The 69,407-nt window shown below is 52.6% G+C and overlaps 5 protein-coding genes and 1 long non-coding RNA gene across 8 annotated transcripts; 4 read left to right on the plus strand and 2 right to left on the minus strand.

Moving 5' to 3' along the window:
- Nucleotides 1-6,005: 6,005 nt before the first annotated feature.
- LOC120706108 (homeobox protein Hox-A13-like) lies at nt 6,006-7,100 on the plus strand. The gene has a single exon (XM_039990681.1). The coding sequence runs from the start codon at nt 6,164-6,166 to the stop codon at nt 6,629-6,631; it is 468 nt and encodes a 155-aa protein (XP_039846615.1). The 5' UTR covers nt 6,006-6,163; the 3' UTR covers nt 6,632-7,100.
- An 8,803-nt stretch (nt 7,101-15,903) lies between these two features.
- On the plus strand, nt 15,904-18,111 carry LOC120710482 (protein CHROMATIN REMODELING 24-like). Its single transcript, XM_039996159.1, has 4 exons — nt 15,904-16,961; nt 17,245-17,375; nt 17,460-17,514; nt 17,700-18,111. Exons 1-4 carry the CDS (start codon nt 16,956-16,958, stop codon nt 17,793-17,795), a joined length of 288 nt encoding a protein of 95 aa, XP_039852093.1. The 5' UTR covers nt 15,904-16,955; the 3' UTR covers nt 17,796-18,111.
- Nucleotides 18,112-18,357: 246 nt separating this feature from the next.
- On the minus strand, nt 18,358-24,013 carry LOC120706109 (alpha-xylosidase 1-like). The gene is made up of 3 exons (XM_039990682.1): nt 23,499-24,013; nt 22,392-23,050; nt 18,358-20,566 (listed from the first exon to the last, which is right to left on the minus strand). The coding sequence occupies exons 1-3, from the start codon at nt 23,975-23,977 to the stop codon at nt 18,663-18,665; spliced, it is 3,042 nt and encodes a 1,013-aa protein (XP_039846616.1). The 5' UTR covers nt 23,978-24,013; the 3' UTR covers nt 18,358-18,662.
- A 14,746-nt stretch (nt 24,014-38,759) lies between these two features.
- On the plus strand, nt 38,760-43,692 carry LOC120706110 (protein NEGATIVE REGULATOR OF RESISTANCE-like). 3 transcript variants are annotated; one of them, XM_039990684.1, is made up of 3 exons: nt 38,760-41,465; nt 41,709-42,362; nt 43,334-43,692. In XM_039990684.1, exon 1 carries the CDS (start codon nt 38,863-38,865, stop codon nt 39,262-39,264), a length of 402 nt encoding a protein of 133 aa, XP_039846618.1. In that variant the 5' UTR covers nt 38,760-38,862; the 3' UTR covers nt 39,265-41,465; nt 41,709-42,362; nt 43,334-43,692. The 3 variants fall into 3 exon arrangements, with proteins under 3 accessions (XP_039846618.1, XP_039846617.1, XP_039846619.1); XM_039990683.1 differs by having other exon boundaries at nt 38,760-42,362; XM_039990685.1 differs by lacking the exon at nt 41,709-42,362 and having other exon boundaries at nt 43,334-43,688.
- Nucleotides 43,693-48,608: 4,916 nt separating this feature from the next.
- On the plus strand, nt 48,609-53,573 carry LOC120706111 (metal tolerance protein 7-like). The gene is made up of 6 exons (XM_039990686.1): nt 48,609-48,993; nt 51,724-51,839; nt 51,953-52,198; nt 52,469-52,549; nt 52,662-52,892; nt 53,005-53,573. Exons 1-6 carry the CDS (start codon nt 48,864-48,866, stop codon nt 53,347-53,349), a joined length of 1,149 nt encoding a protein of 382 aa, XP_039846620.1. The 5' UTR covers nt 48,609-48,863; the 3' UTR covers nt 53,350-53,573.
- Nucleotides 53,574-53,694: 121 nt separating this feature from the next.
- On the minus strand, nt 53,695-55,844 carry LOC120706112. Its single transcript, XR_005688197.1, has 3 exons — nt 55,587-55,844; nt 54,196-54,419; nt 53,695-54,043 (listed from the first exon to the last, which is right to left on the minus strand). It is a non-coding gene; the product is annotated as an uncharacterized LOC120706112 (long non-coding RNA).
- Between the last annotated feature and the right edge of the window lie 13,563 nt (nt 55,845-69,407).

Below are 69,407 nucleotides of genomic sequence, written 5' to 3' on the forward strand. Positions count from 1 at the left end.
CCAACCTATGGTGTTGACCTAACACAACATTACCTGGGCCCTCCTCTTCCCCTAAATCATGACAGGCAAACTCTGGCATCATTTCCCACTGCTTTCAGTCCGCCTTTCTTCTCGTCAATCACCATTTGCTGTCATGCATTATCCAACCATTTCCCACAATTTGCGACACCAAAAGCAGCCTAACCAGTCAGCATGATGTGCTCAGTTTCAGCACCGGAAGCTGCTGTCTATCCTATCTATCCTGCAGCCTAGACCTGAACTTGCGTTGCCCTGACCACCTCTAGTCTTTTAAAATTTCCCTTTTGCTTCATAGTTGAAGCCAGCACCACCAGAGTTCAATCAGCAAGACCACATCCTATGGCTTTAGGCGTTGCCTTTGATGTGAAATGAAACCAGCACTAGACACTCGTACCATATCGCTGAATCAACAAGACAATATCTTCTTTATCTGTTTATTATGTGAACCACTGAAGCCCAGCTTCCTGAAGCAATCCATAGTGGGTACGAATTGCTGGTAATGGTGCCCTTCGTTGTCCATCCAATAGGAATCTTTACAAGATAGAAAGCTCGGCCAACTCTAGTTCCAGAAGCATGGACCTGAATTTTTTGCCACTTTTGTCTCCCAGTCTCAACATGGCATCCCTTTTACCTTTATTTAATCAGCTTTGATTTGGAAACTACCCCAGAAAGTGCAAAGACCTGGATGGAGCTAGTCCCCCCTCGCAGTTTCATCTGAACTTGCCGGCAGAACACAGCAGCACATAGGAAAAAGGGGGCCATTGCCAGTCCAGTTTCCTTTGATTTTCCCATCAGCGTCTCTGATGCTCCTAGGTTAGGTAAAGCTCTCGTCTAGAACAAAGCTTGGGCTCCGGAGGAGAATCACGCCGCTGCCCCCTGCCTTTTACCCACGTCACTGTCGGTGGCCGTGCTTCTCTCACGCTGGTTCTGCATCGTCTGCTGCTTACTTCCATGCTGCTCCGGATCACGACGAGGAAGGCAGCCATGGAAAGGAGGCGGCAGATGCCCCGGGGCTTCGTCGAAACGAAAAGATGCCGCCGCGGCAGCGCACGGTGTCGCGCTTTGTTCCCGTGCGATGCTCGCGAAAACTGGCCCTGGATCGTTGCTTTTTTTTTTAGCACCCCACCTCGGCCTTGCTTTTCTAGCTTTTCTTCCTTTGATATCGCCTTGCTTTTCTAGCTAGGGAGAGGGAGGAGAGGGGAGCTGCTTTGTTCTCGCCCAATTGCCCCGTAGCTATACGTGTTGATTTCCGGCCACCGTGACAGGGACGGCGAAATTGTAAAGGGGGAAAAATAATGTGTTCGTCGCCTTTTTCCTTTTTATTTTTTTTCTCAAAAAGCGAGCGCAGAGATTCTTTTCGTCGCGGGCTCTGATCCTTTTCGTCGCGAAATTACAAAGGAGAAAAATAATGCGTTCATGGGTCCTGGCTGTTACACACGCACACATTGCCCCGTCCGAGTGCGGCACGGATCTGATCGTGGCGACTCCAGCGACAGTGAAATCTAGCGCGTACGCTACTTGCGAACAAAAAAAAAGAAGATAAGGCACGCCTTGCGCCTTTCCCAGTCTTGTTCTCCACCGGGAAACTTATCTGCATGGTGGCGAGAGCTACACCTACACGTCAAGCTACTGATCGTTTGTGGGTCGAAACAGGTTGCAGCGGTTTGAATTTTGTATTGAGCCGACTTCAATTTGGTGAAAAATAGTTTCTCTAGTAATCAATTCGGTCTGCTCGGTTTTACAAGAGAAACGATTTGATTGAGTTTGGGACACTAGCGTTGAGTGGCTGCTGTGCACATCCTTCTACTTGCTTAACTAGTCGTGCTCATCATCTTACCCATCAGTAGCACGTAGCAATTAAAAATAGTAATTGCGGGTCTCCACATCTCACTGTACCTTTAATGGAGTGGTGTGGTTTGGTTTTCACATGCTACAGAGATGATTTGGAGTGGTTCATGTCGACATGTTCAATAAAAATAATTTGGTGCAGATTTAGTTTGAATCGCTGGCCATTAGCAACTTGACCTACACGACCCGCTGCGAGCGAGCGTCGACCGCAGCACACATTAGACGCGCCGTGTGCTGATCGACGCCGGCGATATCTTCGGAGCAGGTAGCTGCGAATCGGGCAGTGTTTCGTCAGCAGCGTCAATCGACGCGGCGCTAGCACCACCCGGAGCCTATAGAGCTCGGACCATCACTCTGACAACGGCTACAAGTCTCCACTCCGACGACTGGAAAAGCATCAGCGTGCTGCAGTGCGTCGCCCGCCCCTTGCGGGACCGGCACCGTATGTACCGGCCTGACCTAGTGGCGTGACCTGACTCCGGATGCTGCAATGAAAAGCATCCACACGGTCTACTGGCTCCTTCAGAGAAAACAAGTGCCGTGGCGTCGCGAAGCGACCCCATCGAGAAAGACGAGTTTGATTTGATCGTACCAGTTCCTTCCGAAAAAAAAGAAAAGAAAAACAAGTTGAGAACGGGGAGTTAATTGGGAGGAGCTGGCGGACCAAACCAAACCAAACCCGTCCTGCTCCACACCCACCTTGCCCGCGTGCCGCTCGCTGCCCCTTCATCACCGAAGCGCCGAACAAACCACGGCAGTCGCTCGTGAGTGGTGACACGCCTGCAGCTCGAACCAATCCAAGCAACAAGTTGCGAGGAGGAAAAGCGGCCGGGGGCGGGAATCGTCGGGGCGACCACACGACAACCCGCCCGCCCGCACCCCCCCCCCCCCCCCCCCCGGGGCGCGACGAGTCCATGCAAATCAGACGGCGTGACAGGGACACCAAAGCGTGCCGCGCGTGCGTGGCGGAGCATATGATGAGAGGCGAGCGCGCGCCTTTGCCTTTTTTTTTTTGCTTTTGTGCTGGGATGTGGGCGTGTTTTGCGTGGATCATGCCGGCCGGCGTGCCCATCTATCGGCATCGATGGGTTTGATCCTGCGCTCCTGTATTTTTATTTCTTCTTCGGCACTTGTAGAACTGAGGACGGCAGATCCTGCGCTCCTGTAGAAGAAGACCGCCCACTACCTCGTGCAACCTTACGAGTATACGATGCTGGTTTCAATTTGTGTACGCGATCACTCCTTCCCTGAAACCCTGGGCGCCCATACGTGTCGTTTCTCTTCGGGAACGAGAAGGGAAAACCAAAGTTCTCGAGGCCCATGGTTCACGCGCAGAGGCCCACCGGATGACGCCCATAAACATGATCAGGGCCATGTGCTTATGGGCCTTAGTTTAACCTAATCCGAGAAGTGTGGGCTGCGCCTCGTATGTGAGCGACTGGCCCAAACCCAGAGCTCCCCCCAACCTCCCTCTCTCTACTGGTCAGCCAGCCGTTCGTGCGGTCGGCACCCACCGTGCGCCGCCGCGGCACGAGCGCGCGGCGGTCCCAGTTCGTGGCCCTGCTTCCGCCGCTTCCTCGACCCGCAACTCGACGTCGGTGCCCAGTTTAATTTCGCGGCGACCAGGAACCAATGCGCCGGGATCGCCGCCGCACGTGGCCCGGCTGGCCCGATCCCCTCAAGTTGCCCTCCGGCACCACCACCACCGCCCGGAACGGGGAGGGATCGCGACGCGCAGAGACGAGCGCCGTCAGCGTCAGTCGCGCCGGGGATCCTCCGCTCCCGCTACCAGAGCTGCGACCCCGGCACCAGCCTTTGTGGCGGACACCGCGGCGTGGCCAAGCACGACCAGGGTTGACCTAACCGACCGGTCTCCGGTAACCGGCGGGCTCCGGTTCCGGTTTACCGGACCGGTTGCACCGGTTACTGGTAGAAACCGGTCAAATTCAAATTTAAATTCAAAAACTCAATTCAACCGGTTTGTACCGGTATACTGACCGGTTCGATCGGTTTACCGGTCGGTTTGACCGGTTTACCGACCGGTTTGAATTCAAATCCAAATTTAAAATCGCATGTGTTTACCGGCCGGTTAGACCGGTTTACCGGCCGGTTTGACCGGTTTACCAAGTGGGCCTTAATGGGCCGTCTCATTTTTTTCCTTTTCTTTTTTATTTTAACTTTAAATGCCCGAAAAGTATGTTAAACGAACGAATTTTTGAGAAAATCTGACACCATTAGATTCGTTGCACCTTGAAGTATTTTTAGGATTTTTTTGGGAATTTTTCATTTTTTGAAATTCAAATTCAAATTTTGAATTTGTGCCGGTTTGGTACCGGCCCAAATCGGAACCGGACCGGTTTGACCGGTAACCGGTCAAACCGGACCGGTTACCGACGGTTCGGTTAACCCTGAGCAGGAAAGCCGACGCGGACCTGTCTCGCCGCGCCGCCGCGGCGGCGACCCCGGCCGACAGGGGCTCGCGGGGCGGGTAGCGGCCGGCAGACCGGACCCAACTGCCCGCACCCAAATCTTCCTCGCCGCCCCCGCCTGCCAGAGCGGCAGGCAGGCCGAGATTCTGGGGGGGCACTGTGCCGTGCGCCGCCTGCAATTGCCCCTAGAATACTGCCACGGCCACTTCCGGTTCTCGGCCTCTCGCAATCAACCGCGGGGGGGGGGGGGGGGGGGGGGGGTTGCCGACATATGACCACGCCCTGTCGGCCCGCCCTAACCGCTTTCCGCGCCGACGACGGGCTTCCTCTCCGCTCGTACACGTACGGCGATGGTATTTATACCCGTACAAAAAGACTTAAAATTGCAGAGGATCTCTCCCGCTGCCACCGAGGACGCACTGCCCGTGTGATGGATGCGCGTGCGGAGACCAGTGCACAAGCCCGTGTGATGGATGCGCGTCGCTGCTGAGCGGAGCGGTTGACGATGTCGGCGTCGCGATCGGCGCGGGCGCGCCGCACGCGACCCCCCACGCCCCCGCAACCTTCCCCAAGTCGCCGGCGTCTCCACGTGATCGGGGGGAAGCTCGGGATCCAGCGCCGCCCGCCCGCCCGGGCGCGGCCGGCCCCATGTTCCACGCGCCGCGCCGGCCGTCGGCTGCGTGCACATGCCGTGAGCTACCGGCCGTACCACTAGTAGCTGGCCGCCGTCCCTGCGCGGCCGAACCGTGACGCCCCGGTCTTTCTGCGTGCTCCACCAGCCGTGTGGTGGTGAGGTCTCGTCTACTGCTGCCGCGAGCGCGACGCACCGAACTGACCATACATGAACTCCTTTTAACTGCTGCCTATACGAACATGGTGCGCTATGGCGAATGGATAAAAATCGCCCGATCGCAAGGTTGACCGGCCGGGCTCAGCAAACTGCGACGCTTGCCAGCGAGTTGTGGGGTGCCCGGTCGCGTCCGTCCACAACAGGTCCCGTCACGACTGGGAGCTCGGCCAGTCGGCCACCCGAGGTGAGCTGCACATGAAACCCGCCGCCGGGACGAGGTGGGCGCGAACTGGTCGCGCAAAACTTTCTGCGGCGCGGCGGCGGGCGCGACCCACTGGGGCTGGGCTGTCACGAGCAGGGTTCCCCTAAGCGTTGGGAACCCATCCCGGTCAAACCGGTCCGGTCAGATTTTGGTTTGGGCCGGTACCAAACCGGTCCGAGTTCAAAATTTAAATTTGAATTTAAAAAAATGGAAAATTTTCAAAAAATTTCTAAAAATACTTCAAGATGCGACGAATCTAATAGTGTCAATTTTTTTTCAAAAATTCATTCGTTTAACATACTTTTCGGGCATTTAAATTTACAACAAAAAAGAAAATGAAAAAATGAGACGGTCCATTAAGGCCCACTTGGTAAACCGATCAAACCGGCCGGTATACCGGTTACACATGCAATTTTAAATTTGGATTTGAATTCAAACCGGTCTAACCGGCTGGTATACCGGTACGAACCAATTGAACTGAGTTTTTTGAATTCAAATTTGAATTTGACCGGTTTATACCGATAACCGGTCAAACCGGAACGATAAATCGGAACCGGTGGGCGCCGATTGGGTCCAAACGGTCGGTTAGGAAAAGCCCTGGTCCCGAGCCACCCAGCCCACTTTTGCGCCGCGCCGCACCCCGCCCGTCCCGGGTCCGAGGCGGGAGCCGGAGCCCCCACCCGGCCGGGCCGCCGCCTCCTACAAAAGGGCGCGCGCCCAAACGGCTCGAACCTCCCCCACTCTCACTCCCTCGCAGCCTCCACCCGAGTCCGGAGGTCACAGACTCCGCGAAGCAGAGCAGCAGCCGGCCCAGCCATGAAGCGGACCAGAGCGCAGCAGCCCAAGATCGAGGACCCGCAGGACGCGGGCGCCGCCGCGAGCGCCGGCAACTGCAACCCCACCAAGCCGCAGCGCCGGGCCAAGCAGCCGCGGCAGCCCAAGGCGGGCGCCGCCGCCAAGAAACCCTCCGCGGCGGCGGCGCGCGCCGCGGCTGCCGCCGCCGCCGCTAATGCCGCTAGTGCCGCTTCGGCCGCGCCGTCGCCCGGGCCGGAGTCAGCGCAGACCGTGCCGGACGCGTGCGCCGCCGCCGGGGAGGGCTCGCGCCCCGTGGACTGGGACCTCGACGCCGGGCTCGACGCGGCGGCGTGGTGGACGTGGGGCGTCGACGAGGAGAAGCTGCTCGGGTGGTTCCCGTTCGTCGAGGAGGACTTCCGGTGCGCCGGCGGCCGCGCCGGCGACGCCGAGGTGGCCGCGTTCGACCACGACATCTGGAGCATTTGGTGAAAACCTGGGCGCAAGGACAGGGACGCCGCCGGAGCTGGCGCCCGCTGCTTCTGCTCCTCTTGCTCCGGCCGGGGTGGTGTTCCGGTACAGGAACGCAGGTATGGCGGCGGCGGAGGAAATTTGTAGGCGAGGTAGCTAGGAGACTAATTGTGTAAGCTATGCAAGGTTCAGACGTTCAGGCATGGAATCCGAAGTGCTCTTCGTTGCTCCATTGATCGAGTTCCGAAGCGGATCGAATTTTTCGCAGCTCGTGGTTAGGGATGGCATTTCGCGGTGAACTTGAAAGCTTTGCTTGCGATCAAACTCATTGGAGCCCGAAATGCCCATGTTCTAGCAGGCCTTGACAGGGGTATCGGTGGAATTTGCAACTGCCCAGATACTTGGAGCGGTGCCCCTATTCCCGCTACTCGAGTTCCCATCAGCGAGTTGCTTTCGCGCCCAGTATAAAAATATCCCATCAGTTCTTCCTTGGTCTTTGATCACCTTGATTTCCCTTTTATGACCCCTCAATGCTTAATGCGATTTCATGACTACTATCAAAAAAATAATGTGATTTCATGACGGGCACGTTTTGATCACGAAAACCTTCAGGCGTAATTTGTTACGGTGAGGTGAAGCGAGGGACTTTTCTATGAACATGATGACCTTAAAACCTTAAACCAACACTGAGATGGATACAAATTTGAAGACGAAACCTTCAAGCAATGTTTATAACTGCTGATCACCAAATTCTCTTTAATTATTGGGAAAAGTTCCAAATCAGTTTGTTCTTTGCTTGCAATTCCAGGTGCTGGCAACTAGTTGTCCCTTAAACAATGGGGCCAAACAATGGCGGCGGGACCTCCCTCCACTTTCATGTGTTTAGTTATGCGAAAAGTTTCCAAAATTTTTTACTGACGTATATCACATCGAATCTTACGATATATGAATTGAGTATTAAATATAATTAAAAATATAAATAATTGTACAGTTTGGTTGTAAATAACGAGATGAATCTTTTGAGACTAATTACTCCATGGTTAGACAATAATTGCTAAATAAAACCGAAACGTGCTACAACAATTTTTTCGCAAATTTTTCGCGAACTAAACACACCCTCAGTTAAAAGGGGCCGTTTAGTTCCCAAAAATTTTCACCTCCCCCTTTAAACACATGTATGAAACACTAAATGTAATTAAATAACAAAACTAATTACACAGTTTGGATGTACATGACGAGACGAATCTTTTAAGCCTAATTAGTGCATGATTAGCCATAAATGCTATAGTAACTCACATGTGCTAATGACGCGGTCAAAGGCCTCAAAAGATTCGTCTCGTGGTTTCCAAGTGAGTTCTGAAATTAGTTTTTTAATTAGTGTCCGAAAAACCCTTTCGACATCTGATCAAACAATCGATGTGAACTTTGATCCAAAAATTTTCGCTAACTAAACACCCCTTATTTGTCAATTCTCCGCAGCTAATTTCGCGAAGGAACTTTTCTGGTCCGTCTCTGACGGTCGTTTCGTTTCTCTGCCTGCTTGTCGAAGCGTGCCGCCAGTCGCCACATGGATCCACCAAATTTCTGCACCAGCCCGGCAGTGTCGTAAAACGCTCACCACACACTTTCTGCGCTGTTGCACTGTGGGTTTCATTAATCCTGGGCCTAACCTGTCAGTAACCCTCGTCTCCTTAGCTCCTTCCTGATCCCTGCCATCCAGCACCACGACCTGTGCGCGCTCAGCACGGGACGGGACGACCGAGCGAGCGAGCGCGCACGTACGTAACGGGTCCAAGCAGCAGTGGCCGTTCGGGTCGTACTCGCACGCATCTTCCCGCACCGGTACCGCGCCCTCGTCGCCGGTAAGCTCCCAGCACGGTGGCCGGCCGGAACCCCGGCGCGCGGTCGGCGCCGCGGGCGGCACGGCGTAGCAGCCACGCCGCGAGGCGCTGTTCGCGGCACGCGTGCGCGTACGAGAAGGCGTCCACCAGCCGCGACCTCCGCCCCGTACGGCCACCGATCGCCTCGGATTCTCCACCGATTGACGTGCTGCGGCGCAGTGTGGTACAGCGGCTGCCTGTTGCTGTTGCTTGTCCGTTCCGTCCTGAACGCGCGCAGGCTCGGCTCGATCGGTCACGCCCGGGCGGCAGCTGTCCGGGCACGTCGTGACGTGACAAGCCACCGTACACTGCCGGGGGGGTGTCAGTGGGGCACGCCGCGCCCGTGTCGCGCTCGCCGCGTCCTGGGCCCTGGCACGCGCCGGGTGAGCAGGGAGCTACCATTACGGCAGTGCCTGGTCAGTGTTCGCCACAGTTAGGAGTAGCAAGTTGCGACCGCACAGAGCGATGCTCTCCAGCCCCAAACTCTTCGTGGCTGCTACAGCTAGTGCTAGCACCATAAGAGCAAGTATAATAGGCGGCGTGGAGCGAGCGAAATGCCGACGTGGTGGACGGAGAAGGTAGGAGAGAGAGGGGAGCGAGTGCATCGCCAGACGCCGATTGACTCGGGCGAAATGGCACTGTTCCGCAGCGGTGCTCGTTTTCATTGGCCGCACGTCGCTTTCTAGCACTGTGCTGCATTGAATGCTATCCACGCTGGTTTTTATCTCGCCCGCAGTGGGCGCGGTTTATTAGCCTTGCTCTAACCCCCGGCCGGGAATTAAACCGGCGGACGTGCCGCGCCGGCACGGGAGGAGCGGCGGCCGGCCGTGGCGCATGGCGCCATGCGGGCCGGCGCCACCGCCGCCGGCGCATCTAATCACTCCGTGTCCGTTTCGCCGGGGCCGCGCACGCCGGTCCGCATCATGGATGTCTGGCTCGCATGCTGGCCCCGGCGGCCGCTGCCGGTCGGTGTCTTGCCTGGCCGCCTCCTCCCCATCTCCGGGCGGCCGGCCGCACTCGCATGCGCAATCCAATCACGCCACCTCATGGTCCGGCGATCCTTTGACCCGCATTAAACAAGACGCACTTTACCTGTAGTACCAGACTGGCAGCGGCAGCTCGAGCTGTGGCCTGTGGGGGTGCGCTCCGGTGGGATCCCATCGCCGATCCGGTCGTTTGTTCGGTTCCTGTCTGAGCTGTTGCGAATCATTGGCAGCCGGGATCGCTGCTGGATCGGAGTGTTTCCGGCGGAGATTGCGCGGCTTTTCCAGCTAATTCTCATCCCCTCGCTCCGGCGGTCGTAGGAGGGCTGTTGCTGCCGGAGAAAGTCTACCAGAAACCATCGTTCCAGGAGAAAGCCCTACGCAAAACACAAGTCGATTTCGTCGGCGTCGCGTCGGGCCTCCCTTTCGAGCACGAGGGCAAGTCGTGTAAAACGACGGGGAATCACGCTCCATCCGATAAGATAAGCGCAGGGAGGATAAACAAGAAGGGGTTTTCAAAGAAAAAGGAGCTAGGAGGCCCACTCGAAGCTGAGGTTCCGAACGACGGGGAGCGCAGGCCGGTCAGCATCCCGAGGCCCCCCCGTATGGCCATATCCCCGTGCCGCCCGGCCGTCGCGCGCCCAGAGCTGAAAGATCGCCTGCCGCACGACGCCGACGGCGAATCTGGAGTGTCGGCAGGGGTGGTGGTAGTGCCGTGGTGGTACGAGCGCGACGCCCCCGTCCGGCGCACCGTGCCCGCCCGCGCGCAACGCCAGTCGCCAGCAGACGGCGCTGCCGCCGCGCGCTGCGGCCGTCCGGCACCGAAAAGGAAATCCCGGCGCCCACCAGTACGTGCCTTCTGAGAGCGACGGGTGGTGTGGTCCACGGCGAGCCGGCCGGCTGCCGCGCGCGCTGTTCCCCGGCGGATGGAAGGCAGGCAGACAGGCCGGGGGAAGCGATAGAAGGAATTTTGTCGCGCAGCGGATGGGCCCGCCGCCGCAACGGCGAGCGGCGAGAGGGCGCGCGGTCCACGGCGATCCGCGCCTGCCGCCGGGGTGGCGCGAGACTGTTGGACGCGGACGGGCGGACCGGGCCACGGGCGTTCCAGCGCGGCGGCAACACCGCAACAGACGCTGCCGGTAGGCACGGTCGGGCGCGCGCGCGCCAAACTGTTTGTCGGGTGGCCGTGGACCCCGGATCCCGGTCACGTGACGGGGTGGGCGGGGATTTGGTCGTAGCACGAAACGTTGGGGTGGCGCTAGTCGGCAAGGCCTGGATGCTGGCGGCGCGGCTGGTCACCTGGACCGCGACTGTGGCCGGCACGGCACTGGAGGGATGCTTGCCTTGGTTCGGCTGGGCTACGCTGACAGCGACTGCAACCGCCGGACTGTGATGGGGAGGGGACGGGACGGGACGACGCGCTGCGAGGACCACGCGGCGCTGCGGCGCCAACCGGGGTACAGTGCGGGGCTCTGCGCCGCGCCGCTGGCTCGCTCGAGATCGGTTCGAGGCTCTTGATTGCACGGAGCGGTGACCAGTCGGCCCCCGCTTGATGTGAGGTGAGAAGCAAATCCGGACGCGACGCACTGCTGCCTGCTGCCAAGATCGAAAAACGTCAGAGCTGCACGTCGGCCAGGCCCCCATGTCACCTCCACCGTCCCGTACTCCAACTGTGCGTGATCTTTTCCTTTTTTTAAAAAAAAATGTGCGACCTTTTCACCCGGTCCACCCGGTAAAAAAGTTGTGGATCCACGGCGGGCGCATCTCCAACTCCAAGGCACGGTACAAGTTAAAAGGAGGAGCACGTACCCCTGCTACGCTACGGCACCGCAGGCAGACAGGCTGTAAAGTTGGGGTCCGACAGGCGGCAGCACCGCTCCCGAAGCAAAACGTGGCAGGTCGTCGCCGACAGGGACAGCGTCCGGTCCTCGATCGGCGGGACGGGGGGGCCGCACGGGACGACAGCCGGGCGCAGGGGAGGCAGGCACGCGACGTCCGTGGTGCGCATGCGCTGCTGCGGCCGGCGCAGCTCGATTTCACGAGCGGACGGATGGATGGGCGTGTCAGGTCAAGGGCCCACGCCGCGCAGCGCTGTGCGGAGCAGCCTCGGAGACCGAGCGGAGGCTTGCGAAGCGGGAGCGGCTGGTGCGTGCAGACTGCAGGTGCAGCTTCTCGTCTCACGTCGTATCGGGCGGGAAGGACGGCTGGACGGGGGGTCTGACAGCCGCGGACCCACGCGAGCCTTTTGAAGAACGGCGGGAAAGGGTCTTCGCGGTTCCCGCGCGCAGAGAGAGGCACCCACCGGGGCGAGGGCGGCGGCTTTTCGGCGCGCTTCTCGCCGGCCGGCGGCCGTGCGCCGTGGCGGGGTGGCACGCTCGAGCCGGGGCTCGTCTGCGTGTTGCGTGGTTGCGCTTGTGCTCGAACGAATTGAACTGGTGAAAGTCTGGTTTGGATACAGAGTGGACCGTTGCGTGGCATCATTTCCTCGTCCAAACTGGCACGCCGCTGCGCTTGCTTGCGATTAGGCGAAACAGACCGGCGTGGCCGGAAAAGGGATCGGGCGGCCTGCTCTTCCGGCCACCGGGACCGGTGGTAACGCTCGGCGCCGGCGTAACCCGGCCGTACGGACTGCGGAGCGCCTCGTGGGCGAGGTTGGTCGCAGCAGCAGCCGGCGCCTCCTCGAACGCCATGAAAGGTGACTGTGGCACGCAGGGCTCGCGATTTGGCCTGCCCCCGTCGCGGGAGCCGTGCCCGGCCGCCGCGAGGCTGAGCGCGACGTGACGGAGCACCACCCCATGCCCATCCTTCTCCCGCAGGCCGCAGGCCGCACCACCGGAGATGGAGCGGTGGGCCGGTTTCCTCCGCACCTCCTCGTAGGATGGATGGAACACGACTACCACGCGTGCACTGCTCTGAGCAAGAGTTCACGCCGCCGCGCGCTCAACTTGAAGTCGGATCCTCTTGCCAAGTGGAGTATTTGTATTCCACATTGGTGCCTAAGTATTAGAAGCGACGGCGAATAAATGACGAAGGACAACAACATCAATCTAGGAGATACGAAAATTTAACATGGAAAACCTTTCCAATGTGGAAAAAAAAACACAGGCGCCAGCCAGCAAATCTTCACTATATCGGATTTGTGTTTATAACACCTAACAGCGGCTTACAAGAGGAATAACTCAACAAAAAGAAAACTCTAAAGGGTATATGAACCGGACCGTGGGGGGCACCGCCCCCGCACCCCCAGGTGTTCCTGGCGTGGGCCTTCTACAATGGGTCTCCGCTTCGCTCCATCGGTAGTCGGTTTTTTCTTGTGCAATGAATTTAGATCATAGTATAACACTAAGGGCAATTCCAGTGTCAGCATCGATTTTAGAGAGGAAGAAAATTGAACGCATGCACGGTTCGGGACTGCCGGTGTGGAATTCGACTGGTGGAACCCAATGGAACAAACAGAAATTGAGAATGTTCCTTCTCCTCGCTTCTCCTTTGCTGGTTGCTCCGCCCATGATGAATTAGTTTTCGTTCAAGTCGAATCGTCTAGTGTGCTCGGTTCGGTTTTCCACGCTCACGATTCGATTTTGTCCACCGCTGGAGCTGGCCTTAGCTTACACCTGCTGTATGGTAACATAAACGAAGCGGTACATGAATGGGCCAATATCTTCCATCTGCACAGGGTTCTTGATGCATGAATGGGCTTGTATGTTCAATATGGGCCTCGAATTGACTGGACCATGAACCATTATTAAACAACAACAAAAATACCCACCCGAGTGTTTCGTTTATGTTACAATTACTATGTGAGTTGTGATCGGTCCTATGTGAGATTTCTAACCTATTTATTACGGAATTCCTAACCATGTCTCGAGTAAAAATCTGCTACCTGCACCAATCGATTTTTTTGTCCGCTCAATCTCTTTTGCGGGCCATCCGATCCTCTCTCCTCTGCGGTCCAACTTTTATCACTCATTCACTCTGTGCCCACCGTATGCACAAGACGATGGGACTGGGAGGCTGAGACCCAAATGTTACAGACTGTCACTTCAGCTGGGCTGTTGCTTCTAGCTTCTACTCCACGTGCTTGTTAGGAATTCCATTTTTTTAACTTGATTTATTGGTAAATATTTGTCTCTGAAGCTGTGTAATCTCCTCTTTTACTTTGTTGTATTTTATATGTTAGATGCACTTTCTTTGTCTCATATCAATTTAGTGGAAGAATTTGTGCCATTTTGTATCTGCGAAATGCATTATTTACTAATACATAGATTTCATGTATTGTTACGATCAAATTAAAGAGTTATACTTTTTTTTACCTTAGATCAAATTAATCTTATAATCTCTTTTTTTTTGTTAACGAGCCTTTTTCTTTTCCGTGTTTGGTTAATGTGGGGATGAATGTACTCACATACACGCACTCACCCTATGAATAGGTGTACACAATTGTACTTCTATTTGAGGATATTCTAGAGGCGGGATCGGGGGGATCTTGAAAAGCTCACCACGGAGAACGTGTTGCTATCAATAGGTATGTTGTACATTAGAAGACTAGCTTCATTGATACTTTTTGTAAATCCAAAAAAAATACAAGCATACATGGTAAGGACTCGAATCTAGACCTGGTTGGCAAATTAGAACACAATGGTACAATCGGTACTCAAAACGTAGCTCATACGGGAAAAATAAAATATTTTCAATAGACAAACTTCATTTAGAAAGGAGGGAACAAGAGAGAGATAAGGTAGATGGGAAAAGAAGAGCCGTGGAGGAAGAGAGCGCGGGGCCATGTGCAGAAGGTACGCAGGCCACGCAGAAGTACAGACTCACGCGTGAACGAGACCAGTCTGAGGATAGATTTTCCCGTCCTCATGCAAATTTTTTTTCCATTTTTTCTCGCCAAGGCCAACACCATCCACCTGGTTCAATTCGACCAGCTCGATGGCCGGCTCTGCCGGGTAGGGTCAGCGTCTCAGCAAAGAAGCAACCACGTACAGATTTTTGTAGTATTTCATTTTATTTAACGAATAAATTACCAAATAACCTCCCAACTAGCGTAAAAGATTTAAGATTTATTTTTTTATTTTTGAAGGGAGACCAATAATTTGTTGTCTGGCTTCATTGGCGTTGGTAGGTATATTATGAAATGAGCTCGTACAATCAACTCCGTCTTCATGTTTCCAACAAGCAATGCAACCACTTATGCAAGTAACTGACATCACCATAACTCCATGAGGCTCTGCTCAGTTGATCAACGGTTAGTTGAACAGAAAACACAAAGACAAAAAGGGTGCATCCAAGAGGGCTGCTACCTGGAGAAAAATTCACAAGAATGAATTTAATAAAAATCTCATGAAAATATATGCCTCACAATCATTCTTCATTCTGTTGAGAAACGCATATACTTTATGTTGGATCAATTGGGCCTAGGGCCTATTAAGTCAATTAATCAGATAATTCGGGCCTAGGGCCTATTAAGTCAATTAATCAGATAATTCCAAAATCCGTAGAAATGGTGGTAGTTACATTAGTGGTTAAACCACCTTGAAAGTTGAGAAGGTCCCTAACCAACTTATAAGGTGGTCAACTTGTTCACACTTGGTAAGAAGGCCAAGAAGGTATAGCAGAACTCATTAAAAATATGGCATCTCCGGTGTTATTTGTGGTCTCCTAGCTATCCTTCGTCATCATATTCCATATATATAGCTAGTCAATGGCATATCGACATTCAATTGCTGCCACACCGTATGCACATATTTTTCTACTCATATTAATGCCAATTCACAACATAGTCATATACTACAATGCCACTATTTTACTACTCATATTAATGCCAATTCACAACATAGTCATATACTACAATGCCACTTGGTGTCTGACGTAATCTCGTTATGGTATATGTATTTTGGAGTGCACTGCATAATAAAAATGAATATGACATGCATGGGCTATTAATTGAATAATGTTTTTATTCGATTAATTGAAGAATGTGATTGAACACAAACTTCTGAAAGATGAAAAAAGATTATGAAAGACAATAACACCTCGGCCTTCCGAAAAATAGGTGCCAATTGGACCAAGCATTTTCTCATTGATCTAGTGGAGATCAAGGCCAAATAAATAATGTTTTTTTATTCGATTAATTGAAGAATGTGATTGAACACAAACTTCCAGAAGATGAAAAAAGATTATGAAAGACAATAACACCTCAGCCTTCCGAAAAATAGGTGCCAATTGGACCAAGCATTTCTCATTGATCTAGTGGAGATCAAGGCCAAATAAGCCCATCGTGACCCAACCTTTTCTCTATCAAAAAGGCATTGAAGATATTTGGTTATCACAAATGGGATGAAACATCTAGATGATGAGGATATGCCTTTAGAATACAGAGGCTAGGGATTCTCATGTGTATAAAAGGGGCTAAATCAGAGGGTTATGGACTCGTTTCCAAAAGCTTTATATTAAGTTGAGAAACATGTTGCAGATCCTGGAGAGGTAGCGGATGCAGATGTTTGATGATGACGGCGGCGGCTCACCCTCCTTTTCCTCCAGTAACGGCTCACCCACCCCTGACCGTCGCCTGGACAGGATCCTGGAGATAGAGCAGAGGTGGAATTGACAGATTTTAGAACTAGACGATGAGGAGCTCGTGATCGAGGTTGACGACGATGGCTCATCCTCCTCTGTCGACACTCCATAAGTCCAAACCCAACCTTATGTGTGTGTAGTGCAAGTGCCCTCTATCAGCTAAATGTTGTATACCAAACACTGGTGCTTGTCTTGTGTAAATCCAATCCCTTCACAATTTCAGGACCGCACGTCATCTCCCCCCACTATTTGGCTTCATCGATGCTTTGGACAAGCCAGCCATCGCCATCCCCGACGATTGCCACCACCCTTCCACTGCCCCGCGCCCAATGTCCTCAAAGACCGCCGCCTCCACCTCACCCGCAGCTGCCAAGACCCTAACCGGAACCCCAATCCGCTTCCAGATACTGTACACCCTTCTTGCTCGCTCACCAGTCTTCCTGTCACCCCGTCCATCATCAATCAATAATCCACTAATTCCATTGCCCCCTTTCTTGCAGAAGCCCCCGCTGAAGAAGCCAGGAAGGCCAAGCTCTCATACTGCAGCCACATAGGCAATCTCACTAGTCGGCTCGAGTCGCTGTCCGTCCACGAGCCCAACCCTACCACGAGACCCAGAGAAGAGCAGCTCGCCCCCCTGCTGTGCAATATCACCGCGAACCCAAATGACCATTGCGCCAGAGATGTAGAGGACAATGCTGAGGGTGGTGGATGGGAGAAGACGGAGTACTTCAAATGGAGCCAACTGGAACTAGTTCAGCATTCAAACCATAGAACCTCCCAAGAAACATTTTTGAGATGCTTTACCATCATCATCGTGAGGGCCTCCGATGGCTCTAGGTTCTGCACTGCAGGGTAACTAGAGGGATCCTAGGGGATGACACGGGCACCGGCAAGACCATGCAGGTTCGTCATGCTCATCTCCCCTTCTTCTGATTATACTTTTTTCTTGATCCTTTTAGTGTTTTCTTGTTCAATGCCATTTGAATCCATTAAGGCTTGGGGAGCTAAAAACAGTTCTCTTCAGACAGAAGCATATAACTATTTTTTGCTATATACATACCTACTCATTTCCCAGTTGGCTTCATTCATATTGTGAATTTTGTTGACAGTTTCTCAACCTTTGCCACTGGTTCATTTAGTTGTGGATCCACTAATGGAAGCATGTGACCTTGTTTGTGCTGTGCAGGTTTCTGCATTTCTGGCTGGATTGTTTCATTCTCGCCTAATTAAGAGGGTACTCATTGTTGTTCCAAAGAAACTTCTGGCTCATTGGACCAAGGAGCTCTCAGTTGTTGGTCTGAAACATCAAATCAGAGAGTATAAATCACTATATCTTCTATCTCATGTGATCTAAAGTTCTGTTAGTTGGTGCTAAGCATCTATTCCTTTCCATTTTGGCAGCTACTCTGGCCCCAACAAAAGCGGTCGCCATGATAAGCTTCAGTGTGCCTTCAAGGTAAATTCTTCTACCATAAGGATTACTTGGTCTGGCTTTCTGTAACTTTGCAACGTGTTACACTTTGAAAATTTGACTACCCAGCCATTTTTTTCGTATCATCATCTAGAACAAATTCCCGAATCCCTCCCAATATGTTATAATTATTAATATTCTAGCAAATGTTCAACTCCATGTTTCCGCAGGAAGGTGGTGTCCTCCTAACAGCCCACAGACCATACATCAACTGGTGTAGAATACTGTTTCGCTCCAAGAAGAATTTTTGGAGCTCTGTACCGTAATGTCACTACCTGAAAAATACTTACTGAATTTTTCTGCAAAGGCGATACGTTGTATTCAGTGTCAATTGTGCTTGAGTTGAGATTCATATCCGGCATAGATGACAATGACAGCATCCTTACAGATAGTGCAAAGTCTGAATGTAGCTTATTTTCTGTAGTTAGTGCAAATTCTGAATGTAGCTTATTTTCTGTACTTGGTGAAAGTTCAGAAGACAAAAGGAGCCATTCTTAGGATACCAAAAGGTGTGTTCAAGATATTGCTCTCATCAAGATTACCAATTGTGCTATCATCTGGAGAATGGAATTGTTTGAATCCTGTGTAGACATCTCATAGTTAAAATTGTTTATATAAAAATACTTATATAACTTAGTTATTGATTATTTGAGAATTAACAAGGCAGACTGAACCGAACACTATAAAGTAGTACCTGAAGCTTTAACAGGTAACGTTTCGACATTGCTTTGAGGTAGAGAAAAATCAACTGATTGATGGACTGTTTGTCTACTAGCAGAGAGTGGATCACGCCATATTTTTTGCGGCGCATGAAAAGTGAAGTATTCCTTTACGGTAAGTCGAGATTGTTGCATCTCATTTGCTCAAGTGTTCATTCATCACATCATGCAGACGTTAAAGGTTCTTATTCCAGGAAGGCTAAAATCCAGAAGAAAATCAGAAACTCTGCGTCACCGAGTGCGTGCGCTGCTCCTTGCACAGCGCACCCACCAGATGACACGCAAATTTCCAGAATCTTCGCTGCGGAGCAGCACGGGCAGGATCTACCATCTAATCAGACACGGATCGACGCTTTAAGCGAACGCAAGCAGATGGAGAGATGGATGATGTAGCAGGGCAGAACAGAACTTGACCTAGGCTTCGATCTGCATGTTCCAGGTCACGGTGAAGCTCTTCCCCAGCGGCAACGCCAGCCCGCCGACGTCCACCTCGACGCTCCTCTGGCTGTCCTCGACGCCTTCTCCCTCCTCCCCTTGCAGCTTCGCGCCCCCACCCGCCGCGAAGTAAGGGCTCGACGTCGCGACGGCTGCTGCGTCGGCGTCCGCGCCGTCGACCACGATGGAGATGTCCTTGCCGGTCCCCTCCAGCCCCAGCACCGTGAGCTTCTCGATCACCAGGCCCGCGCGCAGGCTGTAGCTCCCCATCAGCGCCTCCGACCGCACCGTGACCGCCCTGCCGCGCACGCTCGCGTGGAACCGCACGTACGTCGCCTGCCCCTCCGCGAGCGCCATCTCCGGCCGCTCGTCGTCGTCCACGTACACGGCGCCCTCCGCGTCCGCCTGCGCGGCGCCCAGCGGGAACGCCACCACCAGCGTGAACGGCGTCGCGCGGGCGTCCCTGGAGATGACCCCGCCGCGCTGCATCGGGAGCACCGTGCCCTGGTACACGTGCACGTTGATCTCGTTCAGCGGAGCGTCGAGCCTCACCGGCGCCTCGCCGGCCTTGGACACCACCACCTTGGTCGTGTCGAACAAGTTGTACCAGGTGCCCGGCGGGAACAGGGCCCGCACCGAGGTGGCGCCCTCCTCCAGGACTGGGGACACCATGACGCCCGCGCCGAGCAGGAACTGCGTGCTCAGCCCGTAGCACGGCGTGAAGTCGGGGAAGGAGAAGAACACCGGCCGCGCCACGGGGGCGCCGGTCAGGTGCGCCTCGTAGTTGAGCGTGTACAGGTACGGGAGCAGCTTGTACCGCATGCCCAGCGCGTTCCGCGCCGACTTGGCCACGGACTCCCACACGTAGAGCTCCTGCCGCGGCGACGCGAAGTTGGCATGGTCCCTGGAGAACGGGTAGAAGGCGCCGAGCTCGATCCACCGGTTGCAGAGCTCCTCCGTCGGCGACGGGTAAAAGCCGCAGATGTCAGAGCCAACCATGGGCATGCCGAAGATGCCAAAGTTGAGCATCGTCGAGATGGAGTACCGGAGGTTTTCCCAGGTGCCCTTGTTGTCGCCGGTCCAGTGCGCGGCATACGCGCCCGACCCGACGAAAGTGGAGCGAGTCAGGATGAACGGCCTCTTCCCCTGCAGCCCTTGCAGGGCCTTGTGCGTGGCAATGGCCTGCGAGAAGCCGTACAGGCTGTGGGCATTGTACTCCAGGATGCCATTGTAGTGAGTGGCACTTGTCGCGATGGTGTTGAAGCCGAGCCGAGCGGTCTGCCCCGAGGCATTGATCTTGTAAGGTGGCTCATCCCATCTGGTGTTCGTGAGGTTCTTGCAATCCAGGCAGCACACCCACGGCGTCTTCGAGTCAGGAATAGGGCACTGGTGCTTCTTCGGGATTGTGCACTTGCCCGTGCAGAAGTTGGATGCCTCGTTCATGTCGATCCAGAGGCCATCCACCGGGACAAGGTCATGAAACCTCCGCACCTCGTCAATCCACCATGACACGCCGTTCGGGTTGAGGAAGTCCGGGAAGTAGACAGGGCCAGGCCAGACCTGGGCAAGGTATGGCTGCCCATCCAGCTTGATGAAGATGTCCCGCGCCATGCCACGCTGGTACACACCATAGGAGTTGTTCACAGCGATGCCAGGGTCGATAAGGACAATGTACTTCATCCCCTGCGCGTGGATCTTGTCAAGGAACGCTAGCAGCTTCGGCCGAGGGTAGTTGACAGGGTCCAGTGTGAAGTCCTTGGCGGCATCCATGTGATCGTCATCATTCCAGATCACGTCGAGGGGTATCTGAGCATTCCGGTAGCCCTCCACAACACCCTCAACCACAGAAAGGTTCTTGTACCCCCACCTGCACTGGTGGAACCCTGAAGACAAGCACATGGAGTAGTCAGGAACTTGAAGAATTTCAGAGTACAAGAAGTTATGATCATACGGAATAGGGCAGCCAGCAATTTGAAGAGGTAGACTTTTTCAGTGTGCAGACAGCAAGTTTCTTTTCTTGAGACTGCAACTAGTATTGATACAGGGAAATAGAAATAATGCATTGTCTGGAATTGGGATGACAACAGCAAAAGTGTTCATGATGTGCATACCTGAACATTCACATTCGCACTAAAACGCTATTTTACAGAGAGAAAAAAACAACTAATTTTTTTGGCAGAAAAAAAGCAAGTAAATTGATGATAGTATCTAGTCAACATATAGGCAGGAAATTCATACGCACCATCCGAAATGGCAAAATTAATTATAGTGTGAGTAGTTTCTCAGGGTTCATATATTTTTCTAAATGTTCCATGAACTGGGCATGATCAGTAGTTCAGTACAGAGCACATGAAAGACCTTATCCTTATTGGTAAAATGGCCTCACTGGAGAGACGAAACTAGAGACACACTATCTTGTAAAAGAATGCTGTGTTTGAGAAGTTGTATACTTGACAGATGATACAGAGATCTACTTGCAATTCATAAGGCATGACAATACCAGTGCTCCTAGTTCCCAGGATTCAGCAAGGCAGATCCAGAATGCTAGATATTTTATTGTTATGATGTACAAGGCTACAATTACAAGCGAACAAAGTTTCTGTATTCTATCTCCTTGTCCGAATTCACATGATGCATGCTTATCACTGTTAGTGTAGTACTAAGCTACTGGAGTATAGGGCATATTGCAAGCTTGTCACAATCCAACGACAACTGATCTACAGAGCAAACTACCATCTTCTATCTCCAAAGACCCAAAGTTAAATTAGTGTGCGCCAGAGTGACCGTGTTTCATCCATAGCATTAGTCACGCTGGAAGTAATGAATGTTTGTAGCAAAATATTTAATAATTTTGTGCAGACTATGTTATTTGGAACAAAGAACATGCACGTCTGCCATAGTTCCATCTACTGAAATCAGAGTAATCAGTGAAAGCAATAACAAGATATGCGTTGTAAGAAATTCAAAGCTATAGATCTGGATAGGGGAAAAAACTAATTGCTGGCTGGTCATTTTCTCAGGTTCCTGAACTTCTTAAGAACAAGCTACTCCCATCTGCTAGCAGATTTGCGCATCGCATGCATATCCTCCGCATGCATTTTGCTGAGACATAAACAGGTTGGATTTGGTTGTGTAATTTGCAAGGGTAGGGAAGTATTTTCAGGGGATATTTACGATACTGGTAATCTGAAAGGCATACTGGATGCCTATGAAGTGGCCACTGGGAGCAGTATAGTGTATTAATAAAGAGACTACATGATTTTCTATTTTCTACAAAGAGGTCACATGATGCAATCATCCATTGGGAACTACGGGCACGCTAATCACTGTCCAATGTCATCTTGTCCAGCAAATAGACTGTCATCTGTACCCTAAGATCTACATCTGAAAGTTAGCGAACCATAATATAAGCAACTGGATGTATCAAACTTATCTGGCAACAATTAAGTATCCATTTATGGAATCTCATAAAACTATATGTTATTGCTCAATCTGGAACTTAGCTAACCACAATATAAGCGGCCGAATGTATCAAGCTAATCTAGCATCAATTTAAGTATCCATATGTGGCATCTGATAAAACTTTATGATAACAGTCAATCTGGAAGTTAGCTAACCATAACTTAATCAAATGGGCATCATCCTAATCTGAAAATAAGTAAAGGACAGCAAAAAAAAGTAATTGACTCTGAGCTAAGGGGTCCTTACCAAATGCCCAGTAGGGCATGGGTGCAGGACGGCCGATCATGGACGTGTACTGATCCACGACGGCCAACGGCGTCGCCCCGGCGAAGAAGTAGAAGTCAAGAAGGCCTCCGATGACCTTGTACGTCAGCGAGGTCCCCCTGTAGAACACATCCATGCCGTTGCTGTTGAGCAGCAGCACGGCGTGCGCGACGCCGCGGCCGGCCAGGCTCCGGAGGTCCATGTACACCGGGTGCGAGCCGTAGAGGTCGGTGTTGAGGTTGATGGCGGAGATGTCCGTGGTGTAGATGGTGTAGGGGTCGTTGGGCCGCAGCCGGATGCCCCCCGGCTGCGTGTTCTCGCCGAGCCCGTACAGCGCGGCGTCCTTGGGCAGCGCCGTGGACACCTCCAGGTACTGGTCCTTGAACAGCAGCGCGCCGGCGCTGGTGTTGAACAGCGGCTGCCGGGTGGAGCGGCGGTGCACGGCGAACCAGAACGGGTCGCGGCCATAGGTGAAGACCAGCTCCTCGCCGGGGTACTCGGCGGCGGTGAAGGGGGCGCCCGTGACCCTGCCGCCGGTCACGGGTGGGGCTGGCTCCCTCGGGAGCAGGTTGTAGGGGACCTCCCACCTCGGCTTATCCGCGTCGGTGATCTGCACGCGCACCCTTTCCCTCGTCTCGTGCCTGCACAGCGTTGCGCCATTAGAACATGAGGGCCTTAGAATAATTGGAATTCATGATTGGGAAACCATTCGAACATGACATCACTCATCAGGGGAACACTCTTTGAGATTATGATGGCAAGTCTTATGATACTTGGAAACCATAGTGTACCCAGCCAAACTCACTCGTTGTCAAATGGCATCACAAGGACACAAAAGATGCAAAGAATGGAGCAGCATTGCAGCCCAATCTTGAAATGCTGGGTTTATTCCCTTTTAATTTGGTAGGCGTGAAATCTAGCATAATATCTCTTCGCGGGGGGGCAATTGAGCCATCGATTACTGCAACGACAGATATTCTCCTCGACACTACAAGAACGCTAGATTCCTAGAACACCGTGCGATAAAATTAAAAATGCGACGAACAAGAACCGCTGATTTGATGCTGGATGAGCGAAGCGTGTTCTTACTTGACAAACAGCCTGAGGCGAGGGATGTCAGGGCCATAGGTGGAGGTGCGCTGCTTCACCTGCAGGTAGCCCACAAGGCCTCCCCCGTTGGGCAGCTGAACCAGGGACACCAGCTTGTAGCCGGACCCAACAACCTTCGGCTTCGCTGTGGCACCCACGCCATTGCTGCTTGCCAAGGCCAGCAATACAAGGCACCACAGGAGGTAGGAGACGATGGGCGAATGGGAAAATGACAGCATTTCGAGCTGCTCTGTTCTCACTCCACCGGCTTTTCTCCTCCCTCCCTCACGAGCTCCCTTTGTACAGCTACTCTGTGTGTGGGCACTGGGCTGCAGCGTGAAGTGCGAGACAGTAGTGAAGACGAGATGCCTAGAGAGAAGAAGAGAGAGGAAGGTGAGAGCTGCAGCTGCTGTCCGCGGTAGTGAATACGAGTAATGGCGGGGAGTGAGCAGTGGCAGCTGAGATGAGCAGCTCTGCATGCATTGAGTGGCATGCTCTGATGCTCAGTGGATACCGAACATTTTCCTCCTTTATAGGCTCCATGTCCACTCCTAATGCTATACATCAATCACTGGTAAGTGGGTCCAGATGATTTGCAAAGACCAGAATGTCATATGCTGCTTTTAGAAAAGATTATTCGCACTCGTTGCAATTGCAAAGACCAGAGAGCTTGGATAGTTGGATTTGCACTCTTGACGCTCATTGCAAAGACCAGACACTAGACACCAGAGAGGATTTGCACTCTTCACACTGGATAGTTGGAAAATTCGTATAGACTTCAATTACGAACCATTTAATTCCAAAATGCGCCCTCAGATATCGCGAACTCGATAAATCTCGTTCTGTTTGCACCTCAGATGCATAACTTGATGCTGGACCATCTCCAAATCCGGTAGGGGATCTCCCCTCCTGTCTTCTCGAGAGAGAGAGAGAGAGAGAGAGAGAGAGAGAGAGAGAGAGAGAGAGAGAGAGAGAGAGAGAGAGAGAGAGAGAGAGAGAGAGAGAGAGATGATGGACTATCTCCAAATCCGGCGACTTGATTGACATTTCACCATCCCAGGTGCATCTAAGAACTGCTAGTAGTAGTTGAGAATTTTACAAATTCGGTACTCGTAAAATTTGCAGGGAGATAACCAAACTCTGTATCCTTCATTTGTTTAGAAAACCAAACCTTGTATCCTTGGTTTGTTTATTCTCACAACCGAGCTAGAATTTGGATTTAAATGTCTGTGTAGACTATAGATCATACCCACACCTAATGCTCACGACTTTTTACAAACTCTTAAATAAGATCGTCCACAAACCATTTGCGCCATTTCCACTCTTATTTGTCTGCACTAGCACTAGCAGTATGCATCCTTTGCAAAACCGGGCGTAGCGGTACTGATCACAAGTGATCATAGAATCAAGAGGTGGCGCCAGTACAAGACAACAAGATGCAGTTCCCTTTCTTCTAGGAACTGAAAAGATTTGATGCTTTCGTGATTAGAGAGAGAAAATAAAGCTGCCGCGCACGCCACTCAACAAGTAGATAATCACCGAAAAGCAGACGGGGATAGGCCGGCCGGCCCCATGCAAAGCGCACCGATGTCCATGAGGCATGTTCGTTCTCGAGGCGCTGCAACCTCTCAGTCCCCACATGCACCGCACCCTTGTCAGGCTGCTGCAGCTGACTCATGCCTAGCAACCGGGAAGATGATCACCCACCAATGACGATTGGCGTGGATGTAATGTAATGACCTGTGGCCGGCCAGGAAATTGACAAGGAAACCAGTATAAATACCGCTGGCACGGATTGGAAGCAAGGTGTTTGCGTGCGAATGCAAATACTGGAATTCAGTACGTTCTGGTTTCTTGGTTTGGCAGGCTCCCACGGCGCTGAAAGTGAGAGCGGCACGGAGCGAGAAACATGGGGGCGCCGCACCTTATCTTGGCCGGATTGGGCGGAGCACGCCATGGCACGACTGCATGTCCGTATCTGTACCCATCCACGATCCGCGCCGCGCCCCCCATGGTCGCCCCCGCTCGGCTCTTCTGCGCAACGCCGCGCGCGCCTGGACTTGCGTGAACTGCCGGGCGAACGAGCTTTAGCTCGGTTGGTGGGCGCTGGCAGTGGCCAGGCCCCCCGCCCAGGTTCGAACCCCGTCGGGGCGATCCTGGGTGTCGCACCGGTGATTTAATCCTCAGAGGGGTTGCGGAGCTCGTGTGTGCGTGTGTGAGCCTTCCAAGCCCATCCTAGATTTCTCGACAACCCACCTGCGTTTGAGCGCACGGTCATCGCGGGTGCCCACTTAAATTCTTACATGATTCTCCAGTGCTCCTAAGTGCTTTCAAAAAAAAAATCTGCCGGCGACCTCATGGGCACGAAAGCCGGACCAAGCAAAGCCGACCTCCACTCCCCCTCTCTCTCGGGACGGGTCACGCACGCGCGCACGCTTGATTGTTCACTCGGTGGTGATCGAGAACGGTTTCATTTTCGAAGGCGACTCATAGCTCGTTTATCTTAGGCTACTAAGATTTTTTTTCTTTCGCAGAAATAAAAAAGAATACGGATGTCACAACATCAGATGTTGCGTGTGTGTGGGGGCAGTTGGCGGATCGACAGGCGGCGAGCAGGGAAACTCGCTACAAGGGCTGTGTTTAGATCTGTAAAATAGTGGTAAAAAAGATCACATCGGACACTGTGGCACACTATAGCATTTTTCATTTATTTATGGTAATTGTTGTCCTACCATGACCTAACTAGACTCAAAAGATTCGTCTCGTCGTGTACATCAAAACTATGCAATTAGTTTTTTTATTTATCTATATTTAATACTTTATACATAAAGTAAAAGATTTGATGTTATAGGTGAATAGTGAAGTTTGGATTGAGAAATTATAAAACTAAACACAACCAAGGCGACCCGGCACAGCAACGCCTCCGGACTCCGGAGTGGGGGAGAGCAGACACGGGGGACCTGCCTCCCTCCGCACCAGCCGCCAGGGGCACGGCGCCGGGCAGGCTCGCGTGATCGCGGCCGGCGGGTAGGCCCCGAGAACAAAAGAGACCCACCCGGCGAAGCAGCCAGCCTCCCAGGCCGCGCGACAAACCAGTCGTCCGTGACGATACGAGGCCATCGATCAGCAGCGCAAGCGGAGGATCATGGCCGCGTGGTTCCCGGCGGAGATGCGAATGATTGAGCTCGAGATTTTCTGGGAGGAGACGGCCGAGACGATGCCGCGCGCGGCGTTCCGGAGCAAAGCGATTGCTCGCACATGGAGCCACACTGTTGGCGTTCTCGCCGCCCTGTTGCTTGACGTACTAGGCGGGCGGCAACCCCGCCACAGCCCACGCAGCGCAAATCGTTTCGAGGTCGACGCAGCACCTTGCCTGTCCGATACGGCGGGTCTGACGGAGGACGCCAGCGCGTGACACGGCACGAGTGGTCGCTTTCGGGCTCGCAGCTCACCTGCACCGACCGTATACGGAGACGGTAGATCCAACGTCCATGTGGTCCTGTATTGCAGTATACTAGCAATTAATATACGTACGCCGCCGCGTGGCCGCGCGCGGCACGGGTCATCTCTTCCCGTCAGACACGGCCACGGCCGCGGCCTGCCCTGCCCTCTTCCCTCCCATCGTCACATGCCCTGCGACTATGCGAGGCGACACGCACGAGAGAGGAGGGTTTTACTCGTGCTCCTGCTCACGGGGCCCCGCCGGCGCGGAACCGATTCCTGTGCTTACTGTAAAGGACTCGGTGCCACTAATCTGCGGGCTCATAGTTCAGGGGCCACACGTCAGTGGGAGACTCATCCCGCCGGCGCTGCCTGCTCTGCCCATATGGGAATGGGATGGGATCTTTTCCTTCCTGGGGACAGCGCGTGCGGCCGGGCCAGGCCAGGCCAATCCGCGCCATCCACGGATCGGCGGGACCACATTAACCTGTGCGGACGCCGCGCGCCGGTGCAGAATCTGCCGGGGGTCGTCGATGGACGATGGCCACGGGCGGTGCTTATTGCGTGGCGCACGCAGCCCGCCCACCTTCCGTGTCATCGTCACTCGTGTCCGTGCTGTTTTGTTTGTACCGTGCAGGAGCCAAAAATGGTTGCCCAAGATTGGCCGTGTTTGGTTTATACGATAAAAAATTTTTCACAAAAAGATGAATGTGTGCATGAAGTACTAAACGAAATTTATTTGCGAAACTTTTTTATGAATGAGTGTAACTTTTCGAGATGAATCTAATAAGCCAAGGTTCATCATGATTAGCTACAGTGATGCTATAGTAACCACACCTAATAATCCCCTGACCGTAAGGTCAAAGACCTCATTAGTTACAGTACTGCTACAGTACCATAGTTTTTGGGGAACGCATCTAGTGCAAACCACAATCTTCGTGAAAACTCATGCAAACCACGATAAAAAAGACGTCTAAATTTACCAAAAAAATCACACATGTAAGATAATATGATGATACACAACTTTGTAAAATATCTTGTCCAAACTCGGCTTCGTTTGTGAGATAAAAAAATAACAAATTTCTAACAAATCATCTGGACAACTTTCTGGCTTGAAATTTGTTATTTTTATATCTCACAAACGAAGTCGAGTTTGGACAAGATATTTTACAAAATTGAATAGCATCATATCATCTACATGTGTGATTTTTTGGTGAATTTAGATGACTTTTTTTATCGTGGTTTGCACGAGTTTTCACGAAGTTGTGATTTGCACCCGATATGTTCCATAGTTTTTGAGGTGATTCGGTAATTATACTTCATTTAGTACTTTTAATTAGTGGTCAAATCTTTCACCCTCTAACCAAACATGGCCATTCAATGCCCTCCGCAAAAAGGGGAAAAAAAGGTCAATGGAAAAGAGGCGACACACGTGGACGGGGGACCCTATTCATCTTGTGGAAGATGGTTAAGCAAACCATCTATAAAGCCCATTAAAGCCCAGTTGATGTTGAACTAGCATTCGAAAATGTTGAACTAGTATTTCGAAAATGTTGAACTAGTATTTCGAAAATGTTGAAGCAGTATTTTGAAAATGTTGAATCGACATTTACTCCTCATCTTCTCCGATGCCGGCGACCGACGGCGGGCGGCGGCGGCACAGAGCGGGGCAACGCAGGCAGCGGCTCAGAGAGCAGCAGGGCGCGCGGGTGGTGGCGGTGCGCGTGGGCACATGCAGTGGCGGGGGCGCGGGGTGAGCAGAGCTTGGCCGTCGGCGGCGGCCCGCGGGTGACGACGGCGGCGGCGCACAGGGGCCCGGGAGGAGGAGGCGTGCGGGTGGCAGCGGTGCTTGTGGGCACGGGCGGCGACGACGGCGTGGGGGTGGGCGAGCAGCCCCGGGCCGGCAGCGAGGGCCCTCGGGTGAGGGCGGCGGCGGCGCACAGGGGTAGGAGAGGGGCGCGTGCGGGTGCCGGGTTAGGGTTGAGTGAAGAGATGGATGGATGAGAGTGGTTACATGAATCTCAAACACTGGAAGTTATGTTGGGAAAAAAACTTTCGGAAGATGATGTATAGATTTTGCGCACGTGGACGCGTGTTGCGTTTGGTTCGTGCAAGTTGGGATGCAACCCAACTGCAGAGCCAACAACGTGGCCCAGAGGACCAAAACTAGTGCTACACCCTGGACCGGCCCAACTGGGAAACGGCCTGCCCATGTGGCCCAACGCGCCGGCTGCAGCTCTGTTGTGTGGCCTGTCTTTCTCGACTTTTTTTAATTTTTATATTATTTAATTTTTGATTTTTCAAAAATATATGCCGCAATTTTTTTTTGCAGATCTGGCCTCCTGTCGCCAGTTCAACTGGCGGCAAGGCCATACCGCCGGATGAACCGGCGATAGGGGTACTATAGCGGTGTTATCGCCGGTTCATCCGGCAGAATTTCTTTTGACTTGGGTAACTCACTTTCAAAAAATCATAACTAATTTATATGAACTCGGATGGATATAAACTTTATACAAACATTGTAGATCTCGATGCGATCTACAACTTTGTAGTTCAAATTTTTTTCATTTGGAGCCATCTTTGTGCTCAAATAATCGACACAAATTTTAGATCTAAAATTTAAATTTTGGTCTCACACTGGACAACACACCTTCAAAAAATCATAATTAATCTATATAAACTTGTATGGAGATAAACTTTATATAGAAATTATAGAAACCAACAAGATCTACAACTTTGTAGTTCAAAATTATTTCATTTGAAGCCATCTTGGTGCTCAAATAATTGTCACAAGTTTCAGATCCAAAATTAAATGTTAGATCTGGAGCATTTATCGATTATTTGAGCACCAAGATGGCTCCAAATGAAAAAAGTTTGAACTACAAAATTGTAGATCTCGTCGAGATCTACAATTTTCATTTAAAGTTTATCTCCATCCGAGTTCATATGTATTAGTTATGATTTATTGAAAATGACCTGCCCAGGTCAAAAAAAAATACCGCCGGATGAACCGGCGATAGCGTACTGTAGCGATATCGCCAGTTCATCCGGCGGTATGTCCTTACCGCCAGTTGAACTGGCGACAGGTGCTAGATCTGCGAATTTTTTTTGCGGCATATATTTTTGAAAAATCAAAAAAAAATAATATAAAAATTAAAAAAAACTCCGTCTTTCTCGGAACAAAACGGGTCTCGCTAATTTACGGTTGACTGTAGGGAGGGGCTTCCTACGGTCGATCTCCCGACCGTTTTTTTTTTCATTTTTAGTAATTTTTTTGTCGTTTTCCGATTTTGGAAAAAAAATTGTAAGAGAAATTTTGGAGAGAGAAAAGTTTTTGACAAAAAAAAGTTAGAAACAAAAATTTGAGAGACAAAATTGAGAAATTTTGAAAAGAAAAATTTTACATTCAGAACAAAAAATAGTAAAAAAATTTGCTTCAGAAAAAATGCTTATAGAAAAAAAATGCATCAAAATCAAAAGAAAAAAATTTGAAAAAAAAAATTGCCTGCCGCGCGGCAGCTCGCCGCACCGCCTCCCCGCCGCGGCCCCGGTGCCGGGGGCGCGGATCCGGAGCCCGCGAGCCGCTGCCGCCGCGGATCCGGGGCCGCCGGAGAGAGGCGGAGGTGCCCGCCGCCGCGGTGCTCCCCTCCGTCTGCTTCGCCGTCGCCGCTCGCGGAGCCCGCCGCCGCGCCGCTCCCCTCCGTCCGCTGCGCCGCCGCCGCTCGCGGAGCCCGCCGTCGCACCTCCCGAGAAGCCCGCCACGCCTCCGCGCGCGCTCCCTGAGGGGCGGAGTTCGCCGCCGCCGCCTTGGGCGAGATCCCAGGTTGAGCTCCCCTGCCGCCGCCGCCTCGCCTCCGCGCGCGCTCCCTGAGGGTGCGGAGCTTGCCGAGCTGAAAGAGAAAGAGAGAGAATAGAAGAGGCGAATGGAAGAGACAGAGGCGGACGGGAAGGATATTTGTTCGGCTGGGGAATGGGGAATGATATCACGTGGGTGCTAGTGCGAGTCGGTGGAGTCGACCGTGAGTTTCATGGTTGACTGTAGAATCAGCTTTGCGGAACAAAACCGCGGGCCGCTGGAGGAGGGGCGAAAAAATTGGGGACTCGAAACCCAGACTACGCAGTTCGCTCCACCGAACACAAAAGTGCTACCACAAACGTGCGCCGTGCCGATCGCCCACTTGTGCCACTGGCACACTTGGTCGTGCAAGAAGGGGGTATTTGGATTCCCCTGGTTGCATTGCATTGCATCGTGGCCAAAACGAAGCCAGCAACCCAATACGGTAGAGTGACACGCACCTAATTTTCTGTCCAGGAAGATCGAAGTCTGCAACACTTTGGGTTGGGCACGCAGGGGAAAAAGGAGCCGAACTCCGCAGCTAGCTGCCGACCTCGTCCCGTGGCATCGTGGAGCTAGCTAGGGGAACTCAACTTCGTGACAAGTGACAACTCGTTGCGACTTGCGAGACAGTCGTTTGCATGCACTTCTATGTTTCGCATTCAGCCCGCGCCGGTAAAAATACAGTATCGTCTACTAGACTACTATACTCCCTCACATCGCTTTCTCAGTAAAAAAGAAATATACTTTTTTTTTGAACAAGTCCAATTTATCCCCTAAACTTGTCAAGAAGTCTAAAATACCACATGAACTACAAAACCAGACATATTGCCCCCCTCAACTTATAAAACCGGATAAATCACCCCTGATTGGTTTTCATGGTGGTTTTGCTGACGTCAGCATGCGGATCCCACACGTCAGTCCCTCTCCTCTTTCCCCTCTCCTCTCCGATCACCTCTCCACCGCCGCCGGCGCTCGCCACCCTCCAGCTCTCCCTACCGGGCGCCGCCAGTGCCGCCGCCGCCTGGCCGCCGCGAGCCTCCGCCCCCGCCATGGTGGACCTCCGCGCGCCCCTCCGTGTGGCAATAGGCGACGGCAGTGGGCCGGATCTGGAGGCGTAGGCCGGAGGGTGCCGCGAGCCTGCCTGGCCGGCGGCCGGAGCTCCGCCGCCGGGAGGCAGGGGCATCACCCCGCCGCCCCACCTCGGCCCTGCCTGCAGGGGGCATGGTCGGAGCCTGCCCGGTCCGCCACCGGGGGGCATGGGCGTCGCCCCGCCCCCCGAGCCCTACTAGAGGGCGTGGCCGGAGCTCCGCCGCCGGGAGGTGGGGCGCCGCCTCCGCCTGGGCCCTGCTAGGGGGCGTGGCCGGAGCTCCACCGCCGGTAGGCGGGAGCGCCGCCCCGCCTGGGCCCTGCGAAGAAGATGAGGAGAGGAGAGAGCCAGGGGAAAAGGAAAAGAGAAAAGAAAGAGAAAAGAGAGAAAAAGAAAAAAGAAGAAGAAAAAGGAAAAAGAGGAGAGGGGAGAGAGGCTGACGGGTGGGACCCACATGCTGACATCATCGAAAATCACTGTAAAAACCAGCAAGGGGGTGATTTGCACGGTTTTAAGAGTTGAGGGGGCAATATGTCTGGTTTTTGTTGTTCAGAGGGTATTTAGACTTCTTCACAAGTTTAGGGGGTAAATTGGATTTATTCTTTTTTTTTTACAACTGGTATGGTTCTCGTTATTTACCGACTCTCGACCGGACACTTGTGTTGGACCTAGGCACCGTACCGCGCCTCACCAGTCAAAAAAAAAGGGAACGACGGCGGCAATAGGTATGCATTTACTTTTACCATCAATCTCACCGTCTCGCGTTGGCGTATCGTCTGTTCGTGCTCATTTTTCGTGCCCGCTGATCGCGAGCTCCACTAGTCGCGTAATCGGAACACCTTTTTGTGAAAAAAAATACGAATCGGAGCACCTCTTTTTTTTTAAAAAATACTATCATAAGAGTCGGAGCACCTTGTGCGACGCCTGATGGATCGTACCACGACACGAATATACGGTGGCCATCACTCATGGGCGCTTTCGATCTGGCATTTGCCCACTTGTCCTCGCTCGCTGGATGCCCGCGGCACTGACGCATTTGCTCGCTCGGTAGGGCCAGGCTGGGATGCAGTGTGTGTGGGGCCGCAACATCTGGCGCATCGAGGAGCGGCACTTGTTTAAGGAGACCTTGACCTGGTCAGTGCTCGCGGGTCAAGGTCACGGCTCACGAGCGGCCCGGCTCGTGGATGGGTTGATGTGGGGCCCGCCGAGCAGGTGCGCGGTGATGTCCGGCCCGCCGGCGCCGGTGACGACAGCGCACTGAAGAAAGCATTCTGACGTCAGCCATGGGCGACCCCCCCCCCCCCCCCCCCCCCCCCCCCGATTTGCGTGTCGCTGCGGTTGCAGGCGGCTGGTTTCCCCTCTCGAGTCTCGAATCGTTTTCGCAAGTGCAGATTCGAGTGGAAAAATATGTGGACGGGGAAGCTGAAAGGAAATCGGCGCTGAAAATCTTCTCCAATTTGTATTTTTCAAAAAAAGAAAGAGAAAATCTTCTGCAAAGCTAACGGGTCCAGGACCGGAAAGCACCGCGCCGAGCAGCACACATACGGTGGTCGGGTCGTATAAAAACATTACGTACGTCGGTTGATCCCCTCTGAGCAACAATAATTGTCCGTTCAACAACTATTCTGACACTGACAGTTGGCCCCTAGGCCCTATCGTGCCAAAATCCTCTTCTATTTTTCCCACTTGTTTGTCAAACTAGTACCGTATGGCCCCTAGGCCCTAGCGCAAGGGCTTCCAGGAAGCTAGCATCGAATCTTAAAGGTACCGTACCCATCTATCGGTACCAGACTTTTGAAAAAGCGGGTTGGCGTGCTATTGGACCTATTATAAATAGAAGAATTTATTCCAGGTTCGGTTTCATTATTTTCCCGCAAATTAGGTACTGAAACTTAGTCCAGTTTCAGTGCATAATTTTATTGCACTGTTACTAAAATTATAAAATTGATAACTGAGCTGAACGGTAACTGAGCCAGATGAGTACTATGAGTGTTTGAGTTGTACTGTATAATTTTTTTTAAAAAAATCAACCTAAAACAAACTGCAAGTTGGATGTACTTTTGGCTTCACCAGTTTTTTGTAAGCTTCACTAGTTTTAACCTCACTAGTAAACTTGTTTTGGGAGAAACCCTCCGAAATAGCACCAAAATTCGCGAGGCACACAAGTTCGCTGGAAAGTAGAAACCGAATTTCGCTAGCCTCGCTCTTGCATCATCTACAGCCTACTACGTTGCTTTGTGGGGGAAATTGAGTGATCCCCGACCAAGTGCATGCGCGCCAACTTTTATTCTATTTTTCTTTCCTGCAAATTGTCCACAAAGTTACGTTCCCTAGGGCCCCATCACCGCTCCAAGGAATCGAGAAATCAAAGACAAAGCAGGGAATAACCAGGAAATGATTTAAAGCTTGAGATGACTGTAAGCTAGTACCGGCTTGGTTCCGACGCTCACATTTCAAAGGCCGGATGCTGTTGCCTGTTGCGGTCCGTCGCTACCTCGCTATAGCCTAGCTTTTGGCCTTCCGTGATTGCGAATAGCCCTCCTCCTCCACCAGCTGAACTCCCACTTCGTCATAAATAATTAGTTTTTATATTATTTTTTGATACATAATCTTTGTTATACAGCAGAATTTATATACTAATAATTAGTTTCCGGATGGGATGCACGAGAGGATAGAGTCGAAATTCCCCTAATTTTCCCAAGCAATTGGCCTTGGCACGTAGCGTAACTTGTAGCCACTGACCTTGTTCAACAAGGACGTCTGCGAGTGACACAACACGGGCACGCAGTTGCCGGCGCCGAAAGCAACTTTTTTGACTAGTGGCGCGGCGGTGGTGGACGCGTCCCATCTCCGCCGTGACGCACGGGTGGCGCGCGTGTACGGTGTCCCGTGACGTCACCTGGGGCGCGGAGTCCCCGAGGCCCGGCCGAGCCCGTCGACGGTCGCCACGCCCGCTGCTCGGGCGGTTAGCCGCTACGCACGAAGGGGACGTGGCGCTGCACAGGGAGGCTACTACTGATATTTTGCAGTCAGTGTACAAGCGGCCCCCCATAGCACGAAAGCGCGTTGGCGGGTGGGCCTCTGTACGTAAGTCCTTGGCGAGGAATCTATTAGTCAGGTCCGATCAATCGGTGATTGCCAACGATAGAATTCGGGCCAGCGTATGCGAGCACAAATGGGACCGGCGTTAGCGTTTGTGAAATGATGGAGAGACTCCCCACTTCGGCAGCCAACCTTGCCCGTGGTGGGTCCACGGCCACATCTTGGCATCTCGAGACCAAAATTTCCAAGCCCATTCGACCAAGCTTTGGCTTCAATATAATATAATAGTCCAACGAGACCATTGCCCTACAGTGGTCTTGTATAACTATAATTTCACATTGTGCAAAACATTAAAATCGAGTGGTTGTCAAACATTGATGGTTTCGCATAGTGGGGATTTGCCGGTGTCCTGACCCGGCGGTCCGGACCTAATTAGTGATGATACTGTGTGTTCCTCGTCCCAGATGTTGATGCAATAGGCAACACAGTCACGTACGGATTTATCCTGGTTCCGGCAGGGGAGGCTGTACGTCCAGCAAATGGGTGTGCGAGAGCACTATACTGTCTTGCACCGGGGGTGTCTGTAATAGGGGTACAAGCGAGGCGAAAGAGGGGGGAAAACTCCCAGGTCTCTGCTAGAGGAGGAATTGATTAAGGCGAGTGCCAATATCGGAACTCAAAAGGCCGTTTAGCCTCTGTGAGTAGTGCTGAATGTTGTGTGCTACCGGATGGACCGACCCCCTAAGATAAAGCCCGCCTCCTCCTTTTATAGACACAAAGAGGGGCGGTGTACATGCACAGAAAATCGTGGAAGTCGTCGTCTTCTTCCCGAATCGCGGGGGCGCAGTGGTCGAGCACTGTGAAAAGTATACTGTGAGGTATGACGTCTGGCGTGGCAGTCGTAATGGGCGTCGTCCTTGGCCTTGCGGAGATCGCGCTGGTGTCCTTGTAACACCAGCGGGCGGCGTGGTCGTTGCTGTAGGGGGTACCGTCCTCCAGGCGTGGCGTGGCGACGTTCCGAGGGTCCTGCAGGCCAGGGTCTTGTCCTAGTCAAGGCCAGAGCCGCTTTCCGAGGGTCGTGCCCATGCCGCTCGAGGGCTCCGCGAAGGGGGAAGTTTGAAGGAGGTATGGGGAATTGGCAGTACAGTGGCTGGAACAGTGCCGAACACGTCTTTTACTGCGTCGCAGGTTCCCACAGTGTCGCCACAGCGTCCGAAATGGCAGAGCAGTGACCGGAGTTGGCGGACGGGACTCCGGTCACATCCACTGTGGGGAATTACGGCCTGACGCCATCTGACCCGGGCGCTGTGGAGGAGTGGTTGGCATTTAATGCCTTCCTGTCGAGGGGTGGCCTCGAGCGAGGCGGAGACGCGGGGCGCGGTCGAGGGTCTCGGCGAGGAGCCCTCGAGCGAGGCGGAGATCGCCCCGCGGGTTCGAGGGGGGTGCGAATGGGCCGCACTGTGTATGTGGGCCCCGTGTTGGGCTACTTTGAGTCCTTTCCTTTCTTCCAGATTGGAAGGAGGCTGTAGGCCTTCGTGAGCCCGGTTGCCTAACACATATTTTCGTTTTTAGGGCGATTTTAGTCCCATGATTAGAACGCCCCTAACCATGGTACCCGACAGGATTATACCATTTTTTTCATAATGTAGACTTGCCCCAGGGTTAAGTCACATTGAATGGATGGCTCAGCTCAGTGGTTTTACATACTACAGTACATTTTCGTATTCGAGGATAGACAGTAACGTGTATTTTTGGAAGCAACTATAGATGCCAAGTTGATCATGGAACCTTTCCTCAACTTTACTACTTGGACTTGCTTCCAAGAAAAAGGATAAATGATTTATGTATGGCAAGCGTCAATACAAACTTGATAATGAAACATATCCCAAACTTTGTGGCTTTTAGTTGCTTAATAAAAAAAATGGTATAAGATGACAATTATACACATCATCGATGCCATGGCCTAACTAGCATGCAAATTCTCAAGTATAGACTTGAAAATTTCAACAAACTCCCAGCTCATATGATTCTACAAGATTTGCAATGTACAAGACAGAATGTCAGAATCACAGATGAAGAGCAAAAATGTCTTACGAACTACTCCCTCCATCCAGTTTTGATTGATATATTTCCATATGGCACAATGACCAAGGGCACCAAATGTGCTTATCAATGTCATAAATGCAACATAGACTTTTTGTGGGCCCTCCAATGTTTTAACTGGGAATTCCTCGTTTCTAGTGCTATTTATTGCTACAACCCATACCAATAGCAAATATAGCTATCATTTTTGAACATTTGAAGTTTTGAAATATAGCTATCAAAAGTGGATGGAGGGAGTAATGTCATGATCTATTAAATGTATTTCAATTTCAAGCCGCTAGGAATTTGGATGAATACTGCCTCAAATCCATCTACGCATCATAACTTTCTGTTTTGAGTTCACCATGAATTATGACGGGTTTAAAATGGTTGATCCAATGCAAGTTTATTGGACCAATGCAATATGTATCATCATAGTGTAGCGTTGTTCAGCAATTTGAAACTGAATCCTTTTGTTGTATTAGATATGGCCGAGGACAAAAACTACGTGTAGTTTATGATGGAATCGTAGATGACAATTTGAAAAGGAAGCCTTTCGGCAAAAGAAATTCCACATTATACGAAAATTCCAAACTTTGGCACTTTCACTTGGCCTCATTGAAGAAAAGGTACAATATGACAATTTGTTCACGTCTTAATGAAGGCGCCGCTACTGTATGACTAACAATTCATCAAAGGCATGTTCATAAGCTTCCATAATTCCGGCTCACATTTTGCGGCAAGGGTTTGTTAAGAGCTAAATCACGTGAAGTTATCATATGACCATAAGTAATGTCATTATCTCCGAAATATTCTCTGATTTTTTTCTAGTTGGCATTAAGTGATAATTTGTAGAAGGCGTCCAACCGAAAGCTGTATTATGCAATTTTCGCTTGAATGATCAATGTTAGCTTGTTGGGCACAACCAATTCAAATCAAATGATAAGTTGGGGTGCCTTCATATCGAAAGTTAAGAAGTTGGTATATAATCAGCAGGGAATGCACATCCCCTCCTATTGATTCAAAAAGAAAATGGTTAAGAAGTGGGTCACTATTGTCCTCAAATAATACTGGCAAAAACCACTTGATCCCAGCTTAGAAAAAGAAGACCACCACCCCTAGAAATTTCAAAGTAAAAATATTCCAGCATAATTGCCCCCCTCCTATTCCCTTCGCTTGCTTATAAGTAGCGATGGCAACGGGTATATACCCGTCGGGTAGTGGCCACCCATACCCGTACCCGTTAGGATTAAATTTTACCCGTCGGGTTACCCGTACCCGCATATGGGTAAGAAAATGATTCCATACCCATACCCGCCGGGTAATTTTTACCCGTCGGGTAACCCACACCCGAAATCATACCCGAGTATTACATGTAAATATTAGACATTCACATAAAAAATAAATCATTACAAGCTTCATTTCAACAAGTTAATGGCTCATATGGGTTAACATGAGTTAGAGAGGGTTCAACAATATATATACTAGGAGGGTTTAATTGGATTTAAGCTAAATTCATAAGTCATATGTGCTAAAATGAGTTAGATACTTAGGCTCATTTGTTTTTCCTACGGGTATTTCTTACCCACGGGTAGGCGGGTATGGGTAGTATAAACCCGCACCCGTACCCGCCATACCCGATGGGTATAGGATTTTGTCCAATAATGTACCCACGGGTAGAAAAATCATTCCATACCCGCCTTCTTATCGGGTAAAACCCGTCGGGTACTCGGGTTTCGGGTACCCATTGCCATCCCTACTTATAAGCCACCGGACCTTTTCCTTTTCTTCCATAACACTTCTTCTGAGCCACCAAACGCACCTCCGCTCCTCCGCGCGCACTGCCGCCCAGCACGCTGCCTGTGAGACCAGACATGGACGCGACCGCCGCCACCGCCAAGCGCAAACGCGCCGCCACCGACATCGCCGGCGCCGCCCCCGCCCCCGCCGGCGCCGACGAGGCCTCCGACGCCGAGGTCGAGGAGTTCTACGCCATCCTCCGGCGCATGCGCGACGCCTCCCGGCGCATCTGCGGCGCCGGCGCCCGCCCCGCACCGCGCGCGCCGGCGTGGCGGCCCAGCTTCTGCTGGGAGGACTTCGCCACCCCGGCGCCGCCGGCCACGCCCCCCGCCCAGGCGCGGGCGGAGGAGCCCCCCGCAGCCCCGCCGACGCCGGCGCCGGCAACGGCGCCGGCTCCGCGCGCCGGCCTCGACCTGAACGCGGAGCCGGAGCCCGAGGCGCCGCCCACGCCGCGGTCGGCGCGCGCCCCGGCTTAGCCCGCACCGCGCCTACAGGCTACACCGCGCCAAGGATTCTCGGGGACGCTGCGCGTACGTCAGCACGTGCGTCGGCGTCCGCGTCAGCTTCGCTGTTGGGTGTGTGTGGGTGGTGGCCGGTGAGCTCATCGGGGGAGCTGGACGGGTGGTTGGCATCTCCCGCGGCGCCGTGGTTTTACCCTCCTCGCTGATAAAGACCCCGCCATGTAAACGGTAAATCGGTATGGTAATTAGATGGCTGGTTGGATCTCCCTCTCTTCTCCCGTGTGGACAGGCGAGAGCGAGTCCGGTTGATGGGCTGTCGGAACACCTATTAATCGCAGCAGTTGATGTACCGTCCAAACCTGAAGAAATGTTAAGTTATTCGTTGTCTGATCTCTGATGTGCGTTAACTTTTTTTTTTGCGTTAACTTGAAAGTGTTGATGATATAGTGAGTCTTTTATTTTCCTCAAAATTCTATAACTCATAGCTCTTCAACGTAAAGATTGTTTCTTCGCGTTTCTCGGTGATGAAGAAACTGTGGTGTTCTTATCTTACCGATCTGAGAGGTTACTCACTGTTACCTTCCGTTGGAAAAAGAAATGACGAGCTGCTTATTGCCATCCATCCTGTTAGGACAAACTAGAAGCTACTAACCACTGAAATGACTAAGCCTAACTGTGTGAATCTCGGTCAAGCAAGGCTGGGCATGAGTATATGATTAGAGTATAGTACGCCCGTGAAGACCGCACCATCATAGCATGCTCAAGTCGTGTACCCTGTATGCTCAGTATTGCTAAACCTATTCATTTTTTTGTCCTTCTGTAGTACAGCTTGTCCCGGTGACCCATGCGTACAAGGCTCTTTACTTTGCGGGCACACTCTTGATTGAGTGCGCCGCTGCAGCCATTCCGTTCCCGTGCAGAGAGCAAATTTGGCAGGATAGCCGAGCCTAAGCCTAGGCCTAGTATCCTCCTCTCGCTAAACATCTCGGAGGGCCACGAAAACTCGAATGAAGATTTCTAGCACTCGAGTAACCCGGTAGGTGTTATCCTGAACCTCTATTTGCACCTCGAGATCCGAGCGGCGTCAAAACGGAAACAAATTTACATCAAATCGTGTACTTTATACGCATATATGTACAGCTGTTATACAAAATAAAAAGATACCATCTCCGCCGCCACATTTCAAAATCATTTGAACCATTTACTTTCTCTCTCATCATCTCCGTCTAAACCCACGGTCGGTGCTCCCGAGGCCAGCGAGCGACACCGGCGGCGGCGCGCCCAGATCCGGCGATGGTGTGCCCCGATCCGGCGTTGGCGGGCTCAGATCCGGCGCCCCTCGCCGCCGTTCGCGGGCCGGGCTGGGATCCGGCCGCCCCTCGCCGCGCCCCTGCGAACCCGGCCACCGATCCCCCAGATCTGGCTCTCCTCCTTGCCAGCAGCCGGCGATAGCGAGCGGCGGCGCTCGGGCGGGAGGAGGAGCCGCCCGATCCGCTCCGTCCCTCGCGGATCTGCGTCGCCCTCGTGCTCGCAAACGCGGAGGCCGTGGCCCCGGTGGCCGGCGCCTGCCTGGGGTCCCCTCTCTGCCGGCTTCCTGTACCGGTGCTCGCGCACGTGGAGGCGCTGGCCGGTGACGCGGCAGGCCGACGTTGCCTCTGTGCCACGCTCGCGCGCGGAGGCGTTGGCCAACCGGCCGTGGCCACGGTGGCCGGCGCCTTTCTGCTGCGCGGGCGGCGGGCGGCACGGGTCTCCTCCTCCACCCCCGCGACCCCCACTGGCGCCCGTCCTCCAGACCGTTGCCGCCTTCTCCCGCCATCTCCTCATCGCCCCGGACGCTGACCCTGACGACCACTGCCTCCGCCCCCATCGTCGCCACTGGAGATAGTGAAGGCAAGTTGTTTCCCTTTGTTCTCACCCATTAGTCTTTTCCGTATTGTGCCTAGATTGTGGATGCTAATTTGTTTAGAATCACGTGCTCAGTGCTTAATGCTCTATGTCCCTAAAGTGTTTGATAGAATGCCGCTAAAGTGAATTTGCATGGGAATAAAAGTATGTGGTGTCAGTGTCTCTCTCTTGCTTCCAATAATATCAAATGGTCACCATATACCTTGCTGTTTGCTATTTTTCCTGAAAATGCCATCTATAATTTGCCATGTATATTGAAGGTACAATGTGTCCCAGGATGTGAATGTGATGGGCGTGAAGCATATATGCAGGTACCTCAGTGCTGTTTCGAACATGATTGTTCACAATTCCATGGGAATTGTACTGTGTCTTGTGCTTCCAGCTTCACTTTCAAATGAGTTTGTAAAAGCTTGCCTCGCATCCTGCATTTCTAAACTAAAATGGCATATCTATCCAGCTTTAAGGAGATTATGGGACTGCAAGTGCTGCACCTGCAGTAGGCACTATAGTGAAATGTTTGTTGTTTGTTCTGTAATGTTTTACTTTTGTTTCAGGAAGCAAAATCACATTTACTGGGTTCGACAATCCTGTCATTTGCAGAGCATAGGTGACTTAAAAGCCTGGTGTCGTCACACAGAACCTCTTACTTTCTCACCAAACACCTTTAGTTTCTTAAAACTAATAGAAGGATTAAGTTTGCCATGCAGTGTGAGCTGATCATTTGCCATGCAGTGTTTCTTGTATTTCTATGGAACTGCAATAAGTAGCTTGCGTAAAAAACATGCATTAAATTTGATTTTGCTCTATGAATGTGGTTGTGCAATCAACAAAACTATGTTACATCTTCTTTATGTGAAACATGTGCTTTGTATGTTTAAAATGCATCAACCCAAAGCCCAACAAAAACAAGCAATATTTTGAATGTGTGGCCCTTAAAAATCATTGTGAAGGTCAGTGCAGTTTACTGCTTTCTTTCATCTGATGTGCTTCAGTTGTCATGGAAGTGATATTTGTTATGTGTTTATCAAGTCGGAGGGCGCAATACAGTTCTTGAGAAAGCATCCATGACTAATGGCATACCTGTTGTCTCGGATGTGCCGACAATCGTTTTTGGTGCTGATGTTTCCCATCCTCCGGCAGGAGAAGAGTCATCGGCTTGTATTGCCCCTGTCAGTTTCTTAGATGGTGTGGCCTTTGGACAACCAAAGGTGTGTAATCCTAAAAGAAATTTTTGTTCAGCATCTGTTAGCATTCAGCATGATAGATGGATTCTTTTTTTTATTTCTAGCTCAGTATTCAGCATTCCAGCTTCTTAAGTTTATTTAGTCACTGCAAGGCGTTCATTATTTAGCATTCCGGCTTCTGACATCCTTCTAAGCTATTTGCTCGGCCTTCTGGTCTTATGATAGTATTGTATGCATTGAGTAAAATTATGTGATACTGCACTTAAATATGTTTTTTTTACCCGTGGCGTTAGCACAGGCCAACTTACTAGTGATAGGTTAAGCTGCGATTTCTTCTCTGGTGTAGCAATGCAGCACTGTCGGAGTGTGGTTGTGTCCAAATTGAGTGTGCTTGTATTGGTATGTATAAAGTTCTGGATTGTGTAGTGTAATCAACGAGAAAATGTGTATTTGCATGTATGAAGAAACATGTGTGAAATTCTGGATCGTGTAGATTAATCAATATAAAAAAATACTCTTCAGTTTTCCGATACTTGGTGGTAGCAGGTATGCGCTTCATTTATGGATGATGTTTATGCTTGCCTGTCCTACTGTTTTGGTTGGTTAATTGGCTGCATAAGTGTAGCTGCTAATTCAGTTCTTTGCTTCATATTCAACATCTCTTCTTGTGTATATTGTCTAAATGCACTCCTCTAACTATTGAACATCTCTTTCATTAATGCATTGCTCCATGTATATGTCTACAACAATAAGAAAATGATATAATTTTCTAATTCAAGTTGAATACGTGTCAATCAACTGCAAAAAAAAAGAATTTAGCAGTCCATTATCTTTTTTTGAAAGACTAAACATATGATTGTCACATGCTTTTTTTTGCATTCCTAACTGACGTGGTACTATGATTAAGGCATGTCCTTGTTTAACTAGTTAATCTGCTCACTTGAGATGAAATTTTATTATTTTGTTAGTAATTTAATGTTTATATCGCTGCTTAGGTGTGCTACGAGGGATGAGACGGTACTACCAGGGTTACCTATGTGGATGTGGTGTCAGAATGTACCGCTGGACTGGAGGCATCAAAAGTATTTAAAATTTTTTCTTCATCATCCACCTAGTGTTAGATGGTACAAGGTAAAATGCTCAAATGCTCAAGGTTCAGCACCTAGAACTTCAGCTTAAGGCGGTATCTCCTGGTACCAGTTACCCAGTTCGCGCCACTTATATGACTCGGTGGTGAAGGGGTACTGGGGTGTACTGGGTAGGAGGTTGTATGTAGTATTAGTAAGGCGGAAGATGAATGTATGTAGTAAATAATTTAGATATTAATTGAAGTATTATAAACTCGATTCTTAAAGAGTTTGTCTGTACAAGGATGTACAAACGAGAATATGTAACAAATTTTATGCTTGTACAAACTAGTATAATTTAAATATTAATTAAAACAGAGTTGGTTCTGTAGGTGATTCTCTCCATATTACATGTGAGATCATGTAACAGATTGTACTAGACATATGCAATTAAATATGATATTAATACTTATTAGATGTTCAAAATATTATAGCAGCATTTCAAAAAATAATCAAAACAACAAAGTACTATCCCACTAGTAGCAACGGCTAACTACAACAATATATTAAATTGTTGAAAGGACAACCACTAATGAGTACGACGGTTGAAAAAAATTGAACAGTATACATGACGCAGGCTTTTCTCGATGCGGGCGAACTTTTAAGTCCTTCCACTGACAAACGCGGCAGAGCACCACTTAAATACGGAAATAGAAAAATATAAATACAAAGTAATACACTCAAATAAGACAACATTGCACAGATCTCGATACATGATTCATGGACAGGATAACGTCTCCCGCGAGTGCCGGGTTCCAAATAGAGTTTGGGCCATCGTGGGAGGAGGAAGAATGTATTCGCCACTCCACCACCTTTTATTTCCTGTTGCGAAAAAGGAACCACTTCATCACTCTGAAAGGGAGCGCTTTATCAGCCGTCAGTCGTCCCAACTCCATCAGTCCGTCTCCAATTCAGAGATCTTTGTATTAATATCCAGGGAGCAGCTGTAACTAACCAGTAATTAGGGGGTGTTTAGATTGAGGGACTTCAAAAAAGTCCTAGGGACTTTTTAGTATTTAGAAGTATTAAATAAATATTAATTATAAAACTAACTGCAGAACTCTGGGGCTAAACTGCGAGACGAATCTAATGATGTATCTTAATCTATGATTAGCGAATGGTTACTGTAGCATCACTGTAGCCAATCATCGATTAATTAGGCTCATTAGATTCGTCTCGCGAAAAAGCACTCAGCTGTCAAAAAACATTTATAAACAGATTTTATTTAATAATATAAAATAGTAAGATTCCTTTTGATGTGATAGGGACTTTTGGAAAAAGTCCTGGAGCCAAACAGGCCCTTAGTAGTATCCGTTCTAGATATGATCGATGCTTGCATCATACTGTGCCTCACGGCTCACGGCTGGATCAGAATAAAACTAAGGCAGTGTTTGGTTGGAGAGCGAGGTAGAATGGAACAGATCAATTCCTAATTTTAGAAATGGAATGGTTCCATCTTATGTTTGTTTGGAGGGTTGGAGCGGTTCCATTTTTGTGTTTAGTTGGAAGAATAGGTATATGATAGCTCACGGTCCGTCGAGTTCCGTTACTTCTGGATCCACCTGTCTGTGAAATAGCGGCATCTTCTTCCTCGTCGCGGTCGCTGTCTACGGCTACCTGCAGGGCTTGCCTGCCGCTGCCGCTGCCGCGTACTCGCCCGGCCTTGCGCGCCCGCGCCTGCAACCTCGCCGTCGGCTCCGCGCGCCGCTGCGGCCGCGCGACCAGCCTCCTTCGTTGCTACGGCCGAGCGCTTGCTTGCTGCGGCCGCGCGCTTGCTGCTTGCTGCAGCCGAATCGAAGCACCGGCCACCAAATTGAAGTCACAAGCTAGCGAATCGAAGTCCTGTGCCAGTGAATCGAAGCTCCAGTGGCTAGCCATGGACAGCGCATGGAGCAAGAAAGACGGCATGAGACGGCGTAAAAGTGGAGTGAACTCGTTCGACCGATTTCACGGAACGAGCTCATCCCGAATCTATGTGGAATATTCCTCATCTAGAGCCGCTTTCTCTCGTTCTCCAACCAAACAACTTCAGAAATAGAGCCGCTCCGTTCCATTCTAAACCATCCCACCAACCAAACACACCCTAAAGGTTTCGCGTGGCGCCAAACAAAATGGACCAAATTTGGTCAAGTCAAGCAATTTTACGGGCAAGACAATCTGAACCCCGATTTGTTCTTGACCAAGCGTGGAGTCTCGTAAAACTAGCTCAAAAAAGGAGGTTCTTCTCGTCAGTCCTCGTCACCGGCCGGTTGCTTGCCCGGATTACCTACATTAACATTCGGAGCAAAAACTGACCGAGACGAGCATCCCAAGTTTGGTTTCAAATAAGACAACGCGACGAGGAGGAGGAGACGAGGAGACCAGCGACGACCGACATGTATAGGCTCTGCACGGGTCATGCGTCTCGCACATGGCGCAGCGTGAACACGGGGACCGAGCTAGATAACACTAGGGCCGGGCCGGGTCGGGTCGGTCAATGGCGGACGGGGAGCCCCAGCCCCCCGGGTCCGTCGTAGAAGAACCACGTGCTGCTGCTAGCCTGCCCCTAGATAACAGTAGACTTGAATAGTGAGCAGCTGCCGTCGTCGTAGCCGCCGTGGCACATGGCTGTGCGTGCGCCGGACGGCGGTGGCGCCGGTGCCGCCGACGCCAGCAGGTGCACGGCGCGTGACGCCAGGCGGTGTGGCGGATATAGGTACAGGTGGCCGGCCGTGTTCACGCTGGAGGAGATGTGTGGCCGGACGGAGGTGCCACGCGGGGCCTGCCTGATCCGGACCGCGACGAGTTCGTTCGTTTGAGTGGCTTGGCTGGGTCGACGGCGCTGGATATTTCTGCGCGAGGTGCGCGATCGCGTGGACGGGAGGAGGGGCAGCTTCGTTTCTCGGGGTTGCTGTGGCCTCCACGCGGGGAGCAGGAGCGAGTGGTGTCGAGAGTGATGGCGATGAGCGAGATTTGAAAAAAAAAATTTGGGGGCGTTTAGTTCCAAAAATTTTCATCTCGAAATTTGTACCTTCCTCTTTAGACACATGCATAGAGCGCTAAATGTAGTTAAATAACAAAATTAATTGCGCAGTTTGGATGTACACGACGAGACGAATTTTTTGAGCCTAATTAGTGCATGATTACCCATAAGTACTACAGTAACCGACATGTGCTAATGATACGGTCAAAGGCTTTAAAAGATTCGTCTCGCAGTTTCCAGGTGAGTTCTGAAATTAGTTTTTTAATTAGTGTCCGAAAAGCCCTCCCGACATCAGGTCAAACCGTTGATCTGACATCCAAAAAATTTTGGTTTGGGAACTAAACTGCCCCTTTGACGGAGATCTCTGAGAGTGGCGGCCACCATGGCTCCGTTTGGTTTGCGTTGTGCTAGTGAATAGTGACACTTTGACTGTTAATTACAGTGTCAAATAAAGTCAGTTTACAAAACTAACTTCAGAACCGTGCGTTAGGAACCCTGAAGAATCTAATGAGGCCTTTGACCACGCGATTAGAGAATAGTTACTGTAGCATCATTGTAGCCAATTATCTATTAATTACTGTTATTAGATTCGTCGCGAAAAGTTACACCCATCCCTGAAAAAATTTTACAAATTAATTTTATTTACTACTTCATGCATAAAAGATTTTTCCGTAGCATAGCGTGAACCAAACGGGCCCATCAAACCCATCGCGTCGCGACGGTCCCACCGACAACTATTTTCGATGTCCCCCGGGCCGGCCCTACACTCAATCATCCATCATCAAGAGGGTGAGGCCCACGTGTCCACGTGACCCAGCGCTTGAAATCAGGAATCGGGCCGACAAGACATCTTGGCCCATGATACGGTGCGATCCGCAAAAATTAGAACCAGAACCTGCTGCTGCAGTCACAGACCAGATTTTTCGTTGGCGCAGCCCAACAGGTTATTAGACGCGCGCTAGACGGGCCAGCTTCGTGGACCAGAACTACACAATTCCGCATGAGATTTTTTTTTCGTTTTTTTTTCATTCAAAGAGGAGAGCACGGAAAATATTCACAACCTCTAAACATTACGGCTAAGTAAAAGTATAGTACTCTCTTTTTTTTTCAAAAAGAAAAGGTATACTCCTACGCCCGACAACAGCACGTTGTTTTTTTTCTCTCACAAAGTTGGAGCGCAGGAAATGATTTTTGGGCATGGTCGACGGAAAAAGAATACGTCTGACTAGACTCTGAACGTCAACAAAAAAACGGGAACACATCTAGGTTCTTGGTGAAGCAAGAAGCTGTGCAGCTGGACGTATGCAGAGCGCATGCCGCCGGCATGGTCGAGAACAACGACCCTAATAATAATTTCCAGGCCTCGACGTTGGATCCTATATATAGTATATCCTCCGCGCGTTTTCCATAGGGCAAAGCGTCACGCGCCGCGCGCACAAGGAAATGAGGCGGTGATATATAATGATAAATACCTAGCCGCCAGATGCGTGCCCAGATCTAGCAGCAAGCTCCATGGATACATGCGTCCGTGCTCATCCCGGTGACGCACGTCGATGCGTGCCAAGCTGCAGGGACAAGGAAACCCGGTCGGGACGGGACGCCGCCACCGCGCTCCCGAGGCGAGAGAGTGCGTGCCACGCGCGCCCAGACAGCCAGCCACAAGCGCCGGGGGGCTTAACTAGCTAGCTAGACGGCTGTGATGACGACGTCCCTGTCCCTGTCCCTTCCCTCCCTCCGCATCACCTCCCACTTCGCCGCGTCGGCTAGCTAGCTAACCGTGTCGTGTCTGGCTGTCTGCATGACTGAACTGCATAGGTCATAGGAGATGGAGTAGCTAGCTAGCTAGGCCGGAGGTTACGTTGTGAGCTGATAGATCGGACCGGCTATATATGGCTGCGGGCTGTCGTGGTGACCCGACGATCGGGTTCGGGTCCGTGCAGCAGTGTGTGCGCGGTGACTCGGCACGCTCGGCAACAAGGGCGACCGGACGGGGCGCTACGGAACAAGAGGCGCGGCGCACCAAACCCACCACCGAGCCGCCGTCACAACTCACACGTACGATACCAAAGCCCCAACCGCGCCACTTCGCGCGCCGCCCTCCCCTCCCTGCCTACGCCCCCCGCGCGCTCTCGCATAGAAAAGCGGCAACGGACGCGCGCCCTCCGCGCCTGCCGGCCGGGGCGCGTACCGTGCGGCCGCCGCGCGCGCGCACTGGCCACTGGCAACTGCTCTATAAACCCCAGCACGCTTCTCTCCCCTGCGGTTGCGCATGCATCCTGCATTTCTGCTGCCGCTACATATACACTCCACTTCCCCTTCCTCATCGTCTCCGTCGTCCTCCTCCTTCCGTCGCCCTAACTAGGCACCTCGATCGGCCGGTTATTAGTTGCCTGGTGGCTGGTTGTTGCCGTGGCGGCGGAAGATCGACCGAGCGGCATGGACGAGGACAGGGAGGAAGTGGGGGCGCCGGCGGCGTCGTGGCGGCTCTACGTCAGCGACTTCCAGCAGATGCCGGAGCGGCCCAAGGAGCCGCCCTTCGTCACCAGGGTCTTCCTCCGCAGCCACGGTATGTACGGCTGTACCCCTCCGCCTGCATGCTGCGTCCTGCAATGTGAATTGCCATCATTCAGTTCAGAAGAGTTTTCTCGCGCGTCGTTGCATTGGTACCTAGGAGGAAACTGATCCGGTTGTTGGGGGGGAAGGTAACTGACTGGAACCGCTAGCACCAACCAGGCAGAGAATGTTTTTCTCCAGCGATAGATAGATCTCAGTTAATCCCAAAAGCTAATACCACCCCAAATTAAAATTTGATCATGGCGGGCCGCGGCGATATGGTGACAACAATCTATAATGTTGCCTAGTGCAGTCCCAGGCGGACTGGATATACTTTTCAGATCCTTTTCCGATCGCCACTTTATACCAGCCAAGCATCAGGCGCCCCTCCTGCATTATACTTACTGGACAAACACTAACTGCAAAGAATCCAAGGGGCGATCGTTAGATCCTTAATGGATCCATTTTTACATTTTAAGCTGCAAAAGGTGAGTCATTTTTGCCTTCGGAGTTGGCCTCGCCGAGAAGAGGGAAATGGAATGAAAATTGTAGGGTGGGGTGTCCAGCTTCACGCAAACTATGTATTTTTTTTTTCCTTTTTTGGAAAAAAATGCAAGCTAGACCTGTATCCTGTGTACTGCCACTTGCTTCTGATCTTTGTTCCTGGCACCCCGAAGGCGGCGTTTCAGTTGAAGCCTAGCCTTGTTTTGCAGGCCCATGGCACGACCGAGGGCATCTCGATCCGTGGGGACTATTCTTTTCTTTTTTATCCTGGCAAATATAATCACAACGACGATTATTATGACATCGTCGCTTAGCAGAGCGAGAAATCCAATCGTGCGGGGGGCAAATTAAACTAGACAAACCCAGTCTATCGGCGAACCTCGGCCGGCACGCAACGGGGACGGGATCATCGCTTCACCGCTGCCTGCGCACATGCACGAAAGCGATTATTTCGTGGATCTGACGTGGCGGCGCACGTGTCATTACGTGCGAGCAATTAAAAGGTTTTGTCACGAGTCAAGAGCGATCCGTGTAGAACACCGAAAGCTAGGAGTATTATTAGCGAGCCCTTAATCCTTGTCATGAAGACGCAACTCAACTCTTCGTGTATTTTTGGCAGGAACAATAATAAGCTAAGCCAGCTGCATGACGCGACCGCTAGGAAGATAAAAACTAACTGCTACTAGTAGCCCTAGTACAACTTGCCACTTGAAATCGATTCAGTCCTCGTTCTTTTCAAAATAATCCCTTGTCGTGTCACGTACGAGACCGCAGTGCGCGCGTGGAGGAGGGATCACTCTGGCGGCGGTCGCCGTTGCCATCTTGGTCACATCGTCTTTGCACGGTGTCTTCCTGGCCTGGGAACGGGGATCTCCTCGTCCTTTTTTTTCCGAGGCATCTCTTCACAGGCGTCCGGCCTCGGCTCGCCTCGTGTCTGCAGCGGCGAGCCGAGTGCTCCGGGGCGGCCACTTGGCGCCGGCGCCGCCCCACCACACACGGCGGCCCGGACGTCGGCAGGTCGGCGTGCGCCCACCTTTGCCGTGCCGTCTCCAACTCTGTCTCGTCCTCTCCGCGCGCGAGCAGACCGGGGCGGGCGGGCGGTGGCTCCGCAACCTAACCGCGCCACGCGCGCGCCGGGCCCCGGGAAGCGGAAACGGAAGCCGTGGCCACGACCTGGAAACCCCAGGACGCATCGGGATTGTTACACGCGGCCGACTGCCGACTCGCCCGTGCCCAGGCCCAACTCGGCGACGGCAAATTCGGCAAGGGAAGCCGAGGCATACGTACATGACGTTCCGTTGCGCGCCGCACCTTTCCGTTCCGGGGCACGCGCCCGCGGGTGACGGGCAGGGGGGATTCGCTGATAAATCCCTCCGAGGCGGTTGGGGGGTGGAGGGGAGATTGGCGGTGGAACGGTAGAGCCGAGTTGCACGCGGCCGCGCGCTAGGCAGAGGCGCAGAGCAGCCAGTTGACGCCGACGGCGGGAGGCCATGGGGAGCCCGAGCCACCAGGGACGCGGCGGCGGCGGGAGCGAGGAGGAGCGGGAGGAGGAGGCCGGGGCGGCGTGGCGGCTGCGCATGGGCAGCGGCTTCCGCGTCCCGGACCGGTTCCACCGCCCCACGCTGCAGCCACTAATTTTGTTTCTACGACAGCCTGGATGCTACTATAAATTCTGGGGGCAAGCAAACAGTGCAGTTTATTTAATCTTCTATCGAAAAATATGATCGCGACAAGCCTTTGCTTTCGAATGGTTGATTGATGCTACGCCTATTCTAAACTGTACCTGTCATGCGCTTCCTTTGGTTGCCTCTGCTTAGTCGTCGCTTTGCTGCACATGGTTTTCATTTAGTCACCGACTCACCGGGAACGGGAACCATGTATATGCAGCTGAATGACATAAATATCCACAAGCCTTCAGCATGCCCTACCTCCTGCCTTTAGCTGTTAAATGATGGAGCCATCGCAAGTTACTGTCACTGGTTCAGACTTACTTACCTTCAAGGCTTCTTAAAATGCATTTGTCATCTTAACCCACTGGCGTGGTAATGCTGGAACATGTGTACAGTCATGTGGTGATTTTGCTTTGCGTGCCCTTAATGAGAGCTGATGCAGGCGTGCTGAATCCTTTGGCTGAAATACTGTTCTGAAGTTACCCCTTTGGTTGTTCAATGTTTACCCTTATGTTCTGTTTTATAGTACACCACCTCATCACCTCTGACAGTTCAGCTCCTAATTTCAGGGAAGCAGAGGAAGATTGCAAAGTACTATAAGAAGCAAGAGAATCTACTGAAGGATTTCAGCGAGATGGAGACCATGAATGAACATGGTGGCTTAGATCAGAATGGTCCTTCCGAGGTGCGAGTCCATTCTACAGATTTTCTGCAATGTAGTATGCAAAAAAGCACCTAGACATTTAACGTTGTTTTTCATTGCAAGATACTGATTGAATCTTCTTCTTTGGTTCTCAGGAAGAGCTAAGGCAACTGGCAAAGAGCGAAAGATTTGCTATTAACCTGTCCAATATAATCAATCTGATCCTCTTTGTTACAAAAGTCGTTGCTTCCGCCGAAAGTTTGTCCATGGCAGTAATGGCGTCGACGCTGGACTCTCTACTGGACCTTCTGTCAGGTTTCATTCTTTGGTTTACAGTGCATGCTATGAAAAAGCCGAACAAGTACAACTACCCGATTGGGAAGAGGCGCATGCAGCCAGTGGTAAGGACCTTGTTTGTCATACTGAATTACTACTTTGGTAGATTTTGCACTGTGAATTTAAGGTGATCTCTGTTTTTGCATCACAAAAGAAAACATACGTTAGTTCTGGAAAATCGTGGTCTTGTCCATTCTTCAGAATCAGTTTACTGTCGAAGCATCTCCTTTTCGTCAGATTGAGTCTTGCACAGAAGTTTTGTTCTGAATTCCTGGATCATTCAGAGTGTCTGACTTTTGTTCTCGGCAAACTGAATAATTTGACATTTGTTGTAGGGCATAATAGTCTTCGCATCAGTAATGGGCACACTTGGCTTCCAAGTGCTGATCGAATCAGGACGCCAGCTCATCACGCAGGTACACGATTGGTTGATTACCTTTCTCACAACAGCATGGTCCAGCCGAGACAGCGCCTTCTCTTCTCTGTTTGATCGATGACGGTAACCTCGCGCAATGGCCAAACAAACAGGAGCACGCGAATTTCAAGCGCAAGCAGGAGCTCTGGATGGTCGGGAGCATGTCCTCGGTCGCGGTCGTGAAGTTCTTCCTCATGCTCTACTGCCGGACCTTCAAGAACGAGATCGTGAGGGCCTACGCGCAGGACCACTTCTTTGACGTGATCACCAACTTGGTCGGCCTGGTCGCGGCGCTGCTCGCCGTCCGGTACAAATGGTGGATGGATCCCGTTGGTGCCATATTGGTGAGCAAATTTCCAGCAAAATCATTTAAACATCGTGAACTAGATTACTAAAGCAGTGCCATCAGTATAAAGTAACTGTGATCTGTGATTTTTTTTTTAAAAATTTTTGCAGATCGCGTTGTACACAATCACGACGTGGGCGCGGACGGTGCTGGAGAACGTGGGCACGCTGATCGGCAGGTCGGCGCCGGCGGAGTACCTGACGAAGCTGACGTACCTGATCTGGAACCACCACGAGGAGATCCGGCACATCGACACGGTGCGTGCCTACACCTTCGGCACCCACTACTTCGTGGAGGTGGACATCGTGCTCCCGGGGGACATGCCGCTCAGCCAGGCGCACGACATCGGCGAGTCGCTGCAGGAGAAGCTGGAGCAGCTGCCAGAGGTCGAGCGCGCCTTCGTTCACGTTGACTTCGAGTTCACGCACCGGCCCGAGCATAAGGCCGAGGTCTGATTGCTTGTCTAGTGGCTACTTTCCTCGGAGCTCAGACCAGTTGCAGAGCTGCTGCAGATCTTCTTCTTCTTCTTCTTCTTTTTTTTTTGACTCGAGCTGCTGCAGATCTGATGACATAAGTATCTGTAAGACGAACTGCAACATCATTTCTTGAGCCGTCAACTCTTAAAAGGACATCTAGATGTTTTTGTCGTCTGATGAAAATTGGAATACCGTTTTGTATATATTGCCATCTGTCGTTTAGATGGTCCAAAAACAAAAAGTTTCTACTCCAATTCCTAAAAAGAAAAATCCATCTCCAGTCTCTCGGTGTCTATTCGGAAGCATGTACCAGAGGTCAGATCGTAAACGCAACAGCTCATAGCTCGGAGATAAATTTATCATACAATGGTAGCCAGCAGGACAAATTCAAGTGACAATATATGGCAGACTCCATCTCTCCATCATGCAGATGTATCTTCCAGAAACTGTCCAGGATGCACGGATAAAAAAAAACATGATAGAACTGAGTCGACTAACTCTAAACTCAAATAAGCTAGCTATTCAGGCTTCAATTCAGGTTTGTCATATGCTGCTATATTCTGAGGTTCACATTCTGGGCTGAAGAGCCGCACAAGCAAGGCTGTTGACGCGCTCACAGAGACTGCTCCACATGACGCCCACCTGAGACTCCTTGGAACTGTTATTCTCGGACCTACAGAATATACACAAGGTCAGCAAAATGGTTCGAGTTCTGGGTTGATCCAAAGGACTTGCACAGCGAGGAAACTCAACAAGTACAGCTGATAATATGCGTATAATTGTACAAAAAAAAGAGGAGATGATTGGATGGACAGGAGTAATGACCATAGTGAAGGCGGCAGAGCACCCAGAAAGCCAGACCACCACCAACTGAGAAGATGCCAGCAGTCTGTCGCATCAACCGAGAGCAGGGCTTTGACTCTGGCCGCATCACCTCCCCTTCCGACCATCCCAGAGCTCGCCGCAGTGCCATCGTGATCCTTGGTTTCTTTAACGATGGAAAATACTGATAAAAGGTTCAGCTGTTCAGACTTTACAGTGACTCGTTCCTGAAACAAAAACAGTTAGGCTTGTTTTATTCCTTTCCTTTTTAAATAATCTCAGACTATGGATAAAGCACGTGTTTCATTAAGATCTCAGACTATGGATGCGTCCCATAAAACATGAGCGGTATGAATTCATTTACAAGGTTGCTAGTCCAGTAGGATTAATATACATAACTTATACATCGATTTGTCGTTTATTATCCCCCTTGCTGAACACTGTAATTGGGAAAATTCGACATCATCTATCCAAATCCAATTGACAATTCTAACATCCAAACTCCTTTTTCGAAAAAAAAAATGGAGTACCCAGTTCTGAAAGCTCCCACGTAAGGTGGGCTCTGGGGAAGGGAATTCCTTTTCAGACAGGAAAAATGTGCTACACAACACAAAGACCGGAAATAAGCAGCCATGGGCTTAATGCACAAGAGAATCGAGCTTGTTGCCTAGTATACAGATGGTCTTTTGAATGACTTTGTGTGATCAAGAACTTATGAATAAGAGCTACCCATTCTGTAATAGATTAGGAAAATGTAACACGTCAGATATCGGACTACAACATCGGGAAACAATGCAGTGAGATAAACAGGCCACCCAACAAGTACAGCTCATGTCGGGGGAAAAGGGAAGCCATGACACAATGTGTGTTCGCAAAACCACAGATAAGCAATGCACAGGCAACGCTGGTGAAACATGAAAGCACAGGCAACGCTGGTGAAACATGAAAGCACAGGCTACAGAAGCCATCTTTATGCTTATCCATCCAGCTATTCGCAATCCTATCAGCAGCCAACGCTGGTTAGCAATAATTCGACCACTGGTAGCAATCGACGGAGTAACAGCAACCAATTCCAAACGGCCGGAGGAAAATCTGGCTCTCTGCTAAGTCGCAGCACAAGCAATTCAGGAAACCTAGTTCACCGCCACCTCCTTTCAGTCACAGCCGAAGCGAACGGCGAACCTAGTCCCAGAAAAGTTCATGATGGCTCCTCCCAAGAGGCATCGCACACCAGATGTTCGACGTATTGACTCAGCAACCAGTCAGCACACAAATACCAATTACTTGCTAAACACAGCCCCCCCCCCTCCGAACCACAGAAAGATCAAATCGACAGTACCAAACGGACACGGCGGCAAGACCGGAGGAAGCTGTACTGCGAGAGGTTAGGTTACCTGCTGCCGGCTTTGGCGGTGGCTGCCGTGGTCCCCCCCTGGGCACCGAGTTGACCTCCTGCAACCACAAGCGGCCGCGAGTTTCAGAACAGAGGGGGAGGGGGATCCTTGCTTCACGCACGAGCGGCGCCGGCGAGGACGAGCCGCGAGCGGAGAGAGAGTGGGGGAATGAATCAAGAGGAAGGTGGAATCGCCGCTGTGGGCTGGTCTGATTGCGGGCTCGCGGTCGGGTTGTGCTCCTAGGAAGCCCAAAACTGGACAGCCCGTCTTCTTCTTACGAATATTACTTTCGTGCAAAAAGAATGCAATTATCACTCCTCTCGATTAGTCAAATAATTTTAAATTTAATTAAATTGTTATATAAAATAGGGGGGGACGCTATTTAACGCACAGGGCGCTGGATAGATAATATCCAGCGCCCCCCGGCCGTTCTGACTGCAGCCCCCAAAACAGGGATCGTGACCGGAAAAAAGTCGAATTTTAATCGGAAAAGGTGCTGCCCTGGTTGAGAGAGATATTTTTCTAACCGGAAAAGGTGAACAAACGATCGCTAGAAAGTAGGAACAAGTTCTACTGTGACCGGAAAGGAGTTGTTTATCCGGAAAATGGAGAAACGACCTTTCACGTGCCTTGGGTATTGTTCCTGCGACCGGAAGGTAATATTTAAACCGGAACATTATCCCATTGCTTGGCCTTGGAAAAATACAACTGGAAAACCATGGCTGACCGGAAATACTAATTAATTGTGCCTCTAGGAAATATTGTTTAAATGGACAACAGGTCGCAGACCGGAAATATATATAGTTGTTCGCATTGGATGGGGAACTATCTCAGGAATTGTATTTCACCGAAAACACTGTCCACAGCAGAAGAAAAATGTACTAGACATTACAAGGACCATAAATGCTATGATCCAGTACCAACTACAGATTGCTGCTATACAAAAATAAGAGTTTACTACTATAGATATTTCTTTGATCATATTGTAAAGCATCCAAGTAAATCCTAATATGCTCCAAAGGGCCTGTGTGCTCCAGCACCAACCCCCATTGATGTGCTCCATTTTACGTTGGCTCTGGCAGTCAGGTCTCAGGTCCACCAAAATGCACCTGCGGTAACCACTGCTAATGGATGGCGGCACGCTCGTTTGGTGATACCGGTAATAACCTACAAAATTGATCATCAGTTCATTTTGCTATCATACATACATGCAACTTTAAATTTACCAGCAAATAAGCCTAGCCACTAAAAAATTCACTGAAACAACCATGCAAATCCACAACACCATGCAAGGCCGTGTTTGGTTGGGGGTGTAAAATTTTTCATGGAAACTTTTTACCCCTTTGACCACTAATTAGGGGTAGTAAATGAAGTCTAATTACAAAACCACCTCCACAACCCCCCGTGTAAATCGCGAGACGAATCTAATGAAGCCTTTGACCACGTGATTAGAGAATGGCTACTGTAGCATCACTGTAGCAAATCATCAATCAATTAGCGTCATTAGATTAGTCTCGAAAAGTTACACCTATCTCTAAAAAGGTTTTACAAATAGACTTCATTTAGTACTCCATGCATAGAGTACTAAATGAAGTCTATTTATAAAACTTTTTGCATAGATGGGCTGTAAATCGCGAGACGAATCTAATGAGCCTACTTAATTCATGATTTGCAACAGCGATGCCACAATAACCATCCGCTAATTATTGATTAATAATGGATTAATTAGTATCATTAGATTCGTCTCGCGATTTACAACCCATCTATAAATTTTTTTTTAAATAGACTTCATTTAGTACTTCAAATTAGTAAGATTCAAAAAAAATTTGTGCTCGAACTAAACGGCGGGGCTCAATCGTCCGGGCTCCTACACAACAAACGTACGCTCTAGGCCAGCCAAGGGCCCGCGTGATGATCAGCTACCTCCTCACCCTGCCGAGTTACCTGCAAGCAGTGCATCCAAGCAAGCTTTCCTAATCCAAACAGCAACTTCCTCCTTCCTTGGTCCCAAAATATAGCTACATTTATAATAATTTAAAATTAAACTAGGACTATAGCCTGTGCATTTGCGCGGTGTCGGCGTCCTGACCCGGCGGTCCGGACCCAATTAGTGATGATGCCGCGTGTTTCCTCGTCCCAGATGTTGATGCAAGAGGCAATACAGTAACACACGGGTTTATCCTGGTTCCGGCCGCGGGGCCGTACGTCTAGCAAGGGGGTGTGCGAGGGTACTGCATTATCTTGCACCGGAGGTGCTTGTAGTAGGGGGTACAGGCGAGGCGAGAAAGGGGGGGAAACTCCCAAGTCTCTGCTAGAGGATAAGTCGATTGAGGCGAGTGCAAATATCGTGCGTTCAGTAGTGCTGAGTGTTGCGTTCTATCGAGTGGGCGTGATCGCGTGACGACGATGACGACCCCCTTAAAGGAAACCCACCTCCTCTTTTATAGACACAAGGAGGGACGAGGTATATGAGCAGGGGATCGTGGAAGTCGTCACATTTCCCCCGAATCGCGGGGGTGCAGTGGTCGAGCACTGTGGGAAGTACACTGTGGGGCATGGCGTCGGGTGTGGCAGTCGTCCTGGGTATCGTCCTTGGTCTTGCGGAGATCGCGCCGGCGTCCTGCCAACCCCCAGCAGGCGGCATGGTCGTCGCTGTAGGGTGTACCGTCTTCCAAATGTGGTGTGGCGGCGTTCTGTGCTGTAGCAGGGCACGTGGCGGTCCTGGACCCCCCCGGGCGGAGTGCTAGCACGTGCACTAAGGGGTCCGGGAGTCGCGTGGAGGTCCCGGACCCCCTCGAGCGGGAGGTCCGGGCCCCCGGCTGCTGGAACAGAGCTCCCCTCCTTGGGGAACACGTGGCGACGCCGGACCCCTTCCCGAGAAGGGGACGGGTCCGGGGCCGTAGGTGCGGTGGGGTGGAGTCCGGACAGCAAGAGTGGGCAGAATAGTGACGAGAGCTGTGCCGAGCACGTCACGTACCTCGTCGCAGGTTCTCACAGTGTTGCCACAGCATCTGGGATGGTGGAGCAGAGACCGGAGTTGGCGGATGGGACCCCGGTCACAGCCACTGTGAGGGATGGCGGCCTGACGCCGTCTGTCCAGGGCGCTGTGGAGGAGTGGTTGGCAGTTAATGCCTCCATGCGACGGGCAGGTAAGTGGAAGGGTTGTTTGTTCTTTACGTCGAGGGGTGGCCTCGAGCGAGACGGAGATGATTCGCCCCGCTCGAGGGTAGGTTCGCTACCCTCGAGCGAGGCGGAGATGATTTGCCTCCTCGAGGGTAGGTTCGCTACCCTTGAGCGAGGCGGAGACGCTGGGCGCAGTCGAGAGTCTCGATGGGAGCCCTCGAGCGAGACGGAGATCACCCCGCGAGTCCAAGGGGGGTGCGTATGGGCCGCATGCTGGGCTTCTTTGAGTCCTTTCCTTTCTTCCAGATTGGAGGGAGGCCGTAGGCCTTCGTGGGCTCAGTTGCCTAATATGTGTTTGCGTTTTTAGGGTGATTTTAGTACCCCGATTAGGGTGTCCCTAATCGTGGTCCCTGATAGTATCCCCCAAGGCTTTGGTCGAGTCAAAGGGATTCGGCCAAAGGGTATTTTGGCGATTTTACCCCTTGACGTGATCGATCGATGCTGCGCTCCGCCAGGCGTACCTGGGTGCCGGCCCAGCGGATGTGACAACTCGTCGGTCGGGGTAGTGCACATGCGGAGAGAATTCTCCGAGGCGCGCGCCCCTTCTTGTTTTGTTCCGGGGACAAGACGCGTCAGCGTGCTGAGTGGGCCAGGGCCACGATGGCGCCTGCTGCTTTGCAGCCGGTGCGTTTGCAATGCTGTCCCGCGCTTAGGGTCTCGGCTCGGCTTTCCCTGGTCGCTTTGCGACGCGTCGTTCGAGGGCAGTCGGCCAGCACTGGTGCTGCGCCGCTCAGCGTCCAAGGGCTCAGCTTTGCTTTGTCTCGTCATATCTCAGCACGGTAGCCGAGGATATCTCTCGTTCGTGGGGAGCCGCGCCGTCACGGGTGGTCCAAGCCTTCGCCCTTCGACAGGCTTGAGGCTTGGCACCCGAGACAGCTATAAATAGGGGTCGTGGGACTCCCTTTCTTCTCCAACTTTCCTGCTCTTACTTCTAGCATCGCCTAAGTCTCGTAATGTTTTCCTTTGCTTTTCATGACCGGCCCCCAAATGGGGTGGCCTGGCTTTTTTAGGCTTTTAATGCTAGAAGAATGCTTGCGAGCGGCGGGGGAAAGCTGGAGAGGGCGTGCGCTCCATCCCTTAGCTTCAGTGGGATCAGTAGAAGAGCATTGGGCCCATGGGGTCCTGCTTCTACGATGTCCCTTAGCCTAAAGGGGGATTGAGACGCCTGACCATGGCGTTGGTGCCAGGTTCGGTGGCCGTTCTTCGCATCGTCCCTCCTGGCGACAACGTCGCTCTCGGGGAGATGGTGTGGAGGGTGTTGTCCGCCAGCTTGACCCCCCCACAGGGTCTTGGGTGGAGGAGACGCTAGAAGAAAGCTTGCGAGGAAGGCATCCAGCTGGACCCGTGCGGTCTGAGGGCTGTTCCTCGCAATCCCTAGCAGCCTGGCCGTCACACTGGCCAAGGGCTCGGTGCTCTTCATTGTCGCTCACTCCTCCCCAAGACCAGGAAAATTGCCACGCAAGTGGCAATGTGTTTGTACTTTTCGACGGCTTTAAGCCGGTAGCCCTTTGTAATCTTTGTTTGTAAAGAGCAATGAAATCTCCTTCTCCTTCACGGAGAAGACGACCGAAAGTATATGGGTGGGTACGACCCCTGCAGGGGATTTCGGTCCTCGAATGTGTGAAGTTTGCTCCGTGGGGGCGCGTCAGCGCACCCGCGGGTGTAGCCCCCGAGGCCTTGGAGGAGTGTTTGCACTCGCCCAAGGGCTATAAGCGTCGTCCTACTTGGCTGCCTTACTGAGGTGGCCATCCAGCGTCTTTTTCAGCCGCATCGGCACTCCTTTCAGCCGGCCTCGGCGTTTTTCGTGCTGGAACGGCGGCCTAGTGTCCGGCTTAACCATCTAGCAGGTGTGCGCCAAGAGTGGGAGTTTAGGTTAAACATACGGAACTTCGTAATCGACGGTCGTTGATCCATTCGAGGGTGCGGCCTGAGCCGCGGTGCGCGAGGAGCCCCCGAGTCACGGCCAACGTAAAGGCATTCGGGGAACCCTCGACTTTGCTTACGGCCCTCGTCGCCCTTCCGCAGGGAGGAGGGGTGAAGCGTACCATGCTACCCATGCCCGGGCCGCGAGCTATGACTGCTTCGGTGAGCTGTTATCGGGGTAGTTCAAGTGAATGTCCGTGCCCTGTTCGATAAGGGTCGGCTCATGGTCCGTGGACACGTCACATAAAGTGCTCGCAAAGGTTCGCTAGGCGGGGCTCGGACCCATTCGATAGGGTCCGAGGGCTCGATGCTCTCCCTCGATGGGATCCCCCTGCTGGGCACCCTCGACTGGCCTTGAACACTGCGAAGGACGTCTCGAACTCCGTGTTCGAGGGTAGCTTGTACGGCACGTCCATGCAGTCCCTGACTCTGGCGATCTGAGGCGCCTGTCGAACCCTCGACGGGCCAGGCTTCGAACCCCTGATCAGTAAGGCCTCGAAATAAGGTTCCCTCGAGGGTGAAGAATCCCAGAAAGGAATATTCTGTCACGGTTCGCAAGTGGTGTAGAGTCGCTAGTCGTGTGCGCGGGTCTTCCGCTGGTCGTGGGCGACGTGGCCCGATTCGTGTGGTGCAGGGCGGGCGCGCCTTTTCAGGAGGCCACCTCGGGTAGATGAAACGGCGTGGGCGGCGGCTGACGGATGGAACAGCACAACAGTCGCGCCGCGCCCGTCGATTACCGCACCGTAATTATTGCTGAGTGCTAGCTTGGGAGACTCTGCGGTCATGGGACCCATCCGTCAGCGACGGCAAAATCTACCGCATTGAATGCGGTGGATTCGGGCCCTGGCGGCGTATCCGCGCGTCGTGGTGAAATAAAAGCGTGAGAGGGTGGACTGTTTGGGCTCACCTGGCCATTTGCCTTCATCTCCCTTGCCTTCTCCGCCTCCTCTGCATCCTGAGCCCACAGCCGAGAGTGAGAGGAGGAAGAAAGAGAGAGAGAGAGAGCGCACCTTAGGCACCACAGAGCCTGCCTTCTCGCATCCCCCCGTAACCTGAAGCAATGTCAGATGTCCGGGAGCCGCTGTCGTGGGGGAAATCCACCGCCACAGAGGCGGTTCTGGAGCAGCTGGTGTCCGACCGGCTGCAACTGATGAACATGAGCTCGAAGCGGCCGGCGTAGATTCCCCCGCGGCCGGAGGAGACCGAGCCGAATCCCCCTGAAGGCTACGTCGTGGCCTCGTGCATCTCCACGAGCGGGGATTCGGCGTCCCCGTTGGGAGGTTCATGCGGGCGTTGTGCGAGCACTACGGGGCAGAGCTGCACAATTTCGGGCCCAACTCCATCTCGCAGGCGGTGGTCTTCGTCGCTGTCTGCGAGGGATACCTGGGAATTGAAGCCCACTGGGATCTGTGGATCCACCTGTTCCGCGGCGAGCTCTTCGTCGAGAACGTGCGGGGTCAGCCGAAGAGGTTCGCGCGTGCCGGTGGCCTGATGCTCCATCTGCGCCCGAGCCAGAAGAACCTGTACATCCCCAACAAGATGACCATGAACAACGCCGGGTGGACCCGAGGGTGGTTCTACCTGCGCAATTTCGGCAACAAGCTCCCGGCGTTCACCAACAAGGTGCTTTGGTGGAGACTAGCCAAGTGGGACTGGGGGTATCGCCCCCAGCACACCAAGCCAGGCTCGAGGTCCTCACCGAGGCGTTGGTGCACCTGGCGAGGAAGGGGTTGACGGCGGCTGCCGTCATCGCTAATTTTCACCGGCAGAGGGTGATCCCTCTCACGGAGAGGAGCCTGCCGATCTTCGGCCTCACCCCCGGGGTCCCAGCCTCGGGCTCGAGGACGTCAATGGTGCTGCTCCCTCGAGGCATCGCTGCCCGGAGGGTGCGGAACACGGTGGCGGAGTTCCCCGATGACGCAAACGATCTCTGGGAGATCAAGATGCGTCCCGAGCCGGGGTACCATTCATTGGTGAGTCTTGATTTCAATCCTTTGTCGATTTGTGTTATTCTCCTCCCTGCTTCCTAACTTTAATTTGATCGCGATTGGCAGGGGGTGAGCCATAGGAGCCACCCCTCGAGGCCTCCGATCCCGGAGGAACGTGAGGTCATCCGCCTGCACGCAGAGGCGGTGAAGAAGAGAAAGGAAGCGGCGGAGGAGGCTGCCGAAAGGAAGAGAAAGAGGAAAGTGAAGCACAACAAGGCGTGCAAAATCGCACACGCGGAGGGGAAGCCGCGGCCCGCTATGCCCAAGTCCACGGATGAGGAGGAGGACACCTCGGATGCCGAGGACAACCTCCCGGGTGGTGACGAGACGGCAACAGGCGCGGATTCTCCGCCGATCTATCAAGAGGCTGGCGACGAAGACGCGCCAGCGACGCTGCATGAGGCGGGGTGCACACCGGGGTCGTTGGCGGACCCGCCCCACATAGGGGCGGAGTGGAGGTCGCCCACGCCAGCGGCGGGCTGAGGGTCTCCCACTCCGGCGGTGGGTGGAGGATCGTCTGCGCTCGCGGCGCAGTGGGGGTCGCCCCTGCCGGCGACGGGTGAGGGGATCCCCGCGCCCGCGATATCGACGGGCGGCGACGGGTCCGCGGTGATCGCGGGGACATCCACGCAGACGGCCTTGGTGCCTCAGGCTGGTCCGAGGGCGACACCCTCGGATCAGTTGTCAAGGGGCGTCAGTGTGCCGCGGGCCCGAAGGAGCGGCACGGGCAAACGCAGCATGAGTGCCCGGTCCGGGTAAGTGTTTTTAGTTTTATTCCTTGCGTTCGTTTAATCGATCCCCCGATCATGCTATCCTCAGCTTTCCTTCCCCGATTTCCAGCTCCGGGGCCGTTGCCAAGGATGCAGCCCCGCTTGCGCCGACCAAAGCCCTCAAGACCGGGGCACGCGCCACGCCACGCCGCACTCGGCGCCGCAAACCCCGCCCGTCGTAGATATCGTGGCGGAGGCCGCGAAGCTGCGGGAGGCCATGGCTCGAGGGGCTCAAGTGGCCCAACAGACCCGAGCGCCGGGGAATGGGGGTGATGCCGGCCAGAGCGGCGTTGAAGCAGCCGCTCAGGCCGATGCCGTGGAGGAGGCCGGCCGGGGCGGCGCGGATGGCGCCGCCCGGCCGGACGTCGAAGTCGAGACCGGTCGGAGTGACGCGGATAGCGCCGCCCAACCAGTCGCAGAGGAAGGAGCTGGTGGGGATGTGCAGGAGCGCTCCGCCAGCCAAACGGAGGTGGAGTCCCTCGTCCCCGAGCCCCCGAGGGCTGGGGGTGAGGACGTCGCGGAGGAGTCGGCGCCAAGGGTGCCGGTGTCGGAGGAAACCCGCGTTGCGGTGCCTGCAGAGGCCCGGGACAAGGGTGTTGTTGTAGCAACGACGGCGCAGGCGGCGCCGGAAAGCATAATGCCGGTGGTGCAGCTGCCGGATAGCAGCGAAGAGTACGGGGATTCGAGGGACATCGACCCCGCTGCTGCGGCTAGCGCCACCGACAAGATCACCGAGTCTACGTCGGCTTGCGCGGAGGTGTTCGACGAGGGGACATCCGAGGGGTCCCATCACGGGGCAATCATCCAGTCCGGGGTCCCCCCGGAGTTTCTCCGTCACGAACGAGAGGAGGAGGCCGTCTGGCAGGCGCAGATCGAGGCAGGTTCTCAGATTCTGAACCACCTCGATCGCGCCCTGGAGCTCCATAGGACAACAGATTACCAGATCAGCCAGGTAAGCGGCTCCCTCCCGGGAATCGTTCGTATTTTGGCCTTGATTTCATTTGTTTTACCCACGCCTTTCCTCTTGCAGCAGCTGGGGGACATCTCGCGCAAGAAGAGCACCGAGATGACCCGGCTGTACTCCTAGGTACGCTGGCTTGGGCAGCACAACGCTGGCCTGGTGCTCCAGAATGTCGACGCCAACACGAAGAAGACGGATTTGGAGGCGCGTCAGCAGGCGCTGGAGGAGGAGTTGGCGCGGACCGCCGGCGAGCGTGACGTCCAAAGGGCTGCAGTGGAGCAGAAGGCTCAGGAAGCCGAGGCGCAAGCCGCCGAGCTGCACCGCACTAGGACGGCGCTCGAGCAGAAGGAAGCCGAGCTCCAACGCAAGGAGGTCGAGCTCCAAGGAAAGGAGGCCGAGCTCCAGCGCGAGAAGGTAACCGTCGTCACGCTCACCGGGACCCTCGAGGAGAAGGGTAAGGCCCTTGAGGAGAAGGAGGTGGCCCTCCGGAATGCGGAGGCCGCCCTCAAGGAGAAGGAGAACTCCTTGTCTTCACTCGAGGAGGCCGCCCGAGTCCAGCGAGAGGAGGCGCAGAAGAACATCGCAGGTGGGTGCTCGAAATTTCGTTGTTGTTGGATTCTAGTTTTTTCGCAGCTTATCTTGGTTCCTTTGATCAGAGCTGAGGCAGCAAGTGGCAGACGAGGCTGCGGCGAAGGAAGCGGTCAACACCGCACTCATGGCGGCACAGGCGGAGTACGCTGACCTGGAGCGAACCGCTGTGAGCGTGTGCCAGGAGCTCGAGGGGGAGGGCGCCGTGTCTGGTAGCTCGGTGATCAGCCGCCTGTGAGCGCTAGGTGGCCGGATCGGCGAGCATGCCAAGAGCACCTTCCGCCTCGGTGTCCTGCGAGCACTCGCCGTGGCCTCGACACACTATATCATGGATCTCCAGAGGGTGTCATCGGGGTACGTCGTTCCCAACAACGCCGATGCGGACGCCGCATCGGCTATCATGGACGACGCCGATGCAGCCGCCGAGGAGTTCGCCACAGTCTTAGCCGGGAAGCTCGTAGCTGACATCCCCCCGATAGCCGAGTTCGATGCTGTTGCAGATCCACAAAGGGGGGACGATAACCTGTAGGGAAACTGGGCCTCAGAGCCCATGTAATGGATTAGTACTTATTGTAATTGTACTTTGTAAACTAAGAAATTCATTATCGTTAAATCAACAGTGTGGCCCATCGAGACCTTGTGAATTCGAGCCCTCGTTTTCTTTACTCTACTTCCGTGTTCTCATATGCGACTTGGGTAAATTTCTGCGAGGAATTTCGCATTCATAAGCGACTTAGGCGTGGGGTGGTGAGGGGGGTGCCGTATCCCGGAGGCATAGGCGGCCCCACGACTTGGCCGGCCCCGTACCGTAGTTGATTATGCCTCGCGTCCGTTTTTTCCAAGTGTACGAGAAGCTTAGAGACGGAAATTTTTCGAAAAAATATTTGCGATTTTTGGGGACGTTCGGGGGTTCCCCCCGTAGTAGCCTCCGAGGGAGGCTTGGCTTTGCCGAGGGCAAAGCCAGGCGTACCTCAGTGTTCGTGTGCATCCGAGCCCCCGAGGGTCCGGAAGGTTCCCAAAAAATAAACAAGTGAAGTGTACTTCTTTATTATTTCGGGAAATCGAAAATGCGAGTACAAACGATGTACAAGTAGCTCGGAATTCTAAGGATAGAAGAGACGTAGCTGCTGTATGTTCCAAGCATTGGTGAAGACTTTGCCGTTTTCGTTCGCCAGCTTGTACGTGCCGGGCTTGAGCACCTCGGCGATGACGTATGGGCCTTCCCACGGTGGTGAGAGCTTGTGGTGGCCCCTGTTGTCCTGTCGAAGCCTCAGCACCAAGTCCCCTTTGTTGAGGTCTCGGCGCCGGACTCTCTGCGCTTGATATCTTCGTAAAGACTGCTGGTAGTGCACAGAGTGTAGGAGTGCCACGTCTCGAGCCTCGTCCACTTGATCCAGCAAGTCCTCGCGGGCTCGGTGGTTCTGCTACTCTTGGTAGGCCTTGAGCCTTGGTGACCCGTACTCCAGGTCCGTGGGGAGTATGGCCTCGGCGCCATAGACGAGGAAGAACGGGGTAAAGCCCGTGGCTCTGCTTGGGGTTGTCCTCAGGCTCCAAATAACTGAGGGTAGCTCTGTGGGCCACCTCCGGCCAAACTTGTTCAGCTTGTTGAAGATCCTTGGTTTCAGTCCTTGGAGGATCATGCCATTAGCACGCTCCACTTGCCCGTTCGTCTGTGGGTGTGCCACAGCCGACCAGTCCACACGTATGTGGAAACTGTCGCAGAACGCCAAGAACTTCTTGCCTGTGAACTGGGTGCCGTTGTCGGTGATGATTGAGTTCGGGACCCCGAACCTGAAGACAATATCAATAAAGAACAGAACGACTTGCTCGGACTTAATCTTGCCGATGGGTCGAGCCTCGATCCACTTAGAGAATTTGTCGACTGCCACCAACAAGTGGGTGAAGCCCCCGGGTGCCTTCTGCAGCGGGCCGACGAGGTCCAGTCCCCACATGGCAAATGGCCATGTGATGGGGATGGTCTGCAGAGCATGGGCCGGGAGGTGCGTCTTTCGAGCGTAGAACTGGCAACTCTCGCAGGTCCGTACGACATTGGTGGCGTCGGCGACCGCGGTGGGCCAGTAAAAACCTTGTCGAAACGCGTTACCCACGAGGGTTCGTGGCGCGGCGTGATGACCGCAAGTGCCAGTGTGGATGTCACGGATGAGCTCCTTGCCCTCAGGGATGGGGATGCATCGCTGCAAGACGCCCGAGGGACTGCGCTTGTATAGCTCATCGTCGATTAGGGCGAAAGACTTGGCCCGCCTAGCGAGGCGCCGCGCCTGAGCGCGGTCCGAGGGTAGGATCCCTCGAATCTTCCAGTTAAGGTACTGGACGCGCCAATGTTGCGAAGTGGGGGCCTCGTCAATCTCCATTGCTTCGGCCTCGTCCGTGGAGGAGGTCTCGAAGTCAATGTCCATAGGCTTGGCCTCGTCCGCCGGGGGGTTCCCGCCGGAGGGCCCGGCGATCGAGGGGCCGGGTTCCGCCGGATCCTTGAATTCCTCGGAGGGCTTGGTGAGGTCGCGAGCGAAGATGTTCAGGGGGCCGGTGGTCCACCCTGACGCGATCTTGGCTAGTTCGTCGGCGTCCTCGTTGTACTTGCGCGGGACATGATTGAGTTCTAGGCTGTCGAACTTGTCTTCGAGGCGGCGTACTGCTTTGCAGTATGCCTCCATCTTCGGGTCATGGCAACTAGATTCCTTCATCACTTGGTCGATGACGAGTTGAGAGTCACCGCGCATGTCGAGGCGTTTGACACAAAGCTCGATGGCGATGCGGAGGCCACTGAGGAGGGCCTCGTATTCCGCCATATTGTTGGACGCAGGGAAGTGCAAGCGTATTACGAATCGCATGTGATCTCCGAGGGGTGAGATGAAGAGGAGGCCGGCGCCGGCGCCGGTTTTCATCACCGACCTGTCGAAGTACATGGTCCAGCATTCAGCCTGAATTTGTGGTGGGGGTAGCTGAGTGTCCGTCCACTCAGCCACGAAATCAGCCAAGACTTGGGACTTGATTGCTTTGCAGGGGGGCATAGGTGAGAGTTTCTCCCATCAGCTCCACAGACCATTTGGCAATTCTACCATCGGCTTCCCTGTTGCGGACTATCTCTCCCAGAGGGAAAGACGAGACCACGGTGACTGGATGGGCCTCGAAGTAGTGGCGCAGCTTGCGCCGGTCCAAAACCACTGCGTATAGCAGCTTCTGAATCTGCGGATAGCGTGTCTTGGTTTCAGACAACACCTCGCTGATGTAGTACACCTGCCGTTGGATAGACAGAGCATGGCCCTCCTCTCGTCTTTCGACCACGACCACCGCGCTGACTACTTGGGTCGTCGCGGCTACGTACAGATAGAGGGGCTCGCCATCCGCTGGTGGCGTGAGAATGGGGGCGTGAGTGAGTGATGCCTTCAGCCTGTCGAGGGCTTCTTGAGCTTCGGGGTCCACGTGAAGCGCTCGGATTTCCTGAGGAGTCGATACAGGGGTAAGCCTTTCTCGTCGAGACGTGAGATAAACCGCCTGAGGGACGCTAGGCATCCCATGACCCTCTATACCCCCTTTAGGTCTCGGATCGGACCCCATACGAGTGATGCCGAGACTTTCTCAGGGTTGGGTTCGATGCCCCGCTGGGAGACAATGAAGCCAAAGAGCATGCCTCGAGGGACTCCGAACACACACTTCTCGGGGTTGAGCTTTACCCCTTTGGCCCTTAGGCAATCGAATGCGATCCTGAGATCAGCAACCAGGTCGTCCGCCTTCCTGGATTTTACAATGATGTCTTCGACATATGCCTCTACGTTCCACCCAAGATGATCCCCGAAAATGTGGAGCATACACCGCTGATATGTAGCTCCAGCGTTTCAGAGGCCAAAGGGCATTGTGACGTAGCAGTACATGCCAAAAGGCGTGATAAAAGAAGTCGCGAGCTGGTCGTACTCTTTCATCTTAATTTGATGGTAACCGGAGTAAGCATCAAGAAAGGATAAAAGTTTGCATCCCTCAGTTGAATCTACAATTTGATCAATGCGTGGCAAAGGAAATGGGACCTTCGGACATACTTTATTTAAGCTAGTGTAGTCTACGCACATCCGCCAATTCCCATTCTTTTTCTTCACTAATACAGGATTAGCTAGCCACTCGGGATGGAATACTTCCTTGATGAATCCGGCCGCCAGAAGTTTCTGCAGCTCCTCGCCGATCGCCCGGCGCTTGAGCTCGTCGAAGCATCACAGGCGCTGCTTCACCGGCTTGGAGTTGGGTCGGATATCAAGGGAGTGCTCGGCGACCTCCCTGGGTATGCCAGGCATGTCCGAGGGGCTCCACGCGAAGATGTCTGCGTTGGCGCGGAGAAAGTCGACGAGCACCACTCCCTATATGCTGTCGAGGGTGGCGCTGACATGCCCTCGGCGGGTTC

The sequence above is a fragment of the Panicum virgatum genome, chromosome 5K (genome assembly GCF_016808335.1).
Source record: "Panicum virgatum strain AP13 chromosome 5K, P.virgatum_v5, whole genome shotgun sequence".
Lineage (NCBI taxonomy): Eukaryota > Viridiplantae > Streptophyta > Magnoliopsida > Poales > Poaceae > Panicum > Panicum virgatum.

Coding starts and splice junctions, on each gene's coding strand:
- LOC120706110 (XM_039990683.1), top strand. CDS start 38,863: ATGGACGCGACCGCCGCCACCGCCAAGCGCAAACGCGCCGCCACCGAC.
- LOC120706108 (XM_039990681.1), top strand. CDS start 6,164: ATGAAGCGGACCAGAGCGCAGCAGCCCAAGATCGAGGACCCGCAGGAC.
- LOC120706111 (XM_039990686.1), top strand. CDS start 48,864: ATGGACGAGGACAGGGAGGAAGTGGGGGCGCCGGCGGCGTCGTGGCGG. Junction 52,550..52,661: donor GACGCCAGCTCATCACGCAG/GTACACGATTGG, acceptor CCAAACAAACAG/GAGCACGCGAATTTCAAGCG. Junction 52,893..53,004: donor ATCCCGTTGGTGCCATATTG/GTGAGCAAATTT, acceptor AAATTTTTGCAG/ATCGCGTTGTACACAATCAC.
- LOC120710482 (XM_039996159.1), top strand. Junction 17,376..17,459: donor CTGAAACATCAAATCAGAGA/GTATAAATCACT, acceptor CCATTTTGGCAG/CTACTCTGGCCCCAACAAAA. Junction 17,515..17,699: donor AGCTTCAGTGTGCCTTCAAG/GTAAATTCTTCT, acceptor ATGTTTCCGCAG/GAAGGTGGTGTCCTCCTAAC.
- LOC120706109 (XM_039990682.1), bottom strand. CDS start 23,977: ATGCAGAGCTGCTCATCTCAGCTGCCACTGCTCACTCCCCGCCATTAC. Junction 23,051..23,498: donor CGCCTCAGGCTGTTTGTCAA/GTAAGAACACGC, acceptor AACGCTGTGCAG/GCACGAGACGAGGGAAAGGG. Junction 20,567..22,391: donor CATGCCCTACTGGGCATTTG/GTAAGGACCCCT, acceptor GCTTGTCTTCAG/GGTTCCACCAGTGCAGGTGG.